The following is a 72,089-nucleotide window of genomic DNA, read 5'->3' on the forward strand; positions in this document are numbered from 1 at the left end:
TATTGTTCTTGCTACTAATTGGTGGCTCTATTATTCACCTCCAAGTACTTAGAACATGTACTGGGTTGGTAAGCCCACACTGCTGCTTGGAATAAAGCACTTGTCTCATAAAAAGAAACCCAAAAGACAAAGAGTAGAAAGAATAGATATTTAATACCTTATTCCATTCAACTTATAGTGACTTAGAGAAGCATTTTTCTCTGGCTCCTCAATGTGATAAACAAAGCCACATATGTTCTGGGGAGGGCTGATGGCTGCAGAGCTCTACATACACCAAAGACTATCCACAGCATTGCCAGTGTTCACAGTTTAAATGGAACCACAGTATCATTTGTGTTTAACCCTGTTTATGTACAAAAGGCATGTGTTTTATGTAGAATTAAACACACATATGCTTGTGTTTTGTCCTCAGACGAGTAATCTAAACCACAATTTTCTTTCAAGTAACTTTGTGACTATCAAAATGGCACTTTTGGGCAAATATGCTCTCAGGTGCGCATTCCAAGATGAAAGCCCAAGAGAGAGCAACTTCCCACTGCTGAGGAAGTGGAGCCCCCAGGGTGCTGCTGATGGTGGAGGTAGGTCCAGTGATTATTCACACTTCTGTGTACCGCATATAAGAAGCATACTGGCTTGTACATTGGGGTAATTTCCATGCTCCTCATTTGGCTATTCTTGCTGGAACACATGAGAAACTGGGCAGGATAAAAAGGAGAGGTAGTGACCCAATGTGGATTCACAGGACCAGTGGACAGAAAAATACTTTTAACTAAAATTTTAAGCAAAGATATATTTGATACATTGATTAAAATTCACGTGCACACGCAAACACATGAAAAGAATACGTGCTTGATTAATTATTTTATATTTAAAACAATTTGCAAGACATGTTTAAAAATTTTAGGTGGCAAAGGCAGAGAAATTAAATCATAAATATTTTCATCAACTAGGAATGTCTTTGTTATATCATGAGGGGAACATTTGTTATTATTTTTAACTGCAGAAGTGCTTAGAAAAGTTGAAAATGACTCAAAAAAAGGCTAATAATTATTTATGTCTTTGCCTTTTACAGGGAAGACTAGGATGAAGACAACTAGAAAAGAGTAAGTACAATGTAGCACAAACTGCACCAAAAGCTCCTTTACATCAGCTTCCTCCTTATTTTACTGGTTGGCTGTTAGGTACTCAGCTTGTCTGCTTTTAGCCATTAAAAAAATCGGCATCAGGTTTTGTATAAATTAGATTTGTATAGATAAACAGTTGTAATAGCTATATTTTAGAAAAAATATATGGATACCATTTTGGATTCCCTAGTAAAATATTGTAACATTATTTTGAAAGCTTAGTTTTATTTTCACTTTTAAAGTATCAAATTGGATTAATATAGCTTTATAATAAAAAACTTGATTCATAAATATCTAATGATAGTTATAGTAACATATTTAATATTTGATAGATCAGTAGTGACAGTATAATTGATTATACGTGAGACCTGACAGGATCCATGCTACAAAAGTTTGTATCCTTCTGAATAAATTCGGACACTATACAGAACTTGAAAATGTTAAAAAATTCAAGACACCAGTAAAAGCGCTTACTTTATCATGATAAATAGGTATGTCACATCCTGTCATAACCTTAAAGGGTTGGTGGCTACAAAGAAATGTATCATTTTTATCCCTTTTCTATTAGACTTGACATTTGAGAAGTAGCAAATATATCTTTCATGTGAAAACTATGATGGCAAAGATTTTCCATCATGAAATGAGTGTGAAGTTGACACTGTCATTTCTTTTGAGAGGACAAAAGCCATCTGTTTATTTGGGTGCAGCAAATGCTAAGACGCTGAGAGAAAAGTCACCGAAGTCACTGACAAATGGCTGGACCATGTCTTCTCACTCAATTGCACACAGGAGGTTTGAGATCAGTGGTATTGTAGCATGGAAGTATGCACATGAAAGTTCAAGAATACAGAAGTTAAATAACTCCTTTCCTTCAAGAAAACAACCAGAAGAACAAAAGAATTGGACACTTTTCAGTAAGTAGGAGACCCTTGGAGGGACACAGAGGTAGCTGTGGAAAGGCTGGGGCTACAGCTAGGTATGCCCATCCATTCTTGACCCATTCCTTGAAATAGTTGTCTGTGTTTGCCTGATTGTTTCAAGTATGTCACTATGTGTTTGGTACCACCCTTGGCATCCACCATCTAAATCTCATTTACTAATAAAACATTTGATCAGAGATTTCCATAGGATTCTCAATTAAATAGATCTCATAGTTAAAGGGTAAGCAAGTAGAAGAAATCCATGAAATTTAAAAAAAAAAAAAAACAGAGACAGAAGAATGTTAGGATCAAATTATGACTGAATGGATACTGGTCCATAAATTTATATCTCTATGAGATTTATCATGTATGCTACTGTTGTTTGACACAATATACACCATGATTTTCTTCTTATTTTGTATATTTAAGACTATCATTTAATTTATAGTTATAAATGTCATACATTTACAATGTGGATAAATTTTGTACACGTACAAATCAAACATAAGATAAAGTTTATCAGAATTCTCACTCCATGAAAAATTTCTTGGTAATTTTATCCTATTTTTACATATACAGTGTAGGTCTAATATTCATAATCAGAATTCAATGTGCAGAAATATTGACTTTATAATTAAGCTCAACTTCACATGCATTTAAAAAGTTTAAATAATTTAAGTTTAAGTTTAAAACAGTTAAATCATATAATTTTTTAGGCAATTTACTAATTTCTAGATTACAATTTGATACACACAGATTAATTTGACCTCCATTTTTGTCTTTTCAGTGAAAGAGGTTAAACCGGGAAGTCACATGTACCAGGTAAGTATCATATTACTGGCCTGCATGCAAAGCCCCTAATGTGGCCTCTTCTAAACAGCTAGTCAAGTGTTGCTGATTTCTTTTCTTTTCTTCCCCTGAACCACTTACATATTATCTTGCAAAGGATTAAAATGTCCAGGATAAATAAGTGCAGGAGGGCACAGCATGTTGATGTGTGTTAAAGTCCTACGAGGTCAACCAGAGTGAATCTGACAAGCTGTCCTGAAAACAGGTGGAACGGTCTTTGTATCACTGGCTCATTCATTCAGAAAGAGAAGGCCAACTATAATATGGCTCTGTGCTTTACTAATTCAGCAAATGTACATCCCATCCTATCATTGGTCAGGAAACACAAACTGAGCAGTATCAACAATGAATTTAAATTTCATGATCATAGAAGGTCTTGAAAGAGTGACTAACAAGGCTGCTTCCTTGGGTGTTCCCACCCTTTTCCACATTCCTACACTAATTTCCAACTATATTCATTTATATAGAACTCATAGGCATTTCCTTATTTATGATCCATTGTATAAATAAGACCTGATCAGTGACAATATCAATAGAGATGCTAATATTGAAGGGGGAGATCTCACTTCATACCACCTACAGACAAAGAATTATGGGTAACTAATGACTTCTAAGAAAGGGAGAATTAGCCTATCTCAAGGATGATCCCCCTAATTGGTTAACCAATAGAAAGTGATCAGCCTTGAAATCATATACACAAGCAACAAAAATGGACTCAGGAGGCAATATTTATATATTTATGAATATGCATGTTACAATAATTATCACAGGAAAAGAGGGCACTAATTTAAGGAGTGGGGGAAGATGTGGAAGGGGTTGAAGGGGGTAGAGATGGATATTCTATTCATAAATAACATGTTCACAATGTTGAATTTCAAAGGCCTAGGAGAGGTTAGAATTTCATTTATTAGACTTAACTTGGCATTAAAAATGTCATTTTGCTGATCATAAATAATACAGGTCAGCTATATCATTGCAAAATCTAGAATTCTGAAAGAAAAGTCTAGGAAGAGCATGTTACCTCATGTGAATATAAAAGAACTTCATGTTAACATAATAAAACAATTGAATATTTTTTCTTGTGTTCTGCAATTTGATTTGCAGGTGTTTCATCAAAAATGTTTGTATCTATAGTCATCAAGGAAATGGGTAGATAATTCTCTTGTTGCAATATATATCCTTCTCTGGGTTGAGTCTCAGCATTATATTGACTTCATCAAAAGCATTTATTTGGGTCCTTTTGTTTTGAACTTTATGGACTAGTTTGAAAAGCACTGGTACCTGTATTTTTTTAAAGGCCTGGTAGAACACAGCTGTTTTCCAGCTGTTCCTGGACTCTTTCAGTTGGGACATTTTTTACAGATATTTTCTTCTTACAGATATGTCTACCTTGTATTCCATTCTCAATAAAATTTTGGTAGATCATATGTGTCTATAAATCAGTCATTTCTTTTAGGTTATCCAAGTTAAAGGAATATACATTTCCAAGACATGTTCTAATGATTTTCTGAATCTAATGGGTATTTGTTATAATCTCTTTCCTTTTGTCATGGAATTAGTTAATGTGTGTTCTCTCTCTCTCTCTCTCTCTCTCTCTCTCTCTCTCTCTCTCTCTCTCTCTTTTAGTTAGTTTATCTAAAGATTGTTAGTCATATATTGCTATATGGGCTCTGTTACTAGAAAAATGTAAAGACTAACTGTGTTTCAATGTGTGTTGTTCAATTTTCATGCATTTATATATGTTTTGTACTTTGTATTGCTGTTGATTTGTTGATTTTTAACTGCATTTGATTATGATAAGATCAGAGAAAATAAATTATTTCTTTTTTTCTATAGTTAAAGAGACTTACTTTGTGTCCTCTTTTATGATGTGTTTTAGATAAAGTTCTATAAGTTGCTGAGAAAAAGTTTATTCTGCAATGTTGGGATAGAAAAATCTGTAGATGTCTGTTAGGTCTACATGATCTGTGATGAAGTAATATTTGTTTATGAAATTATGTGCATTAGCATGTACTAAGCATGTGTTTGAAATTATAATATCTACTTCATGGGTTGCTCTATTAATAATTGTGAAATGACCTTCTTCATTCTTCCTGAAGTATTTTGATATAAAGTCTATTTCTTTAGACATTTAAACAGTGATATTTTCTTGGAATATCACTTTCAATCATGTCACCCTAAGTTTGTGTCTGTCTTTGGTGGGAAGGGACAGTTTATGAACACACATTACTAATCCAACATGGTAATGTATCTTTTTATGGGGTAATTGAGACCATTAATATTCAGAGTTACTATTGAAAGCTGTGTATTGATTCCTGTCACAGTATTGATTTTGTTGTGCTTTGTGTTTTCTATTTCCTCACTTGCTTAACTGCTGTCCTAGCATAGTTTATTCTTTCCTGTAGTGCTGTAGAAGAAAATGTCTGAAAGATCCTTCACCCGCATCAAGTTTGCTTTCTTCCTGAAATGCAGAGACAGTACAACACGTGATAACCAATAAATGGGATCTATCACATGAATATATTCAAAGATAGAAATCACATAATAATTTCAATAAATATAGAAAACCCTTTTGACAAAATCTAACTTCCATTTATGATAAAAGATTATAAAGAACCTAGGAAAAGGTGAGTATAGTTAATATACTAAATGCTACCTATGATGAATATAAAGGCAACATTATGTTAAACAGTGAAGAATCCAGTGTAGTTCCACTAAAAACAAGATTAAGACAATGGTGTTCAGTTTTTGCACTCGTATTTAATACTGTACTTGAACTGTTAGCTAGAGGAACAAGACATGAGGAGTAAAGAAAATACAAATGAAAAATGAAGAAAAATGTATGCTAATAAGCTGATGACTTGATTCTATACACAAGAGACCATAAGACTCTACTAGAAAATTCTTAGAACTAATAAATGCTTTTGAAATGTGACAGAATACAAACTTAACATACAAAAATCAATACCTTCCAGATACACAAATAGAAAACATGCTGAGAAAAAAATCAAGAAGACAACCTCATTCACAATCACCTCCGGACAAAAAAAATCTTCAAATAAATTTAACTTAGAATTGAAAAACTCTAACATAAAAATTTTCAAACACCAAAAAGAGACATTAAAGAAAATATTAGAAGTAGAAAGACTTCTCATACCCAAGACTTGGTAGAATTAGTGTTGTGAAATTTGCTGTACTACTAAAAGCAATTTACACATTCATGCAATAGCCATCAAATTATCGGTGATATTCACAGAAGCAGAAAAATAACCTTAAAAATCATATGGATCCAAGCTAGTCAAATGTATCCTGAGCAAAAGAATAATACTTGAGGTATCACCATACATGATTTCAAGTTCTACTACAGTGTCATAGTAAGAACAGCATGACACTGGCACTAATAGAGGCACGTGGATCAACAAAATAGAACAGGGGACCCAGATAGAAACCTATGCATCTAGTCATCTGCTTTTCTGAAAAAAAAAATCCAGAATATAAACTGGAAAAAAATAGCCTCTTCAACAAATGGTACAGGGAAAACTGGATATTCACAATTAGAAACCAGATCTCACACTATCACACCATTAAAAAATTCAACACTGCACAGATGAAAGGCCTTGATATCATTTCTGAAACTCTGAAATCAGTAGAGCAAAGGGTGACATTTCAGATACAGACATCAGCAAGGATGCCTTGATTAGGATTTTAGTCACCCCCCAAAATTATATCAACAGTTAACAAATGAGATCTCAGAAAATGAAGAATCTTCTTCATTGCAAATTGATTGAATGAAGAAATAACCCACACAATGCAAGAAAAGTCTTTGTTACCTATACATTTGCTTGAGGATTAATAAGTAAAACATACAAAGAACTAAAAAATTAAATCTCAAGGTGTAAAAGCAACAGTTAATAAAGGGGTAATCAAGTAAACATACCATTTTCAAAAGATGAAGTTCAGATGACCAATAAACATATGAAAAAAATGTTAGACTTAACCTAACCATCAGAGAAAAGCAAATTTAAACTGCCTTGAAAAAGGTTGCTCAAAAAACTAATATAAGTCAATATTAGTTTTTTGAGCAACCTCCACATTAATTTACATATTGGCTAGACTGGTTTAATTCCTACCAACAGTGTTTAAAGGGTCACTTTTGTCCTGCATAGCAGTTAGTAGTATTTATTTCCTTTTTTAAAATAAACTTTATTTTTAAAACTGTCCAATAAATACACCTGTCATACACCAACAGTAATCAAATACAAAGTCTATGTAATACAATGAATTTCTATACATTTAGAATAGGAATTTTGAATGAAAGCTGTGGAATGTCACATCAAATTTTACACTTTCAGTATCAAATATATTTTATGAACTTATCCACCACCAATGCTAAAAATGTCTGTGACGTGATTACAACTAGAAAACAATTATCTTTATGTCCTTTCTCGTAACTCATGTACATTGCCTGCATTCAATTCTCCCTTACCCCCTTATGTGTAATTTTCATGTTCTGTTTTCTTCATGTTATATTGTACCTACATGTATATTTCTTAACATATATTATTATTGGCTAGATTCTGCACATCAGAGAGAACATGCATTCTTTTTCTTTCTAAAATTGTTAAACTCTACTTAACATTATATATTCTAAGCCTACTCATTTCCCTATAAAATTTTGAACTTCATTTACCTTTAGCACTGAATAGTTAACTGTCTTTCTGTCTCTGTGTCTATCTATCTATCTATCTATCTATCTATCTATCTATCTATCTATCTATCTATCTACATTATACCCCATTTGTATTATCCATTCATCTGCTCATGAACAACTATATGGTCCCAATTCTTGGCTCTAGTTATTTAAGCAGCAGTAAATTCAGGTGTATAAATATCTTCATGTCAGGAAATGGAGTTCTCTGGACATATGCTCAGGAGTGAAACAACTAGTCAGTCATGTATAAGACAGATTTACTTTTAATTGTTTCGAGAAATCTTCAAAATGGCTGCTCTAATGGCTGTATTACTTTTCACCTTCACCAACAGCGAATAAGGGTTCTTCATTCTTCACATCTCCAATATCTGTTGTCAGATTTGTTAACAAAAGCTTTCTGACTGGGGTGAGGCGGTATCTCAGATAGTTTCAATTTGTATTTTCCTAATGGCTAGGAATATTGAACACCTTTAAAAATAGCTATTAGTTATTTGTATTTTCTTTTTTAAACTGGCTATTCCGTTCATTTTCCCATTCATTGTTGAACTGCCAATTTTATTTCCTAGGTATTTAATTTCTACAATTCTTTCAAATTCTGGATATTAGTTCCTATTTTGTATATAGATATAATAATAATCCCACACAGTGACTTCTTGAAGATGTGTCCATCTTGGCCTTACATCAAATAAAGAAGGGTAAATTACATTTTTTGGGAAATAATTCTCTCAGCTATGCCTTGTAAGAGTGTAGAGCCCATATCAATGGTGTTTGCACGTTTTCAACAGATAGGAAAACAAAAGATAAGCAAATAAAATTCTTTAGTGTAAACTTTTTGCATGTTAGTATTTCCTTGTGTGACTAATTGGTGAAAAGTTAAAATGCATGTCTTTTTAAATCATTCATCAAGTATTTCAACAGAAAATATATACAATTTATTAATTCAGTTAATTATAGAAAATATAAAGACAATCTTGAGGCTCAGTAGGAGCTATAAATTTAGTCTTTTAAATATACACAGACTCTGAAGTTACATTATTCAGGATAAAACATACACACTTGTTATATTTTTATAAAAGAAAAGAGAAAATACAGACCTTAATAGTGAGTGATGGTATGAGATGTCTGAAAAAAAAATTGAACAATCACAAAAGGAATACACAAGAAAAAGAAAATGTAAGAATTAATATCTTTCAAATAAATTTGTTTCTTAAAAGACATCTCTGGATTTTCTGAAAAACTGACTTATGGAAGGGAGAACTACCCAGATTTGTGCATCTCCACTAATGATGTGGCAGGTCAGTCCAGGAAAATATAAAACATCAGTTAAACCTTGTTTACTTATTAGTTTTATCCATTTTACTTTCTATTATACTGGACTTGCAGATCTTGACATGTTCTAAGGGAAGGTCATATTGAATAGTTATATTGGTCAGCTTGGAATGGCATGAGAAGAAAGGACGTGGGGGAGGAGAGAGAAGGGAGGGAGGAAAGAAGGCAAAAAGCCACAAGACAAGTGTGCTTTAACAGCAGAACTTGATGTCTCGGTTCTGGGGGTGAAAGTTCTGAAGCTGTGTTTTTTTACAGAGCTACAGGCAAAACACTGCCATAGCCATTATGATAGAGGGTAGAATCTACCCTGCAGACTGAGCATGAGAGAATCTGGCATCCACTGCCTCTGCACTGGTACAATTGGTCCATAAACCAATTTGCTAAAAGGTCCTGTGCAACTTGTTAAAGATTATGTGTCTATTCTTTTATGAAATAGTTGTTTATTTTGGTTTGAATCTTTTTTGGTCTATTTTTTTTTCATTATAAAATTGTATTTTCAGTAGTTAAATATAGAACCATTTTTAACATCCAAAAATTTATAGGTCATAACATTAAAGAAATACATATATTTATCATGTTAGTAATTTCAAAGAGCTAACTGCATTCATTTCTCAAAGAACTGAAGCTTCAGAGAGTCTGAAAATATACACACATGTCTGATTCATCAGTCAATGAAAGTTTTCCCATGAGATCACTCAAACACATATATTTATCATATAATCTATGCTAAATTTGATTTCAAATTATACAGTTTCTTAAAAACAGCGTTTGTATTAACAAATGGAGAACTGGAGAGACAATTCTTTATTTGCCATTCATTTTACTGGCCCTTCATTGGTTGAGGGGTAAAAAGTAGTAAGAACATAAACATTTAAATTAAAATTAAAAAAAATTTGTGACTGCTTCCACAGGAGGAAATTTTGTTTCTAATACTGTAATAATGTTCAAAGCTGATTGCTGGCCAGACGTAGGGTAGAACCAGCTATTGTTTCTTTGCTAAGTGGCCACACTATCGAATTGCCTTGTAAGTGTTTATACATATACTCATAGACTTGGGATGTTCTCAGCTCGATTTGGAAAACTTCTGTTTGCATTGGGATGCAGTAAATTGAGAGATACATAACTGGATAAATTTCTGAGAATAAGAAACTGAGTGTTCAGTCTTAAACAGGACATCTATTTTAACTCCCTCCACAATGGTTCAGGGGACATCACAGAAGGAAGACTGGAGGGATTTAAGAGATGGAGAAGGAGAGAGTGTTGTGAAATGTTGTCCTCTGGACATGGCTTCACTATTGCACTCACAAACTCATAGCAGCTGTGGTTATCTGCATAAAACCTGTGCAAAATCAAACCAGTCAAACTTCCTGCATAAATGAGAAAAATTATCATTAGGCCCCAACGCTTACTGGGGAGGTATGGCAGCTGATAGGTGCTGAGCAGGGAGGTTGGGGGGGGATCAGTTCTTTATGGATGATATGTCCCCTGGTAGAATTACCTTGCTCTAGTTGATGACCCCACACTCATGCACACAAGGACAGCACCAACTGTACCTATCCAAAACCTAACCAAACAAAAGACTGAAAGGCTGAATGGGGAAAAGAGAAATAGATCTGATCATATTTCATTGTATATCTGTATAAAATTCTCAAGAATAAAAAATTTTTTAAAATAAATTTAAAAAAGAGTTAGGTACTCTTATTCAGATAACTAGGTATATTATTTGAACATGATTTAAACATGTACCAGAGACACTCCTGAGTAAATAAGTAACAATGGGGCAAGGCAAGGAATAGATAGCACCCTCCCAAGTCAGGGAAAACTCTGGTTCAATGCATTTCATAGCTGTCTCTTCACTATTCAGCCCTTTACCAACACAGCTGAAACTTACCTTCGTGGCCACTTTCTAAACAAATGTTAGAGTCACGTTCATCTGCTTGTGACTACCTCATCTGTCTTGGACTTGTTCAGCCCCCAGCCTAGATGCTGGTTCAGCATACTCACAACACCCAGGGATAAACATATCTAGAGCAGTGTGCTGCTGAAATCAAGGTTCATAGCCCCAGAGGTCTGTGGCCAACAAATGTGGCATTACAATTTATGAAGCTCTTTAAAAATCCACAGTTATTTTATGTTTACTTCCCAGGATTATCTAGATTCTAGAAGGAAACATCACACCACTGGATGTGCTCATGTTTAAAATTATTATTAATTGGCATTACAGTTTATCATGCATGGATTCTGGAACCAGTTGCACATATGCCCGGAGCCATCCCCAATGGTGGATGGGTCCTGCAGAGGATGTAAGGAGTAGGTGGGGAAAGAAGTGATCCTGGCCATGGTGGTCGGGAGAATCTTACAGCCTGACTGACTAGCAGCCAGAGTGTTTCTTTATTTATACAAAATTTAGTTAGCAGGGATACATTCATGATGTTTCAAAACATAGACCATATCATTTTTGGTTTTGGACATGTGTTTCACTTCCTTTTGCTCATCTTTTAGTCATCATTAATAAACTATGACAGAACAGAGTTATCATTTCCCCTCAAATTTTGACATCATTAATAAACAGAGTTATCATTATTACTCATTAATCCAATGACCCAATTTCTGAGAATCTAGAGGCATATGACAGCCTGTGCTCAGGCTGGTTGTTTTGGTTGCTTCAAGGACACTAGACCAAAACAAACTCTTCAACCACCCTGGTCATTTTGCCATGTCTCAAGCAATGTATTATTAATTCTTAGTGGTCAGAGTGCCCAGGAAAAATCCTCAGGCTAAAGCTGCTGCAGTTATTACAATCAATGTTCACATTTATATCCTTATAGAATTTGTCTATATGTCTAACCCTGGCATTCTGTTGTTCCTTGGTCATATTACATTGTAGTGGCTCCACATGAGTTAACTTCTAAGAGAGGGACGTCCTGACACCTCATACCTTTATCATCTTTCCACTCCATACTTTACTTATCAATATGTCTCTATGTAGGGCAGAGTTGTATGCCATGTAATTGTCTGAGTGTACAGTGGGAAGAGGCTTGTAATCTGAACTGTGGCCAACTCCTCTAGCCCACTGGATCTTGTTGACCTTTTTGAATTTACTTTGTTTTGAATATCTTGTTCCTGTGTAAGTAGAGGGACAGATGTTTTAAGAATGTCTCATAGCCTCATGAAGAGACCTCTGGCTTTTTCTTTATGTGTCACAACCTGCAAGGCGTATGAAAGACTTTTAAGTAGATAAAGATATCTTCCTCAAAGTGGCGGTGGGGGGGGGTAGATAGTATGTTCAGGACTTTCCTGGGTAAGCTTAGAAGCAACATTCCTGGGAGAAGGCATAAATGATTCATAAGGAATTTTCCATCAACCCAACATCCCCAAGTTGTACAAATATTAAAAGTGCCCAAGTATGTAACAGGTGGAGATGAAAACCAAAGGTGGCATGGCAGCCATAATGTGGCTCAGCTTTGCTGGATCTTTGTCAAGCAGCTGGCTGGCTTTATGACTTCTGTCATTCCATTCAGATGTGGCTGTGCCACACATAAACATGTTTTACCTCATTATATTTTAATTGGCCAGAAGATTCATCAAAGAAGACAATAAGCTATTCCCTGTTCATAATTTTGGGCTATTCCAGGAAGACATTTGGAAATACTTAGATCTGACAGTGAAACCACATTGTAACAGTCACTTGTAAACCATGCATTTTGTCATGCTTTACAGATCTTGTTTTCAGGATCAGCAGAACATCCTGAGAGAGTCTTATAAAGCCACAGTTTTTTCACTTTAATCTATGTTAGTCTAGCCTGATGTTGACCCTAACCCAATCCCTGCTTACCAGCTATAACAATCCCCAACACTAATTTCCAGCTGTGTCATTTTTCTCTAGACTTTCCTTTTGTCTACAGAAACACCTCAAATGATATAAATGTGCCCTTACCTATATAACTAAACCATTTCCTTTTACATATTTAATTACCTAACTCCCACCATGTAAAGCATTTCTTTTGGAAGATGTTACATGGACATCAACAACTCCTGTCATACAAAATTTACAATATTGTATTTTAGGAAAAATGTGGGTGAGCTAGTTAATTGTTAAATGCAATATTTTACAACATATTTTCAGAGGACATTTATAGATAATTTCAAGTGACTAATTTCCAATATAGCCAAAGTTCACAACTGCAATCTCAAGTTGGATGTCTATGATAGGCAGCTTGAGTATGTATTGTGCATTCAAATAATTGCTCTAAGAACTAAAACTTGGGAATGAAAATTTATGCCTCTGGTATAACCAAGCTTTTTTTGAAAGTATGGGGAGAGTTTTCTTTTTGTGTTCTGTTCAAATTTGTTGACATTTGCAATGAAAATTGTCTTCTTAATAACAGCTAAAACATTTCCTGTTGCATTGAGGCATGTGTGCAATTATTTTCTCTAGTGGTGGACCCAAATCCAAAGCTTAATTTAGGGAATGGACTATAAACATGAGTCATCAGATCATGGATTATAGTAGTTATCAACAGGAGGCCAGGCAGACTGCTGTGGGATGTTCTGTATGGCAAATGTGTTGCTCTGATTGGTTGGTAAATAAAACACTGATTGGCCAGTTGTCAGGCAGGAGGAAGTATAGGCGGGACAAGGAGGAGCATAATTCTGGGAAGTGGAAGGCTGAGTCAGAGACACTGCCAGTCGCCACCATGACTAGCAGCATGTGAAGATGCCAGTAAGCCATGAGCCATGTGGCAAGGTATAGATTTATAGAAATGGATTAATTTAAGATATAAGAACAGTTAGCAAGAAGCCTGCAACGGCCATACAGTTTGTAAGCAATATAAGTCTCTGTGTTTACTTGGTTGGGTCTGAGCGGCTGTGGGACTGGCGGGTGAGAGAGATTTGTCCTGACTGTGGACCAGGCAGAACAACTCTAGCTACAGCAGACTTCTAACACAGTGCCTCACTGTGTTGACCACAAAGAGTCAGCAAGCCAGAATGTACAGAAGAGATGTACCCAGCCACCTGATAAAATAAACCTGACCCAACTGATATTGAAAGAGTAACAGAACGAAAGTGTCAAGGAAATCATTTCAGGTAACTAGAAAGGAAGTATTTGTTCTTCTGGCCTGAAGTCCTCACCCTACATGGTAGAACCAGTGACTATATAGAATGATACATTCTGACCCCTTAATGGCACACAGAGTAAAGGAACATATTTAAATGTCTAATATGAAACATATATGTTCTACCCATTCAACAGAAAGATTGAACAGATTTTTATTGTTGTTGTTAAGAACTTACTCTTTTAGGCGTTTGTTTTTTCCCTTAGTTCACACACTGTAATGAGAGTAGAGCATCCTTGTTGCCTGGGAACACAGTCTCCTCAACATCATTCACTGTCTAACATCCATGACTGCAAAAATTATTGGGTGACAAAGCCTTCAAAAGCATTGACTTGCTCATATTACAGTGTATCATCTGAGATAAATGTCCCTATCTCTGCCCCAAGAATCACAAAAGTCCTTCCTTCTTTGATATATTTTTCTTGATCAGCTTCTGTTATAAATATCTAGGTTGGTGTTGTCAGCCTACCTTGGTCTTAGTCTCCACTGAATAATGTTTCTACGTAAAAGAGTACAATGACTGTTTGTATGTTTTTCTTTCAAATGTCTCCTTTAAAACCTAAAGCATTCTCTTAACTTTCAAGGACACTATCTATGGGATAAATATATTGCTTGATAGGATTTTGTATGATACATTATTCATTTATAAATGCCACTGTGCAGCTGGTAATTAATTTCTCTTATATACATTTGGAAGATAACCTAATAAAGTCACATCTAATGAGTGTTGCAGTTCGCAGAGGAGGATTATGTTGGTAATGCCATGCAAATCCCTAAGCTTTGGAAGGCAGCTATCATGAACACTGCATATTTGAATCACCAAATTATCCAGGACAAAGTTGTCTGTATCAACCACAAAACTGTAGCCAGTATACCTCTTGTCAGAGCTGAAGTTTTTACAAAGCATCTGAGGGAAGATAACCACTGTGCTTGGATGAAGTAAAAGTGGACAAAATGTAAAGAACTTTGGAATTTTGCAATTACCTGGGAAGTAGATAATATAGTAGATAGTATTTATTATGTGCATATTTTGTGGCAAGCAAAGTTTCAGCCTTTTATTTTACTAACTTGTTTAATCCCATCAGCACAGCATGATGTCCACTTTATCACCTGCCTTCAGTCAGGAAAATAAGTATTCGGATGATTTTTTTATAACTTCTTCAAACTAGGGAGTGATGAAGTATATAGCTTTGACATGGCTAGTCTGATGTCTGAGCTCAATTTCTGTATACTTGCTTTGTAATGCCCCTCTAGAGGACATCATTTAGGGCTTCCAGATCTGCCTGCCTAGCAGTAGGGTTTCTCTTGAGTACAGTAAGGAGAGCTTTCCCTGATGAACTGTTCCAAGCAAAACAACAATTAGTAGTATGGTATTCCTGTTTTACGTTTTAATCATACATCAATGACATCAAGTATAAGCAGAGGAGAGCACCAAAAATTAAATAGATCTGTTGATGTTCAAGTAGGATTGGGGTGGTAATGCTGGACAGAACATTCTGACCAGAGTTAGCAAGTTCTGTGATGCTGCTAAGCATCTGAACATTGTTGTACCGAACAAGAAAGCATTATGCAGGGAATAACGGAACCCTTGAGCCATGATATCTATGAAGGAATCTGACCACTTTGACTGGATAAGGTGTCAATGATGATCCATGGTGAAAGTATTTCTATAAGAATGTACACTCCTAATTAATGGTCTTAATCATGAGTTATGAGTTTTTAACAAGCCTTGTTCTGATATTTTTTTAAATAATTTATTTAATAATTAGTGTGTCTGGTGTGTGTGTGTGTGTGTGTGTGTGTGTGTGTGTGTGTGTGTGTGTATGACAAGTGTGCCTGTGCACACTTGAATGCAGGCACATACATGCCATGATGAATATAGAGGACCAAGGATAACTATCAGGAATCTGTTCTCTCGTGTCACCTTGTGGAACCCAGGGATAGAACTCAGGTTGTCAGGCCGGCAAGTATGTGCCTCTATCTACTGAGGCATCCCTCAAACCCAAGATTTCCTTTCATGCAGTGTGATATATTCTCATGATTCAGGAGACTTCTGAACCAAGTTTCTTTTTTCCATCTTCATGCCCTGAAGCAGCATAGACATGACTGCGATCCTTCCTGGTGCTTTAGAAGTAATACCATACCATGGGTGACAAGAGTCCCAGAAAGGAGGTGATGGTGTGTAGGTGCCTTGAAAGCAGAATCTCACAAGTGGAAGATACAGGAAAACAAGAAGAAGGTACCATAGCAAAAGTGGGGAGACACATTCAGTTCCCAGAGTGGTAGTGAGGAGTTGACTTTTGCATGGAGACAGCCTATTGCCTTCAATGTCTTTGGTAATGAGGTTCCTTATCTAGCCATTGGGAACTCTTTTTATTTTATTATTATTTTTTTACAAACTATTTACTTTGTCTCACATTTTTATATATTAGTGAATTCCTACTTGTCTCCAACATCCACTTCTCTGGATTACGAGATTACAGACGGTATGAATTTGCTCTAAGCTTATTTTAAAAATATCAGAAATAACTCCCCCCCTCACTGTTTTCATCCTCTCTCTAACAGGTCTGTTTTGCACAAGAAATCACATGCCTTCCAGTAATCAGTGGTCACACTTGCTTGGTCCTGTCTCCCCCAGGGGCACAGAATCTATATTTCCAGACTGAAGAGTAAACAGCCAGTTCACCCCAGATGACTTACAGCTGCCAAGGGAGCTGGGAGGTGAGAGTGTTTGTAAACAGTTTTATCTCTGTGAACTCCTAAGACTCTGAATAGGTGCTCGGGGTCTGTAACTTCTAATTCTGTAACAGAATTGATTAGTCCTCATTCTGAGTGCTCCACATTAGCATCTCTGCAGCAGCTTCACTCAGCATCTGACTTGCTATTAGTCAGCCTGTCATGGGACCTGCAAGTTCCAGAGACTAATTGCAAGAGAACATTTAATACGTGAACTACCTTGAATTAATTCAGCTGAGTATGTCACAGTTTTAATAGTACGACTTAGCAGAATGGATTCTGAGACTTGAAAAGTGTGCCCAGCTTCAAATGCTTAGAACTGAGAAAAGAGAAAATATTCAGAACTTCTTGTCTACGATGACATCTCTTAGGCAGCCTCCGATAAAAAATTATAAATATGAAAAAGGGTGAAGGCTGAACCCAACAACATGGAAAAGAAGCATGCAGCGCTGAGTGGGTGGTGTAGTGGTCTCTCTGCATTTTCAATATTTGCACAAGTCCAAAAGAAATAGACTGCCTCTCTCATTTACCGGGCTTGACACTTTCATTCAGACCAATTCCCTCTAGCATCTCACTGCCCTTCTCTCTCTTTCCGTGTCCAATCCATCAAAAAATCCTCCCGGCTCTGTTTTCTGTGTATCCGGAATCTCAATATTTCTCATCACTCTCACAGCTCAAATTACGCTCAACACCCTCCTTGAACTCCAGCCTGCGTTCCTCCCACACTTCAACAACCACTTCTCCATCGCTACACTTTATTTTAGAATCTGTGACCTTCTAGAGTCTTGGAAAGTTTACATTCTATCATAATTGGTTTCATTCTCTATCTAACTGCTAGGTTATAAATTCCATGAAGATAGCAATTTGCATCTTTCTCATTCTTCTATAGAAGTCTAGCATGCACTTACAAGTGCCTAGTGCTGCCTGGTGCATATAGGTATAGAATAAAATATTTAAATTTAGTAAATGTACATTTAAAAATGTCTAGCTTGTGCTTAGTAGTAGAACAAAAGGAGTATGTCCTTACTCCTTAGGCTTCGCCTGCTGGACATCAGCTAGGTCTAGCTACCAGCATCATGAATATTGCTTTAAAGCTTATTGGAAAGAATTTTCATCTTCAGCCCCATTTCTCTAAATTGGATGTACTTTATGTTGCTGTTTTGAAGACTGAATTGTACACTGTGAAGGGAGTATGTACTGTTCCATTGAGCCATGACCCACAGACCCAGGGCATAGCTCAGCACTATCTCCTTGATCTTCAGTCACAGTGTAGCTTGAGAAGTACCATCTGTGTACCTCATACCCTGTGCTCCAACAATTGTTTAAGAGAGTATTCACTGGAAATAGAGAAGTTCACCCTCATACTTCTGACTTCAATTAGAAAGGACCTAGTTGTGGAGAATGGACATGATATTTCACCAGATGAGATAGGACTGCTCATCATAGAGACCATAAAACTTGAACCAAATAAACTCTAGAACGAGGTTATTCAGTTAGCATTGTTCTGATCCTGCCGAGAAACCAAGACCCAGCTGGCATTTATTAAACCTCAGATAATCTATGGTGTAATTACTCACCAGTGACCTCACCTGACATCAATATAATCATAGCCAAATAGTCATTTCAAGTAAGTAAACAGACTCTAATTTATGGTTAACATTTTTTTCAATTATTTATTCTTAGTAGTCTTTTCTTCCCCTTCTATTGTTTCAATTCAATATCAATACTAAAATGTCTGTTTCTTAGATCATCTTCTTAGTACCATGGTCTAGCTGTGTATTTTCAACAGGGGTTTCAGCTTCTCCAGTAATAGTTAGTGTCACTCTATTCTTGGCACTAACCAATTCATGTCTTGCATTTGTAGGATAGGAATTGTGTGAAAAGAGCTGGCTGGCAGAAAGGCAGCATCTCCACCTATGTGAATGGCACGAAGCAAAGCAATGGCCTCACCCAGCTCATTTTTATCTTCTCCCATTTCCAGATTCACATTGGAATAAATGTTACTGAGAATGTCCATCTCATCAACAGTAGAACTGCCCACCTTCGGATAAGCGCCCCTTGCATTCAGAGACTCCCCTTTGATCATCTTCCTTGTGAGGTACACAGTCATTGAATTAATAAGGACTTTGATCAGTGAAAGGAAAATTGTGAGAAAATACACTGAAATTTTAAAACACAATATATCCTGTCTGCAGAAGAGTAAGCATTGCATATATTTTTCTATGATGATGATTTGAAGCAGTTCTAGAATGCATCATTCTGTATTTCTTTGGCGGCATCTGTTTAGTTTACTAAACTGTTCCTGTCAACAGGATGATCCAGATTTCCATGTTACAATTTGAACATCTTCAGCCCAAGGCAATGTAAGAAATAAGTCAGAAAGTATTTTCTATAGCATGCAGAGATTTTCCTCATGGTTAGGGGCCCTCTTTGGGTACATGGTCAAAAGTGGTTTGCTTCTTATCAAGACAGATCCATGAAGGTATGAGATTCACCTGCCAAGCTGTGATGGCTCTGTCACCTCTGATAGGAGTGATTGGCACTTAAAGTGACATGCAGAGTTCAAGATCAAGCCTGTTCTCCCAATGAAATTCTAGTCATCAGGCTAAAATGGGTCTTTTGGGAGAAATGTTGGTATCACATTTTCAAGTGAGTCAGACCTCTCTGGACTTGACCTACTGTGCTTTACTTCATTGGAGTTCTCAGTCTCCATATTCAGTCAGACATCTTTGTCTACAGAAATTATAAATGCTTATTAATTCTAAATTCTAACCTGAAAAACCTATGAACAAAGCAGGTCACTTCAGTTCAAAGAGTTGAGTTGGCTAATTGCATAATGTAAGCACTGAGGATTATGCCAAGTTTTTCTGGATTCTTGAACTTTGGACAGTCAAGAATGGCAATTTAAAAATCAATATGGATTTAGGCATGTTAACCAAATTAACATTGCACTCCTGTTCACACCTTCTCCTTAATGAGCCTTTTTTATTTTCTACAAGACTGATCATTATAATTATTATGCTCTAATTAGTCAGATAAAGTGAATTGCTTTTGTTCCGTAGGTTAGATGCTATAGTGTACTTGCATTGCTAATAAATTATGCACCTGGTGCTCAGTTACAGAACACAAATAAATAGCATTTTATTTCCTGACACCATGTTTATTTTAAAGTTTCCCAATTACTGATTTCTTCCTAACATCAACAGCTAATGAAAATTCCCACTATTTTGATATTTACATATTTAGTTTTTCAGGCTCTTTCATTAATTATCTTAAATTTCCATGAAATACTTTTAAGCAGGGGAAAATCATGTTCTGCAGTGGATGCCTGTGTAACTGAAGGAGATCCTATCCCCAATATTAAAATATTTATATTCAAAGGCCTACAGTGTTTGAATATAGGATTAACAGTTGTTATTATTAAAGTTTTTCCACAGAGCCATGAATTTAATTGGTCTTCATTGATTTGATATACAACATAACCAAAAATAACTTATACAAAAATTTTAAGTAAAAATACGAAAATGTTTTATATTTTGCTTCTCAATTCCTTAGACACAAAACAAAAAGCCACCATTGAAGTCTTTCATCTTAAAATAAAAGAAGTGGAGAGTTTTCAAGACAACAGGTTAACACTGTCATGTAGCACTATTCGCACTGTTCAAGACACAATCACAGTAGTTGCTGTGGAAATGGCTCCTTTGCCGGGAAGCTCATGTGTTAGTAGTTAAACAAGGGTTTTTCTTTAGTTAGTATTCTCGCTATAATTGGTTATTGATTAAAAACTAAATTTCCTTTTGCCATTATTACATGAACATCTCTAAGAGCCAACATATTATTGCTAGAAAAAAAATTAATTAAGCTAGAGACTATTTTCACACATTTAAAATTTGGTACATATACAGCCTCAAGTTCCAGCCTCACCTTTGCTAATGTTTACTGGGTGTCTATCACAATCATGCACAGGCCTACACACACACACACACACACACACACACACACACACACACACACAGAAATGTTCTATTTTTGACATCCAGATGTTCTATTTTTGACAGCAGTGTCTGAGTTAGCAGAAGTCTAATTTGCTTTATTTTTATTTAGCACACTTACACTTTTTTTTGCATGGTCACCACAGTCGTCAGAAGAAAGTTTCTCTGGATTCAAAACAGAGGATTTATTCTACAGCTGTAACAAATATGAGTAAGGTTCCTCTCAAAAGTTTTAAACCTCCACTACATCACCTAAGGACTTTCTGAAAATTTCTAATCAAAGATGCTCTGAGAGGTGTCGGTAAATTATTGTAGGGCAGTGAAGTAGTCCTCGTCTGCAGGGAAGGAGGACTAGAGTTTGGTTCATATGTTTGGAAAGAGATTTATCATAAGGAATGAAATTGTGTAGTTATAAGACCTGTAGTTGGTGCAATTCCAGAAGGAAGCCTGTAGCTGTTGACATGGGCAGCAAGACACAGCGGAAATCTGAAGGTGCTGTACTTGAGAATGAGAGAGGCTGCTCTCATGGTGCTGTTCAGGTTTTCAACTGACGGACAATGTGGTCCAACTCAAAGATATCAAAACTTCAAAATTACTCCCATTCAAACCATTCTCCATATTGAGACACAAAATCAACCTCACAAATCAGTTTCTTGTCAACATGGCATCTCTGTGAATCTTCTTTAATCTTAACATGTAAACAAAGACAATGCCAATATCCTGTTTGTGTCTAACAAGCAATGATCTTATCTGTGCAAACCAGAAAAGCTGGAAAGTCTTTGGCTAATGGTTAGGCTTCTTGATAAGCTATTACTCAGATAGTATACTAAAGTTAACAATGCTGAAACACTGTGGTACAAAGAAAACCCATCATCTAACATGAGAGAGGAGAGGGAACAAAGAAATCAAAATAGAAAAGTGATAATGACAGAAAGCTAGATGACAGCTATGTAGCCTAACATGTAATCAGAACATCTCTTCAATAATAATAACAAGAGGACTTACAGTCCTCATTTCAGTCTCTAGCCACACAATCTGTGAAGAACAGATAAAGTCCTGAGTGAATGTATATTATTGGCATGAGCATGGCCATACTAAGAACACCAATGCCTCAGTCCAGTGGAACTGGCAAAGCCTTAACCCAGAGCAGGCTCACTGGAGTTGCAAAATATTACCCTGGGCCAAATACGAATGTTGATGAACAGTTGATCTCTTTGGCTAAAACCTGTGTGCAGAAAGTATCTGTTGCACCTTTGTCTTCCTGGATATTGATATTGTGTACAGAAACAGTCAACTGAAGCTTTCTCTTCCTGGATGATGGCAGCCTGACACTCTTAACCTATGAAGACTCTTTCCAATTTTATATAACCCTCTAATCTCACATTTGTGTTTGCTGTGTATAACAAACCCTTGAGCTCCCAGGATGCTGCTAATTTTCCATCAGAGTGCACAGTCATGCCAGTCCCAGCTTTTCTCTCTATATGTGCCTGTATTTTTTTTTCATTCTCAGCACCCCAGTCAGGTCAATCTGAAAGCTGTGCAGATTTCTGCAATGGTCAATGCTGGTATTTACAAGTACTTTCTTCTGTAGCACCTCTGAGTTAGCAAGCATCTTGGTTGGTACTTGTCTTTCTCTAGGGGTTGTAGGAAGAACCAGATGCACAAACTATATTACTGGTGGTAACTTATCTCCAATTGAAGTACAAAGACAAAAGACATCTTCTTATGTTGATATTACAATAGGATTCTATTCCTCATTGTATTTACGTTTCCAAGTTCACTGGCAGTGTCTTTTGCTGTGAGGTCAAGTCTATAAATAGCAATGATAGTTCTCTGAAGATTGTGGCACTTCCCAGAATACTCTTGGCTCCTGTTGAAGGCAAGTCTTCTCCATTCTTCCAGGATGGCCAAGTAGTCTCCTGTGTCAAATCTGTTCTAACATTCACATCTCCCTGAGTCTTTGAATCTCTTCCTCTATACACAAGGGAAAAAATGAACATTCTGAATTTGCTTACACTACATTAATCTTTGGTTCATGCTTCTGTACTTTGGGCAGACAAACAAAAACAGAGCCATTTCTCACTTCTGTGCTGTACCATAAATGTAGAATTTCTGCTAAGCTGGCCTGAATCAATAGAGTGAACTTGCCCTAGTGACATTTGTTCTACCATTAACACATAGCTTTATACACATTTTCACATCTTTCACAAACTTCTGTCTGTATGAATATAAGAACTTCAGTAGTTCTTTTGGAAGACAGCATGCTTCCACCTGGATCATGCTTCACCACACCCACCTGGGTATGTTATCCTTGCCTAAACTTACTTACAGGTCTAGAAGGGAGGAGGAAGAAGGTCCTAAGATGAAATAGCTGTTCAGAGGGAAACATTTCAAATACCTCAGACAATCCTTGGTTAATTAATAATTTCATGTGACTACGGATAGCCTACTTCTCTTGGCAGGAGACATCCTTCAAATTCAGGGTCTTAAGTCTATCTGACTCTACATGGTCTTCCTATATCATAGTTTCTTGTCCCTTTTTTTCTCCAGTGACATTGAAGCCAGAAGATCTCATTATACTCCTTTGATAAAATTCTTAGAAGTATCATATCCATGGCTCCACAGATGCTTGCTTTTGTGAGTATTTGATAGGAATAGTAGAATGATAAGAAATTTTGTTTCTTTGTTGCCAAAGCCATGCACTGAAATAATTTCATTAGTATCCTTTAATCTAATCAGATTAGAAAGAAAGTTCCAGAAACTCAAGATCCCATTCAAATAATCTATTCATATGATACTGTGCCTCTATAACCATTCATAGCATCAAAATCTCTGCTGGTTATGGTTCACTATGAGAACCAGAAGCAACAAGGGATATATTTGTGTGTAGAAAAAAGGGAAGTGGGAAAGTAGAGTGTAGGAGACCGAGAGAGAGAGAGAGAGAGAGAGAGAGAAAGATAGAGATAGAGATAGAGAGAGAGAGAGAGAGAGAGAGAGAGAGAGAGAGAGAGAGCGCGCTCATAATGAATGTGCTTCTATAATTATAAAGGCAATCAAGTAACAAATCAGCATTTTTAGGGACCAGAGAAAAGACAGAGGTACACATCTGCAACCAGATATCTTCCTGGAGAATTCCTTCTCTCTTAGAGAGGTCAGTCCTTTTTTTTTAATTATTCAGATTTTCAAGTAATTGGAAGGAACCCACCCACACTATGAAGTTAATGTCAGCCCCATGCAGAACACTCTCTATGGTGTTAACCAGTGCCTTATGTGCCCTGTAGATTATTGCTTCCTCTCTCTCACTTTCTCTTCTTCTGCACTACTATCCTATATTCTTCACCTTTATATCTTTGTTGGTAAACCTCTAGATCTTGTGTTCCCAGGTAACTCCTCCAGAGAACACATGGACTCTTAAAGCTTTATAGTCTTTAGAGCTGTCAAATGGCTGAATGGATAACTTGACCAAATCATGCAACTCCAAGATTTCTTGTTTTTGACTTTTAAAGAACAAAATTCACACCATGGATTGACATACCAGTTACCAAGAACAGTTAGCAAAAAACAGAACTACAGAAGACACAAAGCAAGATCAATACACTTAGAGACTTTCCCAGCTGCACTCTGGGCAGTTGACTTATCCTTTGATCCTGTTTTAGCAAGCATTGCTGCCTACATGCTGGCTGTACTTCCATAATGGTGTTGGTTGTGCTAAGGTCTGGGGGCCTGTTATACTTGAAGTTTGGGAGAACATTTGTCAAAAAAAATCATAGCAAATAAGAAATCCACAATGTTTGAAGATGGGAGACCTTGCCTTGGAGGAGGTGGGAATGGGGGGTGGGTTGTGGGGGAATACTGGGGGGTGGGAGGAGGGAAGAGGGGGAATCTGTGGTTGGTAGGTAAAATGAATAGAAAATCTCAATAATAATAACAATAAAGTTAAACAAGAAGATCAGAAATATTTTAAAAATCACTTTTAAAAATTATTTAATCTATTGTTTCCCAATGGTGTTTTAACATAATATTTCTAGGGTTTACTAAAATGATTTAATTCTCCTCCTTTCTCCTTAAAACAGAATTTAAACTGGTGCTGTCTTCACAGAATGAAGAGAATTTGATCATGTTCAGCTCCTCTCAAGGATTAGAGATGACACTTATTTTAGAAGTGTAAACTTGCCTCTTTTGGTCAATAGACAGTCTACTAAAAGTACTTATTTATCAGAATGCAAAAAGGCAGAATCCATGTATATACATGGGTGATTTAAGCTGACAAAATAACAGTGAGACAAGCAAGTGAGAAGGATGCATTAGCATCTCAGGCACAGTGAGAGAAAATAAATACTGCAGGCCCTGCAGCCATTGCACCAAATCAAGCAGCAGCTGTACATTATCTGTGAAGAGTTCTGCAGGTGAGGTCTCACTCTGGAGACATCCATGGATGCCTCCCCACCCACCAACAATTCTCCTGGATAACATTAGGCATGCTTTTTCTAGTCCTGCATACTACTACTTGTGGCTGATATATCGTCATTTTCCTAAACCAGAATAATTTCTAGCTGCATTCTAAATATTTATCTATACTCACAGATTAAGTAGAGGTCTCACTCCTCATGAAAGGCTTCATATAAAAATGTGTACGTGTGTGTGTGTGTGTGTGTGTGTGTGTGTGTGTGTGAGAGAGAGAGAGAGAGAGAGAGAGAGAGAGAGAGAGAGAGAGAGAGAGAGTAAGAGGCCATGTGGATCATGGGAGGAGTTGGATGGAGGAGGGGGTTAATTATATAAATACAGTACTTATATGCAGAATTCTCAAAAAATTAAAAGGAAATAGGATTATGATCCCTGTGCACTGTCGCAGAAATCCTATGGGAAACAGAAAGTGCAGAGTCATATCCAAGTTTCATCTTCAGGAGACTGAGAGACAGGCTACAACATATACTGTCTTGAAAGCTAGAACTGCAAAAAGATAAAAAAGAAAAGAAAAGAAAAAACCCAGGCACATGCTTGCCATGCTTCTGGCCATTTAGGCTCCTCATCGTTATGAGGTCAGTACAGGAATAAAAGTCACCTACATTGTAAAAATAAAAAATTAAAATGTCAAATTATTGTTCTTGAAAATTCTGGAAAACTGTTCATAGAGCCAGGAGTATGGCAGGTTGCACAGAAAATGTAACCTGGAATTGGACATCTGTTCATTTGTTATCACAGTCAATCCTATTCAAGCGTCTTGCAATGTTCTTGTTACTTTGGAGAACAAACAGCAGGCAGCCAAAGGCAAAGAGTTCCCTGCCTTGTGCAGGCTCCAGGAAGAAGAGGTGAGCAGTGGACAGTTATAGAGATAAGTGGGTATAGTAAGTTTAGGTAATGAGATCTGAAAGGATAACTCAAATGCTGTAATGAGCTAGACAGCAACTAGGGTGAAAGGCTGTGTAACAGGGATGATGGTCACAGCAACAAACTAGAGATTTAAAACTAAATGTGGTGAATGAAAGGTAAGGCGGCAGGGTAGGGCAGCAGGATGGGGCAGCAGGGTGAGGCAGCAGGGTGGGGCAGAGGAGCTGGGAAGGATCTGGAAAAAGATGAAACTGGAGGATGTGCTGCTTTCTTCTACTGTGACAAAATACCTGAAAGGAATCAATTAATAAACAAGAAAAATACTTTTGGCTCCTGGTTTCAGAGCTTTCAGTCCAGGATCAATTGTCTCCATTGATTTTGTACCTGTGGCGAGGCAGTATGTCACAGTGAGCACTGCCTGGAGGAAGATGTCGATTTCTCTACTGGGGCAAAGGAGAATGGCAACAATGTCCTCTACAGAAGCGTGCTCCTGATGGCCCCACCTCTTCATAGCAGTACAAGCCGGGCCCAGCATTGGCATGTGCATCGTTAGGGAACATTTCAAACTACAGTGGCAGTGTGATTTATTCCCTTGTTCCACAGTGGAGACTGAATTAAAGGTAGACGAATATTAAAATAGGAAACAACCTTTTAAAGCAACTGTTTGGCAATTCACATGAAGAGTAATAGGTATTGAGTGGTGTCAGTCTTCATTGGCCTTGATCTTAGTAGAAATAAAGGAAAGTGAAAGAAAAACTACACAGGTTTTTTTGACCATAACAAAGATCAGGAACTCTATGTTCTGTCACTAATCACCTTGAGGTCATTGCTATGTGGTACACGATGCCTACACTATCCATTCATAGTATAATTTGTCACAGACTCACAGATGATTTTTTTGTCACTGAGGTTTTCTTAATATAAATACCATCCTTTTATATATTCTCCATCTCTTTTTACCTAGCTCAACATATACATAGAACTCAATTTACTAATTTCACAAATGGTAACTGAATTTAACTAAACTTCTGAATTTTTTCAATCTCAAAAATAGACACATGCTTCATATCATTACTGAGTACTGCAGTAATTTATTAATATTATTTATAGCTTAGAGATACAAAACACTTAGATTTTTGAAAGGCAGTAATGGCAAACCACCATTTAACATAAATTTGTTTTGAATTCCATATTAGCCACTCAAATGTTATAAATGTGCAATTAATTTGGAGCAGTTTCAAAGTGTGTCAGGTGGTTCTGATGGGGCACTCCAATCACCCAAACTTGAATTATCAAAACACTTCGCAGTATCATAAAGTAGAGACAGCTCAGTTTGCCTTGTACAAACATTCATACTTAAACCATGAAAATTTGAGCAATCACAGTCAAGCATTGAACTCTACACACACACACCCCATGAGTAAAAGGAAGCAGCTTGGAGAGTCAAAAGCACTGTGTGTAACAGAGAACCCAGTGCAACTTAACTACACATCTCAGTATTCCCCTACAAAATTCATTCAAGCAGCTATAAAGTTGTTACAGTTAGGATTACTATTGCTGTGATAAAACACCATGACCAAAGCAACCTGGAGAGGAAATGGTTTGTTTAGCTTAGGCTTCTATGTCATAGTTCATCAGTGAATGAAGTCAGGACAGGAACTCAAACCCTGCAGGAACTTGGGTACAGAAGCTGATGCAGAGGCCATGAAGGGGTGCTCTTCATTGGCTTGCTCTCCATGGTGTGTTGAGCTTCTTTTTTTATAGAATCCAGGACCACCAGCCCAGGGATGGCACTACCCACAATGGGCTGGGTCCTCCCTCATCAATCACCAATTGAGAAAATGCCTTACAGGTTTGCCTACAGCCTGATTTTATACAGCCATTTTCTTAATTAAGGTTCCTCCTCTAAGATGACGTTAGCTTGTGTGAAATTAACATAAAACTATCCAGCACAACAGTGTTAAAAAGTCTAGAAACTTTTTTAAGAATCCCGTGTCTTACCACTAAATAGACACATAATTCAATGTTTTGAGGTACTGCCTTCCAATCGTTATTCTATCTACATGCCTTCCTTCTTCCCTTCCCTTTCTTCTCCCATTTCCTTCTATGTTCCCTCTACTTTATTCCTCATCCTTCTTTTTCATTTTAGTTTTAAATAGATGGAGGAAATTATATCATTTTTTATTATTTTCTCCATAAGGTTGGACCAGGGGGATTTTTTACTTTTATTTGAACTATGAAAATATAAGGGTTTTAAATGTGTTAAGGTTCTTAGGTTGGAATTTATTCTCTCTGTCTCTCTGTCTCTGTCTCTGTCTCTGTCTCTCTCTGTGTATGTGTGTGTGTGTGTGTGTGTGTGTGTGTGTGTGTGTGTGTGTGTGTGTGTATTCTCTATTTGCTAGGAAAAAAAGGAGACAAGCTCTGCACATTTGGGGTAGTTATCACAGAGGGTGGAGGAGGTAGGCTATGTTCACTGGAGTCCACACAGCTCTGGAAGGTACCATATCCACAGATGGGGAAAGAGTTCAGCAGTCCTTACTCCTTAGCTCCTGTTACCTTGAATCCCTTTAATTCTGAACCTCACACCTGAAGTGACTTAATATTTTGTCAACTTCCTTTCTGGGTCGACTACTGTTACTCTTGTTTTCTATAGGACATATCCTAAACTCAAGTAGAAACGTAGAAACAGAAAGGGTTTTTTTTTTTTTTTTCCTTGTTATTTTGTATTATTGAGACAGGATCCTGCTATGCAGCTTAGCTGTCCTGGAACTCATAATGTGGTCCAGGCTGGTCTTGAATTTACAGTGATCCTTCTACCTCCACCTCCCAAGTGGTGGGATTATGGGCATGTGCTGCCACACTCAGCTTGTATTTCTAATATATAACGGGAATATTTTTTTTTTTTTTTTGCAAAATCTTTAACTATGGTAGCTGGCCTTCAGACAAGTCTTTAGCCATTGTCTTAATACTTTTTCTGCTTTGTAATATATAAACATCTGTGTTCTTTCTCATTTTCTTTTTAAAATATATACTTAATTAAAATACAATTACATCACTTCCTCCCTTCCCTTTCCTCCCTCCAACTTCTCCCATATCCCTGCTCCTACTCTCAATTTGGTAGCCTCCCCTTCCTTAACTATTATTGTTACATACATATATCTATACATATACACGTATGTATGCACAAATATGTAAACACAAACTGCCAAGGGCACTTTTGTTCTTAGTATTGGATAACATTTATGGAGCTTATCCCTGAGAAAGGCTAATTCTCCCTCACTCAGCAGAGATTTGTTGTCTGTAGTTCTTTGTCTGGTGGTGAGACTCTGTGAGAGTTTTTCCTTTCTGCATGTGTGTATCTATTGATACTGGCATTGTTTGAGCAGAGATTCCTATGAGAGACTGTTGCACAGTCAACTTCTTGGCATTCTGACTCTTAAAATCTTTCTGCCCCATTTTCCCTATTCCCTGAGCTACACATGTGTAGCTGGAGAATTTTTCTCCAGCTCCCGCCACCAAGTCCCGCCAGTCCCAGAGCCCACTTATAAAATAAACACACAAACTCTTACATTATTTAAACTGCTTGGCCATTAGCTCAGGCCTGTCATTGTCTAGCTCTTACTCTTATATTTAGCCCATTTTTATTAATCTTTACTTTGCCACATGGCTCATGGCTTACTGGTACCTTACATCTTCCTTGTCCTGGCGGCGGCTCCAGGCAGTCTCCTCTTCCCTTCCTGTTCTCTCAATTCTCTTCTCTGTTAGTCCCGCCTATACTTCCTGTCTGGCTATTGGCCAATCAGAGTTTATTTACATATAGTGATATCCACAGCACTTCCCCTTTTCTTCTTTTTTTTTTTTTTAAAAAAGGAAGGTTTTAACTTTAACATAGTAAAATTACATATAACAAAACAATTATCAAGCAAGAATTACAGTTACAATATTAAAGAAGAGATCCTATCTATCTTAGATTTGTGAGTTTAAGGTTTTATATCTAACTTATCTTTTATTATAACTAAGGAAAATTGTAAGTATCTAGTCTTCAACCACATCAAAGACCTCAGAAGGATATAATACTGCCTGAGAAATGGGAGAAGGATGCAAGCAACTTTTGGGAGTCTTGCAGGGTAGACAGAGACAGCTGAGCCTGGACAGTCATCCAAAGTTTTCTTGTAAAGTTGGGGCATCTGTCTTCAGCCCACAGGCCTAGAGTCTCTTATTTACTTTTCTCTGTGTCTTGTAGAATGTCTGGCAGTTTTCTCTGCAAAGCAGGAACCTGAAGGACCATTTTGTTAAGCAAAGTTCAGTGGTCACCTTTCTATGGGTCCTGCATGTCCAGTTGATCAAGCAGTCCAGGCAAGAACAGTTTCTTGCCCAAATGGCTATTTTTGTCAAGGTGAAGATAAACTCCATATGGAGTGTCTTCGATGCCCATCCTCCTCTCTGAAGTAAATCGGTGCTGTCAGGAGCAGACGTGTCTCACTGTCCAAAAAGTCTAAATTTTTAAAACATTTTAAATGCCATATTCTGTAGGTCTTTGAAGTGTTTGAAGACTACCTATCTATCTGAAATATATCTATGTATACCTAGAAGACTTAACTAACATGGCTACAAATATTATCATAGATGACTAACTATTATTCTATTTTTTAATTATCCATTACAATTTTAAATGAGTTACATAAACATAATACCTCAAACAAGAATAGAAATATATATACAGTATAACAAAATTAAGTTTAAATTTGTATCAATAAACTAAAATCTATAGCAATGTAAAACATTTTAAACAAGTTGTTACTCTTTAAAAGTAGGTTCATTAATCTATCCTTTCATCCTATCATATCTAAACTATCCCCCTTTTTGTTTTAGAAAGAGATTGTATTTATAATCAACCTGATTTAAATAAAAATATTGGTTTTTCTCTGTCCCACACCAGAGGGCTCTTCTGATTTGGGACACAAGAATCTCTTAACCATTTTTTTTTTTTTGAGCAATATGTCTGGGTTTAGAGGGGGAGTGAGCCAATTCCATCTCTAAAGCCAGCTTGGTATATTTGGGAATTTGGGCGTAGCTTCTCTTACTACTTCCTGCTGGAGGGGGGCGCTGTATCTTATGGGGACACAAAGAAAATTTTAGGATCATGGAGTAGTCCATGAGGCTGTATATCTGAGCCAGTTGCCTTGAAACCATTCTGGATGTTGAATCATCTGGGCCATGGTGTCATTGGAGACCTTTCAGGGGGTCTTGGCTGGTCAAACCTGATGTATCTTAATCTGGAACAAATCCATAGTCTCTGGCTTTCTGTGGAAACAAAAGCAGAGACTCTTTTCCAAAGCAACATATCCTTATATCCAAACTTTGAAGTCAAGGTACCTTTAAAATTTACATTTTGGCATAACTCAACAGCTTTTATAATCAAATGTTTTTCTTCAGTTACAAATATCAAAGACAACATAATCCAGATTCTCTGTGTGATAGCCATTCTTTACATGGCTTATTACCTTTAATGTTTCTTTAAAGACTTTATTTTTAAAAACTATCTATTTGTTTATATAACTGTATATATTTCTTTTTTTCTCTTTTAAGCCTACGTACATTTTACACACATTGTGAACTATTCCATCTGAATCAGTCTTATTGTGAACCTATTGATTTAAATAAACTGCAGCCTTCTAAGACTGAAACTTGGCTGTTGGCTCCGCCCACTTCAGTTTCCCAACATGGTGGTGGTCCGTTTTCTGCCAGCTCTGGGAGCTGTAACTCTCAGAAATAGTGGGTCTACGCTTTTTATCAAAGTAGCGTGTAGCCCAGAAACCTCTTTTTTTTTTTATATATATATACTAGTAAAGAGTAAATCTACCATACAGCGTAATGTGCCGCTGGCACATTACTCCCGCCATACTGCAGGTCAAGTGCACACGCCAGGAACCCGCCAGTAGTTCAAACCCACATTTTGCGGCGTCTAGCCACCCATATAAGACATGAAGCAGGAACCTGGTTTTGGCTCTGTTTAGAATTGGTTATTAAATATTCTCAGGTTTAAGGTGGAAACTCGAGCCGTTGGGCGCCATTTGTAGCTGGAGAATTTTTCTCCAGCTCCCGCCACCAAGTCCCGCCAGTCCCAGAGCCCACTTATAAAATAAACACACAAACTCTTACATTATTTAAACTGCTTGGCCATTAGCTCAGGCCTGTCATTGTCTAGCTCTTACTCTTATATTTAGCCCATTTTTATTAATCTTTACTTTGCCACATGGCTCATGGCTTACTGGTACCTTACATCTTCCTTGTCCTGGCGGCGGCTCCAGGCAGTCTCCTCTTCCCTTCCTGTTCTCTCAATTCTCTTCTTTGTTAGTCCCGCCTATACTTCCTGTCTGGCTATTGGCCAATCAGAGTTTATTTACATATAGCGATATCCACAGCACACGTGTAAGAACCATGATACAGATGTATCCACTAAAGCTGGTTTCCCCCATAATCTGTTGATTTCTGCATTGTGTCCAGGTATAGTTCTCTGTAATGATCTTTATCTGCTATAAAGAGAACTTCTTGGATGAGCACTGACAGCCACACTTGCCTGTGGTTAAAAGGATAAGCTTTAGGAAACAGACAGAAAGTATGCTGGTATAACAATGTGGCAGTAATCGATTCTCTTCCAAGATCCATGACCACAATAAAGTCATATGGTTATCTAGGTTTCTAGATTTCCCTCTTGTTGAGTGGGCCTTTAGATGTACCACATAAAATATATGTACAGGGACCTTAAGCTTATATATAGCTTCCTTAAGAAATTATATGCTAATGCTTTTAAAGGTCAGTAAGATATGCCCCTCTTTGAACATGCTACTTTGCAGAAAGTGTATTTTGAGCCGAAAGCAATTTGGAAGATACAAAGTAAACACTCTGCTCTCTCCTGTGTGTCTAAACACAAGTCACTAATTTATGAGAAGATATCTCTCCCATTTCTGTCTGGAAGGACAAAGCTTATGAACCAAGTTGACTATGGGCCTGAGGATCCTGTGTAACAGCAAAAAGATAAACATGAAATATTTCACAATTAGGGAGTTGAACATTTAATGGACCAGACCTTAGAAACAATGTTGAAGAAACTCACTAAGAAGGTATGTGTTGGTTATTTAGAATTTATTTTTTCTTAATCAGCACTGAAACCAATTAGTGGGTAAGGAATGAAATCACTGGGTTCTTATACGAAATACCCAGAACAAAAGGCAGGTTAATAAGAGCAAAACAAGTAATACCTTATTAATAAATATGTTTTCTATGCACACAAGAGATACTCAGAGAAATGAATAAGTTGGTCTCCAAAAAGAGGTTTGTTTTATCATTATTCTAAAAAAATGTGTTCTTTTCTGTTGAGGAGGTCATAAAAATAAGTTGGAATTGGAAGCTGTGATGATATTCACTAAAATGTCACAGCAAGTTAAGAAACTTATATCCTCACTTTTCTCCTGGGTGGGATGATCACGTGCTAATACAAGCCAGCTGCCAAATGAATACAAGCACATCCTTTCTAATATAGAGATTAGTGCCAGATTCCACTAATATTAAAGTAATACACTTCATTTCTTGAATTAATAATCGTATCTGCCCTTCACAGACAAAGCCTGTTCTAATTATCTTTCTGAAGAGAAGGTGGTAGAAAAATTTGAAGAAGAACCAGGGACATTATTTGCTTACATTGATAACTGATAGCATAGTTGATGATTAGCATTTCAGTAGTTGCCATGGAGACTTCAGAACCATTTTCATATGTTAAATACCGTGTTCTCTGACTTGTATTGAATTCACATTTAGAGACCTAATGTGTTTCACTCCTCTACCATTAGCTATTGGCTCTTTATTAGACATATTGCAAGCAGTCCAGTCCACAACTTCTAGCAAGAGTGATAAAAATTTACTCCCCCAAAGGCAAAAGTTGTTTTCCTTATCAAAATGGCACATTATCCACATTGTTAATACAACTAATGCATTACTACGGATCAAATACTCAAAAATTTTAATTGAAATACTACTGTAACAGCATAATCATGCATGCAAAACAGCACATTGAAAAGATCAAGGTCTATAGAGAAAAATAAGATAGAGTTTCCCTTCCTCCCACTAATAATGAGCAAAAGTGATCCCAAGCATTCCTCTGCAATCAATTATTCATTAAGAACATGAGAATGGTGCTCATTAAAGCCACAGGAACTGGTACACGAGGAACTAAGTAAAAGGGAAGTCATGTGGGAGTGCTACTCATTAGATCTAGGTAGCAAGAAACATATGGATATTTATTAAAACATAAGAACAGAAATAAAGTAAAAGAGCTGAGCTCCTTGTGGTGCAGGATCCCCAGGACACGGCTCACATCGTGTATGATATGTCAGTCATGCCCTCAGAGAAGAGACTGCATAAGATGCTTTCATTTGTTCCAGCCTGTTTGTGGCTTTAAGCACTGACACACTGGGAACTCTAGCTGTGTTTGAAAATGCCTTATATCCATGCCATAGAGAAATGGACAGTGAGAGGTTTTCAACCAAAGCCTATGCCCTTTAAACCTGAAATAATAAAAGGGATGGTGCAACTATTTGAAAGATGTGAAGATCTGGTATTGCTTTAAGAAAAGTTACATTCGATTTTGCAGTCTTTAATTGTAACTTTATTGACTCTTCTGAGTTGAATTGGTCACCACATTTGGGAGTTTTTAAAGGATATTTGTCTTTATTGAAGGAAATTTTTTTCTGAAGATATAACTGTCTTGTAGGTACAGTGTCTCTGATTTAACAGGGGAAAAATGAAATCGCAACAAATATAAGTGAATGGGGAGAACTTTTTGGAGCCAAAACATACCAAAATAATGGCTTTTTGTCATCATCAGAAACAAGTAAAAGACAATTTGATTGAAGGAAGGACATATCCCTCATAGGGAAAGTTAGGATATATAGGCATGTTTCTGCAGAGGAAATAAACATTTGAGTTTCTGGGGAAATATTAGATAGGAATAGTATTATTATATTATATATGGAAAGAGACTCATCATTGACCTAGGTATCTAGGATACTAACAAGTACTTGGAGTTATGTTCCTAAGAAAAGGTAACCAATAAAGAAAAAAAAAATAAGTAGTCAGAAAGACAACGTGGCCCATGTGGCACTTGGAAGTTTTCCTAAGGGTAGTGTTGGTTTGGCTGCTCCTTGTGCTGTGTTGTTAGTGTTCTGACTATATCATAGAATGTCTGTCTCAAACTCACATGATAGTGCAGGGGGGCTTGCTGCACTTTATCTGGGAAAGGCAAGAAAAGAAACAGGAGTTGCTTGGAAACAACCATGGGGAGAATGAAAAGTCCAAATGTTCAAGTTGTTCAGAAAGATCTCTAAGAATTCAGAGCAATGCAGGAAACAGCTACTCAATGGGTAAGGTTCTGATTCTATGCAAGGCCTGCAGAGTCAGAGAAGGACATGATGGACATAAACCTACAACTGCTCATGCATCCTTTGCATGGCTGTTTAATTTGTATCTATGGATGGAAATTGAATATGATCACTAAGACCAACTCCACATGAGTCAGTAGAAGAAAAACTGTTCTCCAAACAAAGAAATTCTTCAAAATTATTTTTCTAGTAGACAAATTTAACTCTTATTTTTATTCAAGGAAGCTGTGAACAGAAAAAAGAAGACAAATAATGAAGTATTATTTCAGTTAACAATATGATGATAAACAACTTGTAAGTCCAAAGGAGGATATTGTATTCTCATGGTCCTAGAGCTGCTCCTGTGAGGACCCCAAGACACCAGACAGATGAGAAATATGATATGTTTGTCTATTCCAACATGAGCATTCTTGAAATCGTAAAAGCATCTTAATCCCATTAGTGATCACTCCATAGATAATAGTTACTGTTTGTAATAGGCTACAAGTGTAGCATTTGTGGCAACTGAGTGTATACAGTGTCTCCCAGTGTCTGGAGGAATCACACCCAGGAGAAATTTGAGACAAGTAGGTCATGATTCAAAAGTAGAGTATAAGATTAACTAATGAAGATAGAATTTCATAAACCACCTAACTTTTCAAGAATTTTCTATTTTTTCTCCCTTGGTACCCCTGACTGATCTTAGCACAGCCTAAAATATTGGAGGTGGACATAGAATCATTCTGGTTTATCTCACAGAGAGAAAGTAGACTTGAGGATGCTCAGAGATACCAGGTGAGGTCCTTGTAGTGTCTCCCCTTTATCTTTTACAAACTTGTGACAGTAATAACAATGAAGAACCCAAAGTGCTAATGGAGCTACTGTGACCCCATGTAGTGGAAAGCCACATAGACTCTCCATGCCTCTCTGTCTTTCAGTCATTCCTTTCTGGTTGCTGGGTCAGTCTTGCTTGTAGAGCAGAAAGTAAAATCCTGGCCTTTCAGATTGAGAACTGAAAGGGGAATGCTGTGCACTGGGCTTATATTAGCTTCTTATCTCATTGCTGAGATGAAACACCTGAAAGAAATAGCATGAGCAATAAAGGATTCATTGTGGCTCATGTGTCAAGGAAATACAGTCTATGCCACTAGCTAGGGAAATGTTCCAACAAAGACACTTGTGTGGGCATTTCACACTCAAACTACAACAGAAATGAGGAACTCAGGAATATATCCAATAAAGTTGTCCATGACCTCTAGGGCTTAGCCGTCAGCTATTCCTGCATAGATCCAATCTCCCTAGTACAATGAACAAGTCGAGACCCAAACAAAAATGCTATCTTCAAAGTGCAAACTGGACACAGAGGGGCTTGCAAATGGGTGAGATGAAAATTACACTTGAAGAAGATTAGCAAAAAAAAAAAAAAAAAAAAGCCATATCAGTACCAGAGACCCCTGAATGCAAGTTAGAGTTGGCAATGTGAAACTAGCTAAATCTATTGCAGTTTGGAGGAAAACACACATTGTTTGTAAAAGTTAAACAAGTTTTATAATAAACTATTAAATTGTCCAAGATACCATCCATTATTTTATGCATAGAAACCATAAGGATTACATGAGTGTACAGAGCTTATACGTTTAACAGATATCAAAACTACAACAGGCCTCTTAAAGATGGCCAAAATCTTCAAAGAAATTAATTTTGAAATAGACAGTAAAAGACCTCTGCAAATAAATAAAATGTATAATATGAACTCAATAAAATAGCTCTAGCTAATTATTATAATTAATAAGCCAAATATAAAAGCGAAGAACAAAAAAGAAGAGACACTTGGAGGGTGGAGAAAGTAGAGGAGAAAATATTTATTTACTGACAGAATAGATTCAGTAGCAAGACAGAGACTACAGGAATTGTAGGAACTAGGATGTCTTTGCTCCTGCTTTTTTAATTCTTCAGTGAAGCTGTCCCCACTGAGTGGCATGAGGTAGATTGACAAGAACAGAAAGCGTTTTATTAATGAATGCATGGAGGGTTTTAACATATACAGAAGTCCAAGGATGGCTTTTATCTTCTCCACTTTGTATCACTGAGGAAAGACAGCAGTGTATTCTTCAAGAAATTTCATTTCTGGGTAATGGTCACACATATTATGCGAGATGAGAGTAAGGAGATACATGGAACATAGTGTTGCTGGAGAATTTTTCTCCAGCTCCCGCCACCAAGTCCCGCCAGTCCCAGAGCCCACTTATAAAATAAACACACAGACTCTTACATTATTTAAACTGCTTGGCCATTAGCTCAGGCCTGTTATTGTCTAGCTCTTACTCTTATATTTAGCCCATTTCTATTAATCTTTACTTTGCCACATGGCTCATGGCTTACTGGTACCTTACATCTTCCTTGTCCTGATGGCGGCTGGCAGTGTCTCCCTCTCCGCCTTCCACTTCCCAGAATTCTTTTCCTTGTCCCGCCTATACTTCCTGCCTAGCCAATGGCCAATCAGTGATTTATTTACTGACCAATCAGCAACACACTTGACATACAGACCATCCCACAGCACTTCCCCTTTTCTTTTCTTAAAAAGGAAGGTTTTAACTTTAACATAGTAAAATTACATATAACAAAACAATTATCAAGCAAGAATTACAGTTACAATATTAAAGAAGAGATCCTATCTATCTTATATTTGTGAGTTTAAGGTTTTATATCTAACTTATCTTTTATTATAACTAAGGAAAATTGTAAGTATCCAGTCTTTAACCACATCAATGACCTCAGAAGGATATAATACTGCCTGAGAAATGGAGAAGGATATAAGCAACTTTTAGGAGTCTTGTAGGGTAGACAGAGACAGCTGGCAGCCTGGACAGTCATTCAAAGTTCTCTTGTAAAGTTGGGGCATCTGTCTTCAGCCCACAGGCCTAGAGTCTCTTATTCACTTTTCTCTGTGTCCTGTAGAATGTCTGGCAGTTTTCTCTGCAAAGCAGGAACCTGAAGGACCATTTTGTCAAGCAAAGTTCAGTGGTCACCTTTGTATGGGTCCTGCATGTCCAGTTGATCAGGCAGTCCAGGCAAGAACAGTTTCTTGCCCAAATGGCTATTTTTGTCAAGGTGAAGATAAACTCCATATGGAGTGTCTTCGATGCCCATCCTCCTCTCTGAAGTAAATCGGTGCTGTCAGGAGCAGACATGTCTCACTGTCCAAAAAGTCTAAACTTTTAAAACATTTTAAATGCCATATTCTGTAGGTCTTTGAAGTGTTTGAAGACTACCTATCTATCTGAAATATATCTATGTATACCTAGAAGACTTAACTAACATGGCTACAAATATTATCATAGATGACTAACTATTAATCTATTTTTTAATTATCCATTACAATTTTAAATGAGTTACATAAACATAATACCTCAAACAAGAATAGAAATATATATACAGTATAACAAAATTAAGTTTAAACTTGTATCAATAAACTAAAATCTATAGCAATGTAAAACATTTTAAACAAGTTGTTACTCTTTAAAAGTAGGTTCAATAATCTACCCTTTCATCCTATCATATCTAAACTATCCCCCTTTTTGTTTTAGAAAGAGATTGTATTTATAATCAACCTGATTTAAATAAAAATATTGTTTTTTCTCTGTCCCACACCAGAGGGCTCTTCTGATTTGGGACACAAGAATCTCTTAACCATTTTTTTTTTTTTTTGAGCAATATGTCTGGGTTTAGAGGGGGAGTGAGCCAATTCCATCTCTAAAGCCAGCTTGGTACATTTGGGAATTTGGGCGTAGCTTCTCTTACTACTTCCTGCTGGAGGGGGGCGCTGTATCTTCTGGAGACAGAAAGAAAATTTTAGGATCATGGAGTAGTCCGTGAGGCTGTATATCTGAGCCAGTTGACTTGAAACCATTCTGGATGTTGAATCATCTGGGCCATGGTGTCATTGGAGACCTTTCAGGGGGTCTTGGCTGGTCAAACCTGATGTATCTTAATCTGGAACAAATCCATAGTCTCTGGCTTTCTGTGGAAACAAGAGCAGAGACTCTTTTCCAAAGCAACATATCCTTATATCCAAATTTTGAAGTCAAGGTACCTTTAAAATATACATTTTGGCATAACTCAACAGCTTTTACAATCAAATGTTTTTCTGCAGTTACGAATATCAAAGAGAACATAATCCAGATTCTTTGTGTGGTAGCCATCTTTATGTGGCTTATTTTTTTATATTAGCGTGAGCCTATTGCTTTAAACTGCAGCCTTCTAAGCCTGAAATGGCGCAGTGGCTGCTGGCTCCGCCCACTTCAGCTTCCCAACATGGCGGCGGTCCGCTTTCCGCCAGCTCTGGGAGCCATGACTCTCAGAAATAGTGGGTCTACACTTTTACCAAAGTAGCGTGTAGCCCAGAAACCTCTTTTTTTGTTTTGTACTAGCAAAGGCTAAATTCACCACACAGTTTAATGTGTTATTTGCAGAGGCCTCATTCCTACCATACTGCAGGTCGAGAGTGCACACTAGGAACCCGCCAGTAGCTCAAACACGCAGGCTGCCACTAGCTTGAAAGAGACAACTAGGAGCTGTTTTTAGCTCCGTTTTAGAATCTTTTTTCTAAGTTTTTAGGTGGAAACTCTTGCCACCACGTTGGGCACCATTTGTTGCTGGAGAATTTTTCTCCAGCTCCCGCCACCAAGTCCCGCCAGTCCCAGAGCCCACTTATAAAATAAACACACAGACTCTTACATTATTTAAACTGCTTGGCCATTAGCTCAGGCCTGTTATTGTCTAGCTCTTACTCTTATATTTAGCCCATTTCTATTAATCTTTACTTTGCCACATGGCTCATGGCTTACTGGTACCTTACATCTTCCTTGTCCTGATGGCGGCTGGCAGTGTCTCCCTCTCCGCCTTCCACTTCCCAGAATTCTTTTCCTTGTCCCGCCTATACTTCCTGCCTAGCCAATGGCCAATCAGTGATTTATTTACTGACCAATCAGCAACACACTTGACATACAGACCATCCCACAGCAACATAGATGTTTTGTTCTGTAGCTAAGGACATAAAATGATCGGAGTTGTTCAGGGGGAACTTTCTGATTTGTGGAGGATACCGTACACATTTTGCTGTGCTTGGTAGATATAACTCAGAGTGAGGAGATGAATCACAATTGGGTTGCTACTGGAGAATCTCTCTGTACAAGGCAAGAAACTTAGGGAATGTCTTTGCTTATTCTTTCACCAGAGCCTTCATTCAAATCACCAGCTCACCAAAGCATGTATCATGCATGGATTGTCATTCTTTGAAGTGCTCTAGAGTAGCTAAAAATGAGCATGAGCTTACAGAAATGACCCAATCTGGAAAACAGAAACCATTTTAGAAAATGAACATAACTTCTCAAAGTTGTAGAAATATGACATTCTAGAACATGCGCAAGCAGAGAGTTTTGTGATCAGTGTTAGCCAATGCTTCTCCTGTGGAGGCTTCTGCATATGTCCTTTTCTAGTAAAATAAGAAACAGAAGAGTGTCAAGACACACAGGATCGTCTTAGTGTTCAATATTTCATTTCCTGTCCTCCATGTCAAAAAATAGCCAACTCAGCAGATTTTTCAGTCACAAAGAAAGGGCTTAGTTCGCAAGTTTTATTTTCAAATATGTCAGCTTTGAAATGCAACAGTTAGGAGATTATTTTCCAGCATGTCTCATTATATGAAATTTTCCCTCTTCGTAAGGCTATAAAATATTTGATTATACCATTGAAACCATCAAATGCTCACTACGTCTTCATGATGACAATAACTTTTTTTGCCCTAAACAGAACATGTAAATGTACAAGAGAATGAAACTGTTACAAAGCCAGGAATGAAGCTGGAGAATAATGAGGACTGGGGAGAGGAAGGAGAGCAAAGGGAGACTCATTTATTTCTGAACATAAAAGAACAGTCAAGATGTAAGTGTCCAATGGGGTTTCCCTTGATTCTTTATTTCCATCCTTTTTAAAGACTATGCAATTTTGCATCTGAAATCTCATCTCCTATCAACACGAATTGCTTTACAAGCATATCTTGACAGTTTGTGCTTGGTATATGCAGAGGGAAAAGACAGAAGCAGTCTTTCAACTAAGCAAATCTGAGCTTGGAGATCAATTTGATTAAGAAATTAAGAGATTCCTCCGAGTTCCTGCTAGGGCTTAGATACATGTTCCCCAAAGCCTTGTGCTTGGTCTCTCAGATGAGACCTTCAGAAGGCAGAGCCCAGTCATAGGTCATGGGTCACTGTCAACATACCCTTCAAGATGGGAGCTCTGCCTCCATTTTCTCTCTCTTTTCCTTCATGTCATTAGATGAAATGAGTTCTTTGCCATCCAGCACAAACAACTCAAGGCCCAGAGCAATGAGACTTTATTCCACTGAAGCCTATAAGCTATATTCCAGGACAAACGTTCTCTTAGCCCAGAAGGTAGTAGAGAAGGTTGGTGAGCTTGAGGGAGCCTGGGCTACATAGTGGCATTCTGTTTTAGTAAACAAAAATACAACAAAAATACATTTTCTGTACAAGTTCATTATTTCAGATATTTAATTATAACAACTAACGGAGAATTAATAGGGAGAATAGAGTCGTAAACAACAATTGTACCTGTGGAAGAAACAAGGTAATAAGATCACAGGAGAGTTTTAAGGACAGGCTAGAGAAAGGCTAGTATATTGCTACAATGCTTTAAGAAGAGCTTCCTGGGTGAGTATGGAGGGGCTGAAAAGACTGGAGACTGAACAGAATGCATACAAGAAATACTAGGCTGATGAAGTTCATGGCAGAGATGAGAAATGTTGTGAATGTGACTATAGGCCAGCCTCGTTACACCATTGCTGACTGTGTGGATACATTTTGTTTGTGACCTGAACTTGTGGGACTCTAATGTTAAAGGATGTACAGAAATTTTCCTGATGGAGAAGATTTAAGGCAACAAAGCATTTAGTCTCTGACATTGATGTGATGGTCTGCTTTAGCAGACATCCTTATTTAATCCTTATTGTAAAGTTGGCAAAATAAACTGATAAACAAAACTGAAACAACAACAAAAGTGGTAAAGAAAATAGATTTTAAACATTCCAAGCTTGGGCAGAGAATGAGTGCATGATGCACATGATGTATATGATGAACATGATATAAAGAACCAGTCAATACAGAGCCATTGCAATACTCATCAACATGGCTTTTAAAAGTTAGAAAGAAATGACTGGGATAAGAAAAAAAGCGGAAAAGACAGATTAGAGCTCAGCAAGTGGCTTCACCCATCACAGACTCAAAGAATGAAATGAAAATTCAAAAGACAATTGGGACAGAATTCTTTCAGAAAAATTCCTGGGCTGCACTGTGCTCCAAGCTGTGTCCTGCTCTTAGCTACTGATATGTTCTGATGTTCAACTTCATGGTTCGAGTTGGCAGTAGACTTTGGCATCCTCCATATGCTTCTGGTTTGTAGGTAGTCATGTAGAATGCAGAGTTGAGGTGACATGGTGGCACCCGTGGAGGAAAACAAAAGCCTGGGAGAGCAGGCATGTACAGCTGGCATATCACAGTGATACCCAAAGCTGTGAAAATATAGTCAAAAGATTGAAGTTTAGAGATGTCAACAGTGTGGAGCCTGCCAAGGGACGCTTTTGACAGGGAGCAGAGTCCATTTTGCCAAGCCTTTTGTGGCTCATATAGTGCCACTGTGTGTCATGGATAGCGAACACAGAACACAAGTATTTAATGTCTGCCTTGGTGAGCTTCCGTCTTGATTTGGTCTGATTGCTTCTTGCGTTCCTAGTCTTCCCGTTTAGGTGAGAATGTGTACCCTGTGCCATGGTGTCTGAAAAATATGTACTTTGTCTTTTTTAATATTTTCGAGAATTCACCACTGGGTTTGCCTGAAGTCTGAGAGAAAACTTCAGAATTAGAATTCCAACAAGTAGAAAGATATAGGGTTTGAAATGGCTGAATGCCCTTTGCTTTGTGAGATGGCTGTGAGCTTTTAGACACCAGAGATAGAATGCTACTTTGATTGTGAAATGTCTCGTGAAAGCTGTGAACACCAATTCCTTGAATGAACCTCACCTTTCAGAGGCCTTCTACAATGCTGTGTAGCTGATCACAAGTCAAAAATTGTGGAGAATTTGCAGCACCAGAAGCCCAGAGACAATTATCGTGGGCCAGTTTTTTTTTTAGATTTTTCTTTTTTACTTACTTTATTTTTTTATTTTGCAATACAATTCAGTTCTACATATCAGCCACGGATTCCCTTGTTCTCCCCACAACGGCCCCTCTCAACTTCCCCCCAGCCCACCCCCCATTCCCACCTCCTCCAGGGCAAAGCCTCCCCTGAGATCAACCTGGTAGACTCAGTCCAGGTAGGTCCAGTCCCCTCCTCCCAGGCCGAGCCAAGCAATCCTGCATAGGCCCCAGGTTTCAAACAGCTAACTCATGCAATGAGCACAGGACCCAGTCCCACTGCCTGGATGCCTCCCAAACAGATCAAGCCAATCAACTGTCTCACCCATTCAGAGGGCCTGATCCAGTTGGTGACCCCTCAGCCATTGGTTCATATTTCATGTGTTTCCATTTGTTTGGCTATTTGTCCCTGTGCTTTATCCAACCTTGGTCTCAACAATTCTCGCTCATATAAACCCTCCTCATTCTCGCTAACTGGACTTCCAGAGATCCACCCGGGGCCTAGCCATGGATCTCTGCATCCAGATCCCTCAGTAGTTGGATGGGGTTTCTAGCACGACAATTAGGGTGTTTGGCCATCCCATCACCAGAGTAGAATATAAGAGAGGGCCAGTTTTTACCCACTCTTCTTAGTAGTCATTCACTGCCTTCCTCTGGATGTGACCTGATATCTTTGTGATTACTCGATAAATCCTTTGGAATGTACAAACTTCTCTCAGTTCCACCAGCTAAAAGGTTAAGCGTGGAGTCAGAAAGCATCCTTGGCCAATGGCTGAAACTTCCCTACTTTTCTAGCACCAGCGTATCTGGTATTTCCAAGAACATATTTGTAAATTGCCTTTGTTTTTTTAATTTTCTTTGTTCTTTTACTAATAAAAAGTTCATGAAATTGTAACAATATTAGAACCTGATATTTAGTTGCACTAACGTGACTCTGTTTCTGGGCATTGGTCACTCATACTTAGCATCAGAATAAACCATTTTACCTTTGAGGTGAGAATTGTGTTTTAGCATTGACATGTGCATGTTAAACATTTGGCCTCCAGAAGGTGGCACTACTGAGAAATAGTAAACCCTTAGGAAGTGTGGCCTACTGGAAGGAAACTAGATCATTGGCAGTATTGGAATTGGGCACCTTCCTGTACTTTCACTTGCTGGTTACCATGCCATTGCTTTCCCCAGAACCTGCTTCTGCCATGATTTTATGGTTTGCGCATCCTAGAAACAATGGGTCAGCCAACCCCAGACACACATCTCGGGTATGAGCCAAAATAAATTTCTCATTCACATAAGTTTATAGTATTAGGCATTTCGTCAAAATGAGAGAGAGTTAATATGAAACTAGGCGAAGAGGAGGAATGAACCAAGTTGCCACTACACCACTGAAGACAGATATGCAGACCACAGTGCTATTAGCTAAAACCAGTAACCACAGAGGACTTGGACTGACAAGAAAATAATTCTGAGATGGTCTAAACTTAATCACCACAGGGACTAGCTGATAGAGAGTAAGAGAGATTAGAGAAGTTAATGAACAGTTACAAATTAAGGTAACAAAAGACTGACCAACATGCCTGAAAGTGTATACAAGCCTTCATTTAAAAGGGCGGTGGTGGCACACGCCTTTAATCTCAGCACTCGGGAGGCAGAGCCAGGCAGATCTTTGTGGGTTCGAGGCCAGCCTGGTCTACAGAGCGAGATCCAGGAAAGGCGCAAAGCTGCACAGAGAAACCCTGTCTTGACAAAAAAATAAAAAATAAAACAAAAAATAAAAATCTAACTAAAAGTCAGTGAGATGACTCAGTGAGGAAAGACACCAAGCACGACAACTTGAGTTTGACCCCTGGGACCTGCAGAGTGGACAGTGAGAACTGACTCCTGCAAACTGTCCTCCGACCTCCATATACATTCCATGGTGTGTCTTCACACACTTTCACATACACACAAATATGTATGACACACAATAAATAAGTAAATAAATAAATAAATAAATAAATAAATAAATAAATAAATAAATAAATGCTACTCAACTAGGTTGATGACCACGCACCACAATAGCTGGCTGAGAATGAACTTCCCAGATCAGCCAGTGTAAAAGCAACAAGTATTTCTCCTTTTGTATTGTCCTCCTATTCCAAATCTTCCAACTTCCCCATCCCTCTTATCTATAACAAATGTAGATTAAATGGAAGTAAGTGTCAGGAATCACTAAACCCTGTCTGTGTGTGTGTCCTTATGTGTGCAATGTGAACCTACTAAATGCTTATCACTATCTAAAACCCATTTATTTGTTCTTTATACTGCTTCTTTTTCACTTTACTCCTTTTGATTTTTAGAACTATAACTCTTCAAAGGCTGCATGGAAAATGTGTGAATGTTTAAGCTTTAGAGGACATTCATCTCCTTATTGTTTGGTTTCAGAATCCTCAACAATGGAAATGTTATCTTGGAATTATCAGCAAACATTCTTAAGATTGTTTTTTTGTTGTTGTTGTTTTTGGGTTTTTTTTGTTGTTGTTGTTGTTTTTGTTTTTCGTGACAGTTTTCTCTGTGTAGCTTTGTGCCTTTGCTGGAACTCACTTTGTAGCCCAGGCTGGCCTCCAACTCACAGAAATCCACCTGCCTCTGCCTCCCAAGTGCTGGGATTAAATGCGTGCGCCACCACCGCCCGGCACATTCTTAAAATTGAATTGTTGACCTGCCATTATGTATCCCCAAACAATGGACACAGCCAGCTCAACCTCCAACCGCACAACTGAATCAACAAAGGTATTTAGGAACCAGGGAAAATTGGAAGGCTTGGCTGCTACTCTGTCATACTGCGGCATTTAGGTCTAGCTTGATAAGATGACAGTTTTATCGATCATAATTGTGATAGTAAGAGCAAAGTGTGAGGCATGACTCAAGTTACAATCTAATTCTGTGGCTGATGCTTATAATTTGATTCAACTTTGATTATCCTTAGGAAGAGGTAAAAACTCTTCTACTTAATTGTCAGCAGTTTCTTCCCTCTTGCGCCCACCCTACAATATCTGAGCTGTGATTAGAGGTCTTTCACTCTCCTTTTATTGTTCCACTTTGTGCTGATTAACATCTAATTTGGTGATAATTAGATCAATGTTTGCATGCTATTTCATAAGTATAACGGGACAGAAACTGTAATGGGAAACACTTGCTTGCTTTGTCTCTAAAAAGAAAGGTGAGCATTTTCACCTGGTAATAAACTGACCAAACAAAGGAACAGATCAAAATAGAGTTCCCTTTTCATAGAGATCTTTGTTCACTGGCTTCATTTCTAGCATCTGTTCACAATTCAAGATCTTCTATTGTCAGGTATCATTGCAAACACCTGTCATCCTTTCACTCAGGAGTCAGAGTCAAGAGGATCTTGAGTCCCAGCTCAGTCCAGGACATTTTGTGGGAGACACTGTTCCACAAAAGAAAGACTTCCTCTGGATATGATCATTTTGAGGGGGGATTTTTCTGATGTTATGATATGTTTTCCCTGTAAATGTCTGATTTGAAGCTAGGAAATGGCAATTTGTAGTCTTCTAACTCTCTTCAATTAAAGGCAGACTCCCTTGAAATAGGAAGACCTCAAGAAAGCCATGTGCTTTAACAGTTTGCAAGGCAAATGTGTAAGGGAATAGTTCACAGTGTAGTGTGGACTTTGGAGTAATGGTGCTACTGCCTTGCTAAGCTAATATGTGGCCCTGGGCAGTCGCAGGAAAGGAAGCAGTCAAGAGAAAAGTTCAATGACTTGATCCACCCCAAAGATACTGGAAAGAGTACAACATATTTTAATATGGATGAATCAGGGCTAGCATAGCAGAAAAACTATATATTCAGGTTAAATTACTCCATTTATCAATTCTTTTAAGATTGTATACGACAAAATTAGCTCTTCAGCAACAGCTTTGATATTTCTTATATCAATATGAAAAATAGGTATTAGACAAAATAGAAATTGGTGTCTCTTTTTAACCAAAGTAAAATTATAGTATCACCAAAATTTTAAGGCAAAACTCAGCTCTAGAAGTCCCAGATAATTAGGCTTTGCTACCGGTCCCCAGTAGAATTTAATGGTGCACAGCATTAAAAAGAATGGGGCACATTGGTTAGAGGAGTAGATACAGCAATCCAGTGACCTCAAGTCTGCTACGATGCACTGAGGTGAGTTTTAGATTTAAACAGAGAAAAAAGGGGCCAGGAAGTCGAGAAGTATACATGACTAGCCAAGCAACTCTACTCAAGGTAGGGTCTACTTGTTACTGTCTCAGTTCTGCTTCTTCAGGGTTGCTTAAGGAGTCACTGTTTCTTGAGGGGAATAGTCTGCTTTCCACAAAGTAACTACTCCTGCTTCAGTATGCAGACTCATCACAATAGACAACTGCCCACATTTGGGAGGTGGTCTGTCCAGTGAAGCCCTGCTATTTCTGAATCCAAGGGAACTGTAGGTTTAGAACTACGTTTAAGAGCTGTAGCTATCCTTGAGTGTAAAGATGCCTTAGTTACTCTTACCTTTGTCCATCCAGCTTTCAAGGGAGATGATGCAGATTAGGTATCACTGGTTTTTACACAGGCATTTCTTGAGTAACTAACATGTTTGTGTGTCTATGCAGTAGTATCAAGTGACCCAAAACAAAAGACACAGATGCAAAATGAAGACAGAGATGTCAGGCTTTCATCCTGCCACAGTAGGAGACAATGCTTCTGTGATTATCTGTAATAACAATGTTGTCATGAGTGGATTCAGAATAGATGCTGTGTGACTCTGACATCTATTTGGCATCCTAATTTAAGCTTAGCACCATGCCTTTCTATTGTGTCAGTATTGATGATCTCATTACTTCAAATGATCCTAATTCAAGAAGGAAAATAATTCTCTGAAAGTAATAGTACAGGCCTTTAGTCCCAGCACTGGGGCAGGAGAGGCAGGTGGATCTCTATGAGTTCGAAACTTGTCCGATCTGGTTAGTTCTGAATTCTAGTCCAGCTAGAGCTGTACAATGAAACTCTGTCTTAATATAAAAACAAAAAGGAAGGAAGAAAAGAAGGAAAGGAGAGAGAGAAGAGAGGAAGAAGAAAAGAAGGGAAGAATGAAGGAAGGAAAGAGGAAAGGACTAGTAAAAGTTTTGATCCAAAAATATGAAAATTATATCTGGTGGTACCCTTAGTCCCAAATACCTCAGTCCATGTCAGTCTCAGAGTAGCTGCCAGAGGACAGAGCTGAGGCAAACACAACTGCCTAAACAATTTAATCTATTCTAAGATTGAATTATGAATATATTTCAGTATTTTAAAATTTGTTTTAAAATGCAATTTAATAGCATCATGAAATTAATTGTATATGGACATGAATGTGTTTGTGTGGTGGCATGTTTTCCATCTATTTTTTGCAATCATCTGCTGTGCTCATATTCAGAGGAAAGAAGGAAAGGATGACACAAGGAAGGACATAAAAACCTTGCTTCCGTCTCTTATTATGTTCTTAGTATGAAAAAAAGGTGCATTAAGATTATAATAAAAAAAGGTGCAAAAGATAAGAAAATGCTAGAGAGCCCTTAAAATCAAGGTAAAATTTGCTTTCAAGTGGTTGTGTCAGATTAACTCTGCTTGCTTTATGACTGGCAGGTAGGTAACCATAGTGTATGTTCCAGGGATTCTTGGGAATCATTCTGAACTTTAGGATTCAACGTTCTTTTTAAGTCAGTTAGATCAATTATTATTTTGACCCAATCTTTTATGTTTGTTATTATTTTTGTCCTAAGAGCAGACAAAAGAGTCAAAATACATCTGCTCCCACAGTTAGAAATTCCACAAAAACGCCAAGCTAACAGCCACAAATATTCAGAGGCCCTGCTGCAGACTTCTGCCGATCCCTTGCTTCTTGCTTCAATCTCTGTGAACCCATATGTGCCCTGCTTAGTTGATTCAGTGGGCCATATTCTCCGAGTGTCCACATCTGCTCTGACTGCTGCAATCTTTCTGCTCCCCTTTCCGTGGGATTCCCTGATCTCCAAGGATCCTGTGGAGACCTCCCATTTAGACTCTCTCTGAGTAATGTCTGGTAGTGGGTTTCTGCATCTGCTCCCATCTGATGCTGGAGGAAGCTCTCTGATGGCAAGTGGACAAGGCACAAATCTATAAGTATAGCAGAATATCACTAGGCATCATTTCACTGGTTTGTTTATTGATTGATTGATTGATTTTGACAAGGTAAGTTTGGCTCTACCCTAGATCTCTGAGCTGTTGATACTCTGTGTCTTGGCCATCCAGGCAGTGTAAGTCATGGCCTCCCTCTTTTGGTGTGGTGTGGGCCTCAAATTATACCATTTTTTGGCCACTCCCACAAGTTCTAGCCTCCATTGCACAGCCCATCTTGCAGGCAGGAGAGGTTGTAGGTCAAAGGTTTTATGGCTAGATTAATGTCCATAGTTTTTTTGGTAGCCTGAAAAGTACCTACCACGCCAAAGATACTAGAACATAGAGGTGAAGGCTCCATGCAGGTACCAGCTCGAGCTCTATACCTTCAATGAACTGTGTACATGTTGTTCCAATGTCAGTTTGTAGAGAGCAAACCTCTCTCCTAGCATCAGCCTGGGTTGTTTGGGGATCTCCATGGGACTTCCCCTTGGCCCACAACTGAACTGAATGCAACCCAATTCCTCCACTGCGAACATTGCCTGACTACAAGAGATGGACAGTTCAGACTCTGTATCCCCCATTACTAGGAGTCCTCATTAAGATCACCTTCATAGATTCCAGGAAGTTTTCACTGCACCAAGTTTCCACACCACTTTTAAATGTCCCCCAATTTTAGCCATCTCTCCCAGTACTCTCTCCCTCTATCCTTTTTTCCTACCACCTGATCTTTCCCACTCTGACTCCACCCACACCCTGTCTACCTGCAAAATCTATTCTATTTCCCTTTCTCCTGGAGATCCATGTCCCACCCCCACCAGAACCTTCCTCTTTATCTAACCTCTCTGGGTCTATGGACTACAGGTTGGTTAATGGCTTTTACTTAATTATTTACTTAATGGCTATTATCCATGTATAAATGAATACATACCATATTTGTCCTTCTGAGTCGGTGTTACCTTACTCAGGATATTTTCTAGTTCTATCCATTTGCCTGCAAATTTCATGATGTTATGTTTTAACAGCTGAGTAATACTCCATTGTGTAAATGTACCACATTTTCTTTGTCCATTCTTCTGTTGAGATACATCTAGGTTGTTTCCAATTTTTTTGCTATTATGAATAAAGCCACTATGAACATAGTGAGCAAGTGTCTTTTTGGTAGGATAGAGTGTCCTCTGGGTATATGCCCAAGAGTGATATGGCTGGGTCTTGAGGTAGATAGATTCCCAACTTTCTGAAGAACTGCCATATTGATTTCCAGAGTGGCTGTAAGATTTTGCACTCCCACAAGCAATGGAGGAATGTTCCATTGCTCCATTTCCTTGCAAGTATGAACAGTCACTTGTGTTATTTATCTTAGCCATTCTGACAGGTGTAAGATGTAATCTCAAAGTAATTTTGATTTCCATTTCATTGATGGCTAAGGGTGTCGAACATTTCTTTAAGTGTTTCTTGGCCATTCCTCTATTGAAGATCTTCTGATTACATCTCTACTCTATTTTTAATTGCATTATTTGTTTTGTTTGGTTTTGTTTGGTATGTAGTTTCTTGAGTTCTGTACATATTTTTGGAAAATAGTCCTCTATCAGATGTAGAGTCTGTAAAAATCCTTTCCCATTCTTTAGGCTGGCTCTTTATCTGATTGAAGGGTGTAGTTTGCCTTACAGAAGCTTTTCAGTTTCATGAGGTCCCACTTATTAATTGTTGATCTTAGTGCCTGTGCTTTCCTGTTGTGGAATATTCCTTTACACCATGTGAAGATGTGCCAATGTGATTGGTTTAATAAAGAGCTGATTGGTCAAGCTAGGCAGTAGTTATGGGCAGGACTTCTGGACAGAGAAAGCTCCGAGAAGAAGAAAAGCAGCCAGACATGGAGGAAACAGGATGGACAAAATGGAGATGAGGGAACAAGCACATGGAAGAATGTAAATTTAAAATATGGGTTAATTTATGTTATAATAGCTAGTAAGAAACAAGCCTAAGTTTTCAGAATTAATAATATATCTCCATGTCATTTTTTGGGAGCTGGCTGGAGGGACAGAGAAAGACTCCTTACACTACCTATGTTCTGTTCAGAAAGTCTTCTGAAACAATGTGTTCAAGGCTATTTCCCACTTTCTCTTCTATCAGATTCAGAGTATGTGGATTTATTTGGAGGTGTTTGATCCAGTTGGACTTGAGTTTTGTGCAGGTTGATAATAATGGATCTATTTGCTTTATTTTACTTGTATGTATCCAGTTTGAGCAGCACCAATTGTTGAAGATGCTGTCTTTTTTCCAGTGTGTATTTCTGGATTCTTTATCAAAAATCAGATGTCCATAGGTATGTAGACTTGTGTATGGGTAATTAATTTGATTACATTGATCAATATGTCCATTTTTGTGCCAATACCATACTGTTTTGATTATTATAGCTCTGAGGTACAACTTAAAATCAGGGATAGTGACATTTCCAGCAGTTGTTTTATTTGTTCAAAATTGTTTTAGCTATCCTGTTCCATTTTTTTTTTTTCATACGAAGTTGAGAGTTGTCCTTTCAGGGTCTGTAAAGATTGTGTTGGAATTTAAAATTGGGCTATTGACTCTGTAGAATGCTTTTGATGGGATGGTCCTTTGTTTTTTCATTTCTTTTAAGACAGAGTTTCTTTGTGTACCCCTGGCTGTCCTGGAACTTACTCTATAGACCAGGCTGTTTTTGAACTCTGATATTCCGCTGCCTCTGCCTCACAAGTGCTTAAATTAAAGATATGTGGCACATTTTGGTATGTTGATCCTATTGATTAATCTCCCAGGTGCTTGGGAAATCTTTCATCTTTTGATTTTTTTCAGTTTCTTTCTTCAAAGACTTAAGTTTTTGTCATCCAAGTCTTTTACTTACTTGGATAGAGTTACTCCAGATGTTTTATATTATTTGAAGATAGTGGGAAATGTGTTATTTCCCTGATTTCTATCTGAGTCCATTTGCCATTTGTATATAGGGGTGCTACTGATTTTCTTTTATTTAATCTTGTACCAAACTGCTTTGCTGAAGGTGTTTATCAGCCGTAGGAGTTCCATGGTGAAATTTTCAGGATTACTTATGTACACTACCATATCATCTGCAAATAAAGATACTGTGACTTCTTCCTTTCCTATTTCTATCTCCTTGATCTCCTTCAGTTGTCTTGTTGCTCTAGCTAAGACTTCAAGTACTATATTGAATAGATATGGAGAAAGTGAACAACTGTATCTTGTTCCCAATTTTAGTGGATTTGCTTTGAGTTTCTCTCTATTTAAATTCGTTTTGGCTATAGGCTTCCTGTAAATTGCCTTTACTGTGTTTAGGTATGTCCTTTGTAGCCCCTATATCTCCAGGACTTTAATCATGCTAGATTTTGTCAAAGGACTTTTATGCATCTAATGGGATGATCATGTGTTTTTTTCTTCTTTCAGTTTGTTTTTATGATGGATTATATTTAATGATTTTTGTATATTGAACTATCCCTGCATCTCTGGGATGAAACCTACTTGATCATAGTAGATGATCATTTTGATGTGTTCTTAGATCTGTTTGCAGATGTTTTATTGATTATTTTTCCATCTACATTCATCAAAGAATTGGTCTCTAATTCTGTTCCTTTGTTAAGTCTTTATGTGGTTTGGGTATCAGTGTAACTGTGGCCTTATAAAATGGATTGGGCATGTTTCTTCTGTTTCTATTTTGTTGTCATGGGTGTAGTTAACCTACTTAGATTGGAGTTTTCTTTCTAGCATCTTCTATAGGGCTGGATTTATAGATAGAGATGTTTAAATTTGGCTTTATCATGAACATCTTATTCTCTCCATCTATAATGATTGAAACTTTTGCTGGATATAGTGGTCTGTGCTGGCATCTGTGCTGAGAGTCTGCAGCCTATCTATTCAGGTCCTGCTTTATTTTAGAGTCTCCATTGAGAAGTTGAGTATAATCCAAAAAGGTCTGCCTTTCTATGTTACTTGGTCTTCTTCTTTTAAACTTTTTAATATTATTTCTTTGTTCTGTATATTTAGTGTTTTGAGCATTATGTGGCAGGGGTACTTTTTTGCTGGTCCAGTCCACCTGGTGCTCTGTTTGCTTTTGTACCTTTATAGGCATCTTCTTCTTTAGGTTAGGAAATTTTTCTTCTATGATTTTGTTGAAAATATGTTCTGTGCCTTTGAACTGGAGTTTTCCTCCTTTCTCTATTGTTGTTATTCTTTGGTTTGATATTTTCATAGTGTCTCAGATGATTTCCTGAATGTTTTCTTTCAAGAATAACTTAGATTTAACAGTTTCCTTGACAGATGTATCCATTTTTGTTACTGTGTTTTCAATGCCTAAGATTCTTTCTTCCATCTCTTGTATTATGTTAGTGAAGCTTATCTCTGTTCCTGTTCCTGTTCAAATTACTGAATTTTTAATTTCAGAATTCTCTCAGTATGTGTTATCTTTATTGCATCTATTTCCATTTTCAGATTGAACAGTTTTATTCATTTCCTTCAACTGTATGTTTTGTACTGGCTTTTAAAGAGCATATATGCATTTTCTTCATTTGTGTGTGGGTGGATGTGTGTCTTTTTCTGTATTTTTAAAGGAATTAATTCATTTCATTTCCTCTTTCAGGACTTCTATCGTGTTCACATAGTTGGTTTTAAGGTCTTTTTCTTGTGCTTCACCTATGTAAGTTCAGAGCCTGCTGTGTTAGGAAAGCTGGGCTCTAGTGGAGACATATTGCCCTGGCTGGTATTGATTGTGTTCTTAGGCAGGCATCTAGGCATCTGGTTTGGGGGTGATTATAGGTCTAGGTGCTGATTCTTGATTTTGTCTTTGTTTGATGGGTGTTTTTTCCCTTGGTTTCTGTTTCATCCATGAAAATTCAGAGAGTGTGATGGCTATGTGCTATTTTACTGACTTGCTTGGCTGGTGTGGTTCATAGGGAATGCTTGTTTGTGTTGGAGACAGAGATGCAACAATGAGTGGGGAAAGGAAGGTCAAAAGAGGTTGGTTTGTGTGGTACACAGGATGTATGGACAGAAAAGAAGGGATGTCAGAAGGGGCTGGTCTGTCTGGTACACAGGATGCATGGACAGAGGGGAAGGGAGGCTGCAGCTTGTATTCTGTTGCAATGTTAGGGGCTCTTCAAAGTCATGATTTAATCAAGCCCGAGGGATTGGGTCTGCTGAAGGAACAGAATGAGCTGAGAAGGTCTGTGGGCAGGCTCCCTGGTCTTCTGGCAGGCATGGCCTGTGTTTGAGCTGGTGTGTCTATTTTTCAAGAAGGCCTCCATTATCAAGGGAAAGCTTAGTGGCAGGAGGACTTTATGGTTGTGTGGCTAAGTCTCAGCCTGCTGGATGACCTTCAAGATTTCACTTCTCCCATCTCTATAGCAGCAGTGATGAGTCCACATCCTGGAATTCTGGCAATTGTCTCCAGTGCTAAATCTTATAGTTTTTTCTCCAAGATTGTGGATGGATTGTGTGGTTTGTTTTTTGATATCTCAGTGGCATTCTAGAAAATTTCTCAGAGCAGAGGCCAGGGCTCCTTAAAGAACCAGCATAAAGTGTCTTTAAATCCTGGATTCAACCATGTAGCTCTGTTCTTAGCCTTTCTCTTTGTCTAGGTGACTCTAAGCAATATACAGAACCAGGGAAAGAATCTTCCACGGAGGGGATTGGATTAGAAATCTTGAGACAGAGCAAAGCCTTCTGTTTCCATCTTCCGTTCAGCTTTATTCAGTATAGCCCTCCACAGAGACCTGATCCTAAGACAGACTTCTGGACACTTTTTTAGCCTACGCATTTTTTTTTGTTAAGTTCTTACTGCTTGAAGTATGGTTCACAGAATAGCAGTTTCTACATCTCAAGCCTGTTAGTGAGAAATGCAGAACCCTAGGATGCAGATTAGAGGCATTAAATCAGAAAGCAAAGCTTTATAAGTCCTTAACTGGCAAATGCATGTTAAATCAAAAAATATTGCACAAAGTCACATACTGAATAATATCTCAACTTGGTTCCTGTAATTGTTGTGGCCATTTTCTCAGATCCAGGTTTCACATCATAAGGGACCTCTCCAAGCCCATTGTTTTATCACAGAACAAGAAAAAGAAAAGAAAAAAAGGCAACAAACCTTACTTGGTGTCAGACCCTCAGAGGCAATGCCTTTTTACCTTTTTGTTATTTCTGCTATGAGAACCGTGTTAGCCAGAGTTCAAGCAGGAATGAAAAATCAGAAGAAAATAAATATTTGAAGAGATTTATTAAAAGGAACTAGCCAGGTATCTTCAATGTCTGCATAGCAGGCTAACTGGAAGTACAGACTACAGCTTGTCTCCACAAAAAAAGATCTCTTTTCTCAGATTCACAGGACCTGCACCTAAGACTCCTCAGGTTATTGAATGAGGTCTGTCTCGATTAATTAAATGGGTTACAGATTGAAAAATAGATTATAACCTTTTAACCACTTCCACTTTTACTTCTTTTAGCAACAGCTAGAGATGTGGCTTAGTCATATATACCTTGGTAGACCATCTCTGGGGCTCTCATACCTGAGGCAATAGAGGTCTCTGGATGAATCACAAGGGGATTGACAGCAGGCATAAAATATGCAGAAGACATGCAGGATATGGTTGCATATATTTGCAATCCCAGAACTTCTGCTTCTGTTTGAAGCAGAAGAAGATAAGTTCAAGGCTCAACTAGGCTACATAGCAAAACTGTCCCAGAAAACAAACCAAAACATTAAGAAAATGACAGTACGTAAATGTGCTCTTGATGAGAAGAGTATTAAGCTACAAACACAAACAGACATATACCTGCATTAAGTGATAGAATATGTTAATAAAATTAACAGGACCGGTGAAGTTAAATGATCATATTCCTCACCTTTTCTGTGCTGTTTTCTGGTGGTCAGCTCCAACTGTCAAGAGTCAAGCTGTGAAGGGATACCTGGGCTCTGTTGTCCTTCACAGGGGCCACTTCTCTTCACCTATAGCTTGTGGTTCTGTTACCTTCAAGCCAACTTCACTCCTCACACTCTACTAAATGAACTTATCTTTATATAAAAAAGACAGAAAACAAACAACCAAACAACAAACAAACAAACCCAAGTGTGATGCTTCATATCATGATATCTGGTTGTCATCTCTTGATTGTTGTGTATTTAATGTGTTAGAGTGATTTGTGTGTGTGTGTGTGTGTGTAAGAGAGAGGAATGGAGATGGAAGAATTGTAAAGAGATTTGTTGAATTCAATAATTGTCCACACCTGTCCTCAGCCCTTTGAAGTATCTGCTGCTTATTTGTGTCAGCTCTTGACTGTTACTGATTTTGCTGTTTTCATTAACTTTACCATTTTGTACACTAAATCAATCTTTGTTCATATTTACATAATATATATGAAGTCATCACCATCAATTACATCAGGGCATTTTATTACAGCAATATTATATGTTACATTCTAATGATAATGTCTCTGTATTTTCTAGTTTCTTAGACACTTTCCTATTACTGTAATAAAACACCACAATCAAGGCTTTCTTAGGAAAAAGAAAGCATTTAATTTGGGGCTTATGGTTTCAGAGGGTTAGAGTCCATAAATCTTATGGCAAGGAGCACATAGGCAAGCAGGCAGGCATGGCCCTGAAGCAGTAGCTAAGAACTTATACTTTGAGACACAATCTTGAAGCAGAAAGAAAGGGACACTGGAAAGGGTGTAAGTCCTTTGAAACCTCAAAGTCCACTCCCAGGGACACGACTCCTCCAATAGATCACACCTCCTAATCCTTCCCACACAGTTCCACCAACTAGGGACCAAGTACTCAAATATAGGAACTTATTAGGGCCATTCTCATTCAAACTGCTGCATCTAGTAACCATTAACGAAACCTATAACAGGAGGTAATATTGCAGATTCCATGGAGAATATATAGCTCAAATGCACAAAAAGCCACATACAATGTGTGTGTGTGTGTAGTTTTCCATATATAATAAGAGAAAAATTTACATATGCAAATTGCTTAGCTTGTAAATATAAAAATTAAAGCAATACACATGCAAAAGTGAAAATTTAAATATATAACCTGGGGAACATGTTTGAAGGTGGGCAAATAATATTACTTTAGGGAATTTCAGGGAGGTTTGCTTGAACATGCAACGAAGCTCACACATTTTCTGCACATCATCCCATGTTGGGTCCTTTCAGCTCACTTTAATTTAGCATTGAATATCCTTGATTCACAAAGAGTCAAGTTTCAGGTACAGTAAGAGCTTAAACAGAAAATGCAGGCCAGGTTTGTAAAGAAGACTTATCTGCTACCAATGTCTCAGCCTTCTCCCCTTTTTCCTTTCTCCAGGGTATTTTTACAAGAGAGCAAAAATAGAGAAAATGGGTCAAAACTCAATAACTAGAAACAGGAAATGTCTGCTATATCTTTTAAATTTTCTCTGGGTTATATGTGAACTTCACATTTTCATTACAATATGTCCAGGTTATAGTAAAATTGAGAGATTTCCAAATAGTATAAAAAAGCAAAAGGCACTGCCTAACCTTGGAACACCATCTAAAAGTTCAGAGATTGGTATTGCAGTTTGACTAGCACAGGTCAAACTTCCCCTAAAAGTATAAAAATAAGTGCAGTTAGGAGGAAATCATAACTTGAAGGACCAGACACACAGGATGTGAAGACACTGTTTATGATGGAAAGAAATTCAGTTTCTTCATTTACTCATTTTGAGCAGGATCAACTATGCATTAGATAATGTCTTAGTCTGTGCAGGATGCTATAACAAAACAGCACATGCTAAATACCTTACAAAAGAACGAAGTTAATTTCTCCCAGGTGTGGAGGGTGGAACATTGAAGATCAATGCAGCAGCAAACTCCACTTCTGATTGCATTTGCTGTGTGCGTACTTACACGATGAAAGAGGACAATAAGCTCCTCCAGCCTCATGTAAAAGCAAAGCACATGAACCCTGAGTCCAAGGGCTGACTATTCATAGCTTACTCACCTACCAAAGTTCTAACTACTGAATACTCTCACATACAGGATGGGTATTTAGCACAGGAAATTTGAAGGTGGCACCCCCTTTAAGACGCAGCCAGATAGTATGAGCACAAGATCAGTTCCATCTTCAAACCAGTTATAGACAGAGTAAGGAGACATCAGCTATTAGCAGGAAGATGGTGCTAAACAGAGACAAGTGCTGGATTCAAGATTTGGCATTTAAAGATGAAGATATGGCTCAGCAGTTTACAGTACATACTATTCTTGCAGAGGATTTAGTTTAGTTCCCAGCATCCACATGGGTCAGTTTACAACCAATTTAACTCCAGCTCCAAGGGACATTGTACACTTCTGGCCTCTGCTAGTGCATATAACCTCCCCACCCCACCCCCACACATGTACACAAAATTAAAAATAAATATTTTAAAAGACTTGGGTCTACATGTGAACAAAAAACTCTTCTGGCTGCTTAAAATGAGGAGCAAAATGGCGAAGAGTATTTTAGAAAAAATAAACAAACAAACAAAAAACCACCAGTGTTTGACAATGTGTTTCAGTATATAACAAGGGAAGGGGCTTGTCACATCTGTCATTATAATAAGGGAAGCTTAGCCAGTATGGTCTTTCTGAAATGCGACAATTCTTTCCCATCAAAATCCAGTGTCTTTGCTCCCTTCCCAAAGAATTGTGTCAGGACCTCATTTTTAAATCTGCCTTGCTTAGAAAGGATTCAAGTCCCAGGACACAAAGCAAAATGTTGTTTCCCATGTCCCCTCTCTGTTGCATGCTCCCTTCCTGTCCACTACAATAGTTGATGCTAGTTCTGGAATCTGCTTGATGGCCTTGGCTAGACGGATTCACCTTCAGCTTCCCGAACACCATGCATGGAGACATGCAATAAAAGAGCCCTTGCATTTGTGTGATTGTTGAGTAGCTGTTTTGTTTAAATTGAAATGTTCCCTCCCGCAAGGAGGAAGGAAGCTGACATGAAGCAGGCATTACATGAAACTCAGAAAGTTCAGGAGGTTCCTGAAAACTAAAGCTTTACAAGGACCCTTCCCAAGGTTACAACAACGGTAAATATACAGTTGCTGGAGAGTAAGTTTTTTCACTGCCTGAGCTGCCTGCAAGTTGTGAAGGAGACCTAGAGCATCATTGCAAAGGCACTAGCACGCTGGGATAAGCTTTTTGGTGAAGCAGCTGCTTTTGAGTCACCCATGCTCCTGCAAGTAACGCCAATGAAAACTCACTAGTTCACTCTGTTAGATATTATTGTAATTGTGCTTTTTGCTTGTTCGTTTCTTGGTTTTGGTCTGTCTTTGACGTCCTTCCTGGGGCTAATAGGCACTTTCTCATATCTCTCCAGAAAGCATCACACACCATTAATATACTTGGATAATTAAATGAAAAATAAATAAGCATGCATTATGCTTAGGCCACTGTATTTTGTTGTCTATTTTTTTCTGTAGGTTGGGCCCAGCTAACATAGGAAAGAATTCACAAATCACCAAGAAGAAAGTTTTTCAAAACGTAAGCACAAGATGAAAAATAGAAAAGAAATTGCCACTTATTGAGTGCCTAATGGCCCTAGAAACATCAGATTTCGTTATCTTCTATTCCAGAAACAGGAACTGTGAGAGATAGGATCTCCTTTGCCCAATTTACCAGAAAGAAAGGTGAAAACACAAGCTGAGTTGAATCTTGTTATAAATAATTAACTCCAAGCATGACTTCAAAATTCTGTACTCACTTATTTCACAAATAGATGAGGAAGATTAGGTTTCACTAAGTTTTCAACCCAGAGATACTAAGCCTAGCTACTGCTGAAGCTTCTAGGTCATTTAAAGTGGGGACTTGCCATGTCAAAGACAGTAACTTGGGACTGGTGGTGGTGGTGTTTGCTCTTTTGGAGGCCCATCACCCAGCTCCTGAATAAATCACACCCACAGACTTATTCTTAATTATAAATGCCCGGCCTTAGCTTGAGTTGTTGTTAGCCAGCTTTACTTAAAGTATCCAGTCTAGCTTTTGTTTCTGGGCTTTCACCTTTCTTTATTCCTATACATCTTTTATTATTTCTTACTCCATGTTGGCTGTATAACTGGGTGACTGGACTCTGATGTCCTCCTCCTTCTCTGGCTAATTCTTCCTTGTCAGATTTCTCCTTCTATATCTTCTCTCTGCCTGCCAGCCCCGTGTGACCTTTCTCCTGCCTTGCTATTGGACATTCAGTTCTTTATTAGACCATCAGGTGTTTTAGACAGGCACAGTAACATAGCTTCATAGAATTAAACAAATGCAACATGAACAAAAGCAACACACCTTAAAATAATATTCCCCAATATGGAATAGATGGTTTGGGTTGGTTGATACTCTTGGGTTTCCTCATTTTACATTCTAGAAACTGTGGTGCTTTTTTCTATTGAGACTAGAAGCATAAATCTCAAAGCAAAGCTGTAGAGCAGGTGTCTCCACCCCAAGGAAGAAGTAGTGCCTACCTCGATAGGTTGTGAGTGGGATGCTTTCTCTGCAGTGTTCATAGCTCTGTTGCCATGCATAGTATTGTGTGAATAGTAAGGAGGTTTTCTCTTGAGATCATGGCCTTCTATAATTCCTGTCAGGAGATGCTCAGGGACCACCTGACCTAGTTCTCATTAAAGCTGAAGGAAAACCCAGAATAGCTCATAACCACCTGAGGCAAAGGCAGAGCACCTGTGGCCTCTTTCCTGAAAGCTTCTTTCTCCTGTTATTGATACTTTCACAGAACATAGGCACTAAGGACACTTCAGGTAGAGGAAGAGCTCAGCAGCATGGCACAGCCAAGAAAATGGCTTTCTTAAAAAGATCATTTTCTCTTTTTGTAGTTCTGAGGATAGAACCCAGCGCCTTGAGCATTCCAAGCAGGTGTGCTACCACTTTGCCACATTTCTAGCCCCAATCCCTTTCTAAGATAGTTTTTAAAAGATGTATTTTTTTGTTTTTTGTTTGTTTCTTTTTTTGTTGTTGTTTGTTTTTTTTTTCAAGACAGGGTTTCTCTGTATTGTTTTGGTGCCTGTCCTGGATCTCACTCTGTAGACCAGGCTGGCCTCAAACTCACAGAGATCTGCCTGGCTCTGCCTCCCGAGTGCTGAGATTAAAGGCATGTGCCACCACCGCCCAGCTGTATTTTTTAATATGGGTGCACATATGTATATGTGAGTGAAGGTGGCCAAGGAGCACAGAAGAGGGCAGCAGATCCCCTGATTCTGGGGTTCCAGGCAGTTGTGAGCTGCACAAAGTGGGTGCTGTGAACAGAACGGGGTACTTTGGAAGAGTAGATCAGTTATGAAACTAAACCATCTCACCATCCATGTTCTAAAACAATTTTAAAAGAAAATGCTTTCATTTGAAAGGCAAAATACCTTAATTTTCCTGAAAGGTTTTTGTTTGTTTGTTTGTTTGTTTGTTTTTTGTTTGTTTGGTTGGTTTTTGTTTTTTGTTTTGTTTTGTTTTGTTTTTCGAGACAGGGTTTCTCTGTGTAGCTTTGAGCCTTTCCTGGAGCTCACTTGGTAGCCCAGGCTGGCCTCGAATTCACAGAGATCCGCCTGCCTCTGCCTCCCGAGTATTGGGATTAAAGGTGTTTGAGGTTTTGCTTGGATTGTAATTTACTGATATTTTTGCCTGCTTCTGCCACCCACGAGTACGGCTGTCTGAATTTATCTGTCCTTTTCTCAGAATATGAAACCAGAAACAGGATAGCTCCTGACCTTGAGAGTGAGAGAGCTACAGCAAGGGAACTGGAGAGGCAGATAGAGAGGGGCAGAGAGACAGGAGGGGCGGAGAGACAGAAGGAGGGGCGGAGAGACAGAAGGAGGGGCGGAGACAGAAGGAGGGGCGGAGAGACAGAAGGAGGGGGTGCCTGTGCTGCTTTAGTTGAATACTCCTTTCATTCTGGGAACAGAACAAGCTCCCCGTGCCACCCCACCCCGCCCCGCACACACGCGCACTGGCGTGGGAACACACACACACACACACACACACACACACACACACACACACACACACTGCTCATGAAGACACAATGGCCTCCTTAGATCTGCAGAGTAAATCTAAGTGGACACAATCCTGTCTAGATGGTTCCATGATCTCACCCTTCCGTATGTGTGCACCATCTTTTTGGAAAGGTTTAGAGTGAGGTTTTTATTACTTTTTCTTTTTGAATTATGATTGAATTACGATTTTTATCAAATATTTTCTTCTACATCCAATGATGCTATCAGAATTGTTCTTTTTGATTTGATTAGTACATATGTTACTAATATATAAGGCAATTAATGTGTTAAAAACATTTCACCCGTCTTTAATTCTTAGACAAAAAGAGAAACCAATATGTAGTAATGAATTGTAAGTTTTCTTCTGTGCTTTTTTCAGCTTGCTAGTGTTTTCCTAATAGAATTTTGCCTCCCTGCCTATGAGATAAAAAACCCAATTCAAATGTCCTCTGCTACCCACTCAATGGCCTGAGCAGGGCACTTCAAAAAATTGAATGTGTCAACTGCACAGCCTGAGACATAAGATGCCTGATTTCTGAGAGTGTCAAACTGACCCCTCAAATAATAAGCAGGAGTAAATGGGTCTGTGGCTTTGGATTACTTAATCACATTCCTTGTCATCAGTCTCACTAATAATCCCCATAGATGGAAGCAGAGAGTCATTCCTGTATGATTTTCTGCTATAGAAAATGGAAGCTTTATAGTTCATGAACATAAATGATGACTTTCATTATATTTCCATGATCTGTCAAAATCTGCCTTCCAATCCTGCGCAGACGCTTTAGTTCCATCAGTGGGCACATTTACACGAGCCAGAGTCATAGACTCAGTTCTTCACATTCAAGTGTCTCTCCAAAGTACATCAGTTGATGAAGTAAAATACCACATTCAGTGACTTGCAAATATCAAGCAGAATGGTTGCAGAGAAGTCAACTGAAATGCAGGCATTACTGACAGGCTCTCTGAGGCTGGAAATAGAAAGTTAATAAAAGCACAGCGGAGGGTGGTCTGCCGTGCTCTTTGTTTTATTGTATCCAAGTGGAGCTTGGCTTGCGCAGCTTCAGTAAGGTATCACGCTGCTTCCATTATAAATTCCAATTTACATGAATTTATACTTCAGCTCTGAGAGTTCAAGATGGGCTCCAATTTCCAAAGCAGCATTAGCCCAGGAGCAGGATTTAAAATGCTGCCTTTTTCTTACAGATTTCAACAGAGAGGAAATATAAAATAGTAATCTCCTTGACTGCATGCCTTTATTTTCCTGATAAAATGCATGCCTATAACTGAAAATATGTGCCAGTATATTTAATGCTGGATTGCAAGTCATTGCTGAGTATGTGTGCTCCAGGGCCCTAGACTATGATGTCACAATAATTGCTCATAGAATAAGAAACATGCAAAATAACCTCAAAATCTATCAATAGCAAAATGTTACTTTCCTCTAAATTCAACAGCCTAACAGCTCATAAAAATTAAGATGTGTTAACATAATTATAAAATAGTACAGTATAGTTTATTAATGCTCAGTTCAATGTTTTTAGTTAATATATAAAACAATTGGATTCATTATGACATTCCCATACCCATATGTAATTGTACTTTGCTCATACATGCCTCTTCATTACTTTTCCTTATGCATTCTACCCTCTCCTAAATCCTCTTTCCACATATATATCACATATAATATACATACATATATATGAAATCTGTACATAAGGAAAATACACACTTGTCTTTCTTCTTAACCCATTACTCAGTCTTGTTCCTTCCCTCTTCTTCCCCCATTACAGTCCTCCATCTACTTTCATATCACAGGTAAACACACACACATACATACATATAAATGTACACACACACACACATATACACACATATATACACGTATATGTTTAAATCTAGATTCCATATAGTAGTGAAAATGTGCTATTTTTGTTTCTTAGGCTGGATTACCTCACTTAGTGTGATGATCTGTGCTTCCATATGTTTTGCTGTAAATGACATAATTTCATGCTTCATGGATGAATGAAACTATTTTCCTATATCACTTCTCCATCACATTTTCTCTACTATCCTGTTCGTAGACATCAAGGCTAGCTCCTTATCTTGGCTATCATGGACAGCAACACAATGAACACAGGTGTTCAAGGATCCCTGCGGTGTACTGCCTTAGAGTCTCTTGGAGACATACCCAAGAATACGCTAGATGACTCATAAGGCAGTTCTACTGTGCTTTTTGAGGAACTCTATTACAAGTTTGCATAGTGTGGGTACCAATTACATAAACACCAGCAGTATACAAGACTTCTTCTATCACCATGGACTGTCCAGCATTTGTTATCTATTTTGATGCTGATAATTTTGACTTGGGTGAGACATAATCTCAAAAATAGTTAATAATTTTCATGCCCCTGAGGCCTAAGGGATTTCAAACAATTTTTCAAATATTTTCTAACCATTAGTGTTTCCTCTTTTGAGAACTGCTTATTTAGTTAATCAGCTCACTTTTTTGTTGGAAATTTTTATTTTTTGTGTTTTATTTGATAGTCTCATAAACATTGTGGATACACATCTGCCATCTATGTATAGTTGGCAAATATTTTCTCTTATCCTGTAATATTTTTCTTCAAACAGTTCATTGTATCTTTTGCATTGTAGAAGATGTTTTGTTTGTTTGTTTGTTTTATGTGAAATCCCAATGTCAATTCTTGAAGATCCTTGCCTTCACTGCTGGAATCCTTTTCAGAAAGTTCATGACTATGTTAAAAAAATTGGAGCACTTACTCTGTTTTACTCTATAAGTTTCACAGTTTCAAGTCTTTCATCATTGTCATTTACATCATCATTGGTGTAAATTAATAAAATTTTAATTATTAATTAAAATAATAATAAACTTTAAATTACTTTTGTACACCTTAGTGGAAATGGCCCTCTTCTACAATTGTATTTCCAGATTATTCAGTAGCATTTGTTAAAGAGGCAGTCTCTTCCCTGGTGTACATTTTGACATTTTTGTAAAAAATCAGGCACCTGCTCTGAGTGAATTTAGCTTCTGAAATATTTCCTCTCAACTATTAAGCCAACTATACATTCCTAGAATAACAGTAATAAGCTTGAATAAATTATTTAACTCCAAGGACATCCTATTTTTATTTGAACTGATTCTCAAATACCTAATCTGTGGTGCCCTTCTTATGATGGTGATAAAACCAGGTTCAGGCAGCTAAGACAACCAGATTTGCACAATTTTAGTAATTGAATTGGACACTATAATCATTAAATCCACAGGAGAAGATGAAGTCTGCTTCTTTTGTAAAATATTCTTCAAATGCTTTAACAGTTGTGATAAACAGGCTAGTACGAGCTTCCATGCATATTGTTAGAGATGTATTTGAGACATGAGAATATATACATCTTATAAATTTCTGCTTATTAATCTCAGCTAGGAGAGGCCAGCACTCATAGATCTGTTTGACATCTTTGGATTTGCCTATCAAATGGATGTCACGTAATATCCATTTGCGTCATTATGTTATGGGCATCAGAAATAACACCTTCTTTTGTTGTTTTGCACCAATTTTTTCTAAGTATATCTTGTTTTCCTTTTCATCATCTCTTGGCTTATTTGTTCAGATACTCAGAGTATACTGTAGAATAATCATGCTGGTAAGCTTAGCCTTAATTGAAATGTATAAATTTTAATTCCAGCAAGATTGCTTCATTTTGTAATTCAAAGGCACTTTACATTGACTAATTTTGTTTAGCATCATTAGATAAATGGAACTCAGAAAACTAGTTATACATATCAAAGTAGTATTTTATAAAAACAAAATAGAATTTAATTATTAAAAAGTAAAACAGAAAGAGAATTTAAAATGAGCATGTATTCAAAGACATGGAAAGCAAATTTATCAGTATTATACACTCATAACATGGTCACTCATTACATAGGGAAACAAATCAATAATCAGTGATTCTGGATATTCAAATAGGTGGTGATCTAGCTAAGTCTCAAATTTAATTCTGGGTCATATTTCCTTGCAACAGCATATTATCATGCTATGTCTCTCTTAAATTGGATTAGTCAATTTTACTACTTAGAATTATTTTCTTTTCCTGAAACACATAAAAATTTTTCAGTGTCGAAGAGCAACATGACTGTGGATAGAGTAACTATCTGCAATGTTTAAAATGTTTTGTGAAATGGATGGGAGACATTGCTTTTCTACTACAACAAGGCATTGAAAGGAATGAGAACCTAAGTGGTGTTTGTAAAGCACTTTGGCTCTGGTCATGAGTGTGATAAAGTGTGCTTCAGTGCTGTAGTAGATGAGAAACCAAGGTAAGTGAGCCGTAGGAGGAGAATTGGGAACCCCAGGGTATCATTTCATGGTCTGGAAAACACCATTTCTAAATGTTTTGAAATGAATCGTTTCCATCTGCATCAGGGCCATCAACTTGCTGTGGGTCATTCATGTGCCCATCCCTCACAGGCTGACTGGGAAACTAGGGCTGTCCTATGTGAGAACAATTCTTCCAATTGATTGAATGTCCTCTTAGCCCTTTTGATGTGAGCTAAGGAGAGAAAAACTTAGATGATATTGGAAGCTCATATTTTCCATCATGGTGGTAACTTAGCAGTGAACTGAACCAGTGGATCTGAAGTAATTCAAATTAACAGGCAGATGCAAGCTGAGAACAGTCCCTTGCCCTATCCAAGGGCCCTATCCTTCTTCATAGAAGTTCTTCCTCCCAGTACACACCACTGCCTTTGACTCAACTGTCAGGGGAATGCTGGCTACCATTATTTATATCGTTCATACCTAGTCTGAAACACACACATGGAAACATTTAAGGAAAGCAGATTCCATTACAGATTTACTAATTGCTTTTCCTTTACTGCTGTCTGTATTGAATGTCATGTGTTCTTATCCCATTGGTGTGACTTAGAATACAGCTAATGAACTTATCTTTTGTGTATATTCAAAAATATATATTTTCACTATGTTTTGAGAAATATTACTAATGAGAGTGAGTGCTTATGTATGTGTCTTAGTTACTTTGCTACTGCCATGACAAAACACCATTGCCAAGACAACTTCTAAAAGAAAGCATTTAAAGTCCCAAAGAAATTTGGGACTCCTGGTTCTAGGATACAGTAGAGTCCATGACCATCATGGTAGCAATCAGAGCAACACGAGGGCAAGGATAGTGCTGAAGCAATAGCTTAGAGATTGAATGTTGAGCCAACAACTACAAGGAAGAGAGGGAGGGAGGGAAGGAAGGAGGGAGGGAAGGAGAGAGGGACAGAGGGGGAGAGCATTAACTGAGAATGGAATGGGCTTTTGAAATCTGAAAGTCCACTCCCCAGTACACACTTCCTCCAATAAGACCACACCTCCTAATCCTGCCAAACAGTCCCATCAACTATGGACCAAGCATTCAAATATATGAGCCCATTAGGGTCATTCTAATTCAAACCACAACACTATCCTTACACTTAAGACCAAGATATTTAGAAAAGTCCTTAACAAGGAAGAATCCTTTGATCTTCACTTTCAGAGACAAAGTCTTTTTTTGTTTCTATCAAAACTCACTTCTTGTTTAACAACAAATCCTTAATTTTTGAAACTTAACCATTATTTAAAAAGTGAAACCAATGATTCTTATCCCATATTTTCATTTGGAAAAACAGTAAATATGAGGTAACCTGTCAATGAACAAATCTGGTGACTGGCACTGTCACACCTTGATGAATGCTGATTCTCTTCATCTATTTTGGGTTATTTCTCATTATTTAATGTTTGTTAGTAGCTATGAAGAAATCTTTCATGATCTATACTTAAGGAAGTTTTAAGCAGTTCTAATACTCAATGAAAACTTTATTTCATAGTATTTTCATATACTAATGAACACATGTCACCCAAATGGCATTAACAACACAAAGTAATTCCAAAGTCTGGAAAGATTTCACACAATTTACATCTTTAATATAATGCTAGAATGTGGACATTCAGTTTTGTTTAGACTCATTTTTCACTGATGTCCAAACATTCCTTTGGAGCAAAATGGTAATTCACTCCATTAATCTTAGCAGATTTGGACACAAATCTTGACCACAGCCTCCATTTCCACTCAGCAGGGCACTCTGAGCATCAGTGTTTAAAGACTTCATTTGTAATCAACACTGCCAGACTTCTCAAGTGCTCTGAAGACTTTGTTTTCTCAAAGTCAGAATGTACAGCAGTCTCCAAACATATGATGCCCACTGTTTACTAAATGATCATGTCCTTCACTGAAGCAGTGAGCTATGTGACTCCAATTTCAGTTTCTCAGAGTTTACTGTGGATGCTTTTGTGTACTGTGGTTCTGTGCACTATTAATTTCAGGGATGGAGCATGAACACAAAGAGAATTATGGCCGTCTTCATATCTTCATGTAGATTTCAATGTAAGACAATACACCACAGAACACTAGAGTTTTCTAGAAGCCTTTTAAAAGGAGCAGTGATTGAAAAAGCATGAGAACTCTTGCTTCATTCAAGAAATAGAATCATTACAACTTTTGTTGGACTTGAATATATGAAGTACTCCAGGGATTTAGAATACTTCAGTAGCAAATACCCAGTTGTTCCATTCCTGATTCCCTTCATTCCTGCTTTCCAGAAATGAAGCTGTAGATCATCAGGAGCTGCACGTCCACAGGGAGGTGCTGTAGCTGCACAGCATTAGAATATGGCATTAGAAGATCTTCCTTGGGGAGTGTGCATCCTATCTATCCAGTGTGGTATGAGATTAGGTATCCTACAATTAACTTCCTCTTGAAATAGGCATGCATTTCTCCAAATATATTAACAGACAAAATTATTAAAAACTTAAAATAGTATGTTTTTTATTAGAGGAAACAATTTATGTTATTACATAGTCATCAGGATGTTCAGGATTTGGAAGAAATGTTCCTAAACATAGAGTTTTTGGCAAAGTCTGTCTTTTTCTCCTTCTTTCTCATACACATATTTGTATATAGATAGAAAGAGTATGAGTATGCAAATTTATGTAAATACACAAACCAAATGCTATGCATTAATATTCCTAATGGGTTCTACATTTTCAAAGAGGATAAGATTATAAAATGCAATTAATCTCTAATTTTACACTTCTTATACTCACAATTTGGATAATGCATATCTAGAATTGTAGCTACGTTTTGAATGTTTCATTTTAAATTTCCTGGTTGATTGTAAGCTACAATAATTCATTCAAAATGTTCTGTGTTTACCTTATGGAATATTTACATTCTAGTTTGCATACTAGCTATAGTAAAACTGTACATCTTCTCACAATATCAATGTTTCACAATTTTTCTATTTTACCTTATTTATGTAAAAAATGATAAACTGTGATGAACACAAAAAAATTTCTGAGGATAAAACTGTTCTAAAACTAAGCTCTTCTGTGTGTTTCAACATGGATGTGAAGATTCATGTGTTTGCTTGCTAAGAAATTCTGAATTAGACTTATGAGTAAGGTGGCAGTATGTTCTAGTGTGCTTAGCCCAGCTCTGTAATATACCAGATTCCCAATGTAACCTTGAATCAGTCTTCTTTACTCTTTCCAACATCTGGAGAATGGACTAAATAGTTACATGATATTGATATAGATATATTATGTCACTCAGCATGTGTCACTGAAGCAACAAACACAGAGAATGTCTAAATTTACCATGTATATATTTTAGAAGATTGTTTATACATTCTAATTGTGAATATTCTATTGATTACAAAAATGAGTAATAGATGCCTAGAGACTATGTGAAAGGGATGGTTTATGAGGAACTTATAGCTTTCCTAAGGGGGAAGGGTGCTCATAAGTTTTGATTAATTAAGTCTTCATGTACTGAGTCACTGCTACATTATTGACGGGTCTAACAGAATACAGCACTCATTGTCACCTTTTTACTATTATTGCTGTTTCCATGGATATTTCTATCATGAGTCAAATATGTGCAGGGAAAAGGTGCTTGGGGATGTCAGGTTGGATGGAAAAGGAAAAGATGTATTATTTCTTGATGGATAATATACTATTCTGGTTATATCCTCCCTCTATTATAGTAATTCTCTTTTAGACCATTCAACACCTCCATGTGCTGGTATAAGAAATTGGATAACACCTATTTTTCATCATATTTAACTGAGATAATAACAGTGTTTCAATGCTGAAGACTATTCTTGTACATAAAAGTGATCTTTTAGGGGAGTCACATATAAAAACATTTTTAACTCTGGAATGAATACAACACGGCTCAACAGATAAAGCAGGTATGAAGAGACCATAGAGTTCTGTGGTTTGCTGACATGTGATCTAACTCAAGTCTTTCCCCATATTATGAGTGTTGTCTGATTTTTTTTTTTCTTGGAGCAACAGGAATAAATATCTCTTTGCACCAAGTAGGTCACTGATGACAGAGCAGAGAAATAACTTCACCGACATCAAACTTGATGGACGAAGGATGTTATTAGAGTTATTTACAGGAATATAGTAGAGTAGTCATTTACAGGTGCATGAATGACTCACAGGCAACTGCGTCACTGAAAAGTCCACCCAGCACAAGTGACAACTTATGACAATTGCATCCCTGAGGCTCATTGCACAACTTGCAGGAATCTGCACAGATCGGTCTACGCTACCCAGAAATTGTTTACCAATGGTGTAACCTTGAGAAGGGTCCCAGATAATCTGGTAAATTTCAGTTTTCCAAGATTTGTGAAGATTATTCATTTTCTGAATCTCATGGATCTCCCTCCAGGAGGGAATGTTTAACCAAGAGGAAATTGCTACACAACAATAAATAGCACTGACAAAGTGAAGTAAAATTAATAAAAACACATAACATAAAGTATAAGTTTGAGCCAACTGTATGTAGCACCACATGAAAGAAATGTGAAGGTCCTATTGGCAGATGTAGAAAATAAAGTAGAACAGCTAATTTTAAGTAATGTTTATAAATTTATGCCAAATGTTATGAAACATAATTTATTTTATCTATATTTTATTATCTATATAACACATGATAAAAATCATAGTTAATGTTTAACCAACTTTAAGGAAGTCAGCTAAAATGGATGCAACGCTTTGTTTGCAAAGAGCAGAAGCGAACTTCAGAGAAATTAAAGCAACAAGGGTCCT

The sequence above is a fragment of the Peromyscus eremicus genome, chromosome 10, assembly GCF_949786415.1.
Source record: "Peromyscus eremicus chromosome 10, PerEre_H2_v1, whole genome shotgun sequence".
Classification (NCBI taxonomy): Eukaryota; Metazoa; Chordata; class Mammalia; order Rodentia; family Cricetidae; genus Peromyscus; species Peromyscus eremicus.